At 41.5% G+C, this 72089-nt stretch overlaps 1 protein-coding gene and 1 long non-coding RNA gene across 4 annotated transcripts; one reads left to right on the top strand and one right to left on the bottom strand.

The window, feature by feature from the left end:
• Positions 1-19207: 19207 nt before the first annotated feature.
• Positions 19208-41128, bottom strand: RGS4 (regulator of G protein signaling 4). Of its 3 annotated transcripts, none has more exons than XM_032422248.1 (5): positions 41042-41128; positions 22389-22493; positions 22016-22077; positions 21272-21438; positions 19208-20845 (listed from the first exon to the last, which is right to left on the bottom strand). In XM_032422248.1, the coding sequence occupies exons 2-5, from the start codon at positions 22481-22483 to the stop codon at positions 20606-20608; spliced, it is 564 nt and encodes a 187-aa protein (XP_032278139.1). In that variant the 5' UTR covers positions 22484-22493; positions 41042-41128; the 3' UTR covers positions 19208-20605. The 3 variants fall into 3 exon arrangements, with proteins under 3 accessions (XP_032278139.1, XP_032278138.1, XP_032278140.1); XM_032422247.1 differs by lacking the exon at positions 41042-41128 and adding an exon at positions 25378-25547; XM_032422249.1 differs by lacking the exons at positions 21272-21438; positions 41042-41128 and adding an exon at positions 25378-25524 and having other exon boundaries at positions 20690-20845.
• Positions 41129-41300: 172 nt separating this feature from the next.
• Positions 41301-60998, top strand: LOC116643460. Its single transcript, XR_004301563.1, has 3 exons — positions 41301-41389; positions 44462-44596; positions 60008-60998. It is a non-coding gene; the product is annotated as an uncharacterized LOC116643460 (long non-coding RNA).
• The last annotated feature ends 11091 nt before the right edge of the window (positions 60999-72089 follow it).

Below are 72089 nucleotides of genomic sequence, written 5' to 3'. Positions count from 1 at the left end.
AGCACTTAGCACTTCTGTAGGTACATAGTAAATGCTTCAAGTCATTCCAGCTTATCTTATTATTTAAGAATTTTGATGAATTTAATCACCAACTAGTTATTTCTCTCTTAGCTTCAGGGTAGCATTTTTCTCTGCTGTGAGATTGCTTTCAAGGCAAAGTGAGAAATTACTAATCCTGCTGCTTCTCTTTGAATGGCACCCCTCTGCCAATTTCTCCTCTGCCTTTACAACCCCTGGCTCAAATCACAGGTTGGTTCTCCCCAAAAATCTCATCATTTATTAATTACGGTAGTGGGAATTATAAGTATCCTGAAGGGAGAAATTTTATCCTCTCCTTTTCACAATTTGTGGAGAATGAGGCTATGGAAAGTGGTTGGCTGACGTTCATACGAGGCATCAAGTGAGAGCAAGCCAGAGGCAAGAGAAAATGGAACCGTTCATTTTGTAGAAACATTTTATTGATATCTAGATATTACACAGGGTTGAAGCTGTGTCATTATTCTGGATTTGCATTACAAATGCAACTGTATGGAATATTTTAAAATATAGTTAGTCATTCTTTCCTAAAAAACTATCATGTGTCTTATTATTAAACTTCCACATTTTGGTGTTCAGCTTTTTCTTAGAACTTTCCTTCTCTTTTGGGTCATTTTCATTTTCAAAAATTTGAGTCTTTTGACCACGCCTACCTTTCCTTCAGTCTTATACAACCTATTCTCTTAAAATCTGACTATGACCAGAGTTCCCCTTTTGGCAGCTTACACCCTGTATAATATTTAGGAATAAATAAAATCTGTTGCTAAAAATAATACAGGTTTGAAAATGAAGGATGTATTACTACAAAACTAATACTTCAAATCAGTGGAAAATGTAGATGCAAAGTAAAGCTCCACAAAGGCCTAAGTGCACTGTTCTCGAAGAGGATTGTACTACATGTTAGACAAACAAAGTAATCTTTCTGAACCTGTTTCCTTTAAAAAAAAATGGTAGGATAATTACTATCTGATCTACTAGTCTTTCAGAAAGAAGTCTACATAAATGTGAGAGATATTATATTAGCAATCTGCTGGCTCCCTTCAGACTCTTGGTTCGGTTTAGTTGAAATAAGGAGCAGAGCCGACAAAAACAAAACTTGGAAAAAAAACATATTTCAGTGGAAATTGTTTCCATTACATTTGCCAAAATATCAAACTATGAGATAAACCAGGACTCAATTTGTCAATAGACAAATCAGTTCCCTCAAATCAATGTTTTATTTGAATAAGGATAAATAAAAACTGCTTATCACAAAGAAAACATGCAGATCTGCTCTTAATTTCCATCATAGCCTAAGGTCAGGCAGAGTGAATGAAGAATGTTAAGATTTCCTAAAGTAAATACTACTCCTTATTGAAAATTTGATTCCTATCTAGAATTTTATTAAGTCTTCAATGAGAATCCTTGCTTCTTATCATCACCAAAATGCCCACTTATATTTACAGTTTTCTAGGAATTTTATGTTTTTTCTTAAAAGTTTCATATATTCTGCCTCTTTCAAAAAAGGCATGCAAAAAGGATATAAATAACTTCCCCTCCCCGTCTTTCTCCCTCCCTCCTTTCCTTCCTTCCTTCCTTCCTTCCTTCCTTCCATCCTTCCATTCATCAACAAACATTTGTATCAGGCACTGGACTAAAAGATGAGGAAATGCACAAGTATGAGACTTGGACGTGTCATGAGGAGAAACTATGAAGGATTTCAATAAAAATATGAAGGAAATGCTATCAGAACAGAAAGAAAAATTAACCAACCCCTCCCTGGGGAATCCAAAAAAGGCTTCACAGAGAAGGAGGCACTGAAGTTAGACCTTAATTATTTAAAAAATAAAATAAAAGAAACTTTGCTAGGTAAAAAGGGGGAGGGTTGATCCAGACTGAAGGAGCAGCATGGGCCAAGAATGGCTTCACAGAAAGGTCCAACAGGAGAGGGCACGCAAGGCAACAGCTGGGTCTGCTCTATGTCAGAGGTGCAGTGTAGAGAAGTTGGCTGACTTTGGTGGAGAGGCTGCTAAACCACTTCTCTCGTGCTGCAAACACTTGTCAAAGCTATTCTCTTGTGAAGCATCAGCCCACTTGCTGTGAGCCTAGGGGATATCAACTTCTTCTTTTAATCTTCTGCAAGGTTATTTCTTCTCCTTTGATTTCTCTTTACATGACCTCTTAATTCGTTGAGTTCTTAGAGTGGTCTGTTCTAAAGACAGTGGATTTATGAGCGTCTATGGAGATGAGTAACTTTTTTATAGTTCTCTGGAGTGGAGAAAAATACAGATGAAGAGAAAAAAAACCAAACCTGCCAGCCTACCTGGGAAGCCCTACTAGTTTTTTTTTTTTAAGATTTTTTATTTATTTATTTGACAGAGAGAGAGCACAAGCAGACAGAACAGCAGGCAGAGAGAGAAGGAGAAGCAGGCTCCCCGGCTGAGCAAGGAGCCTGATGTGGGGCTCGATCCCAGGACCCTGGGATCATGACCTGAGCCACCCAGCCCCTCCCTTTTTTTTTTCTGTCGAACGAGTGCATAAATTGATGAGTGAGGTCACATAGTTATATGGTCGGGGATTAGGGAATAGGCTACGGACCCTGGGATGGGTGGCTAGCCACCGGGTTCTGGTTAACAGCCAATGCCCCATCCATAACACACCCTCTATGCCAGGGCTTCAGCGGCTGAACCATGGCTGGACCAAAGGGCAGGGTGGGGCTTGTGGAATAGGCCTAGGGAATGGGATCTGTAGTGATAGGTGGCTTCATGGCGAAAGGACAAGGACAACCTCAGCACTGGTCACCCCCAAAGAAGAGGGAGAAAGCACTCTTCCCCTTGAGCCACCAGCTCGGCCAGCCCTACCTTCTAGAGAACTCAAATTCTGCAGAATCCAAAAGCCACATCCTAATGGAGGCTAACGACAGGCAGCCTCTGAGAGCTGGGAGGGCCTCACAGGGCACAAAGCCTTCAATTCCTGTGACCTAGTGTGGCCACCAAGAAACCCCAACCCAGCACCAGAGGCCTTGTGTATAGAGATTAAACTAACTTACTTTGTAGGAGGAAGAAAAGGGAGTTCTCATGTGCCAGGCTAAGAGGTGTACATATTAGATCTGATTTTCAATCCCAGTAAAGTAGGAAGGCTTTTTAGTGGCCTGGGAACCACAGTTTGGTCCCCTGCTACCCCCTTCCCTCATTGCCAACCGTTCATCCTGTCTCCCTCTGCACTCCCGTCACACTGGCCTCTTGGGCTGGTCCTTAAATGTACAAAGCACACTGTCCCTCTGCCCAGAACACGCTCACTTCAGGGATTCATGTATCTCTCTCCCTCACACACTTCAGGTCTCTGCACAAAGAAGCCTTCTGTGATCACAGTACGTAAAACAAGACCACCTTCCCCTTCTTCATCATATTCGAACCTTTTTCCTGACTTATTTTTCTTCTGTAAGTGCTTATGCCCATGTGGCATATCATATATTTTAATTTGCCAGATTTTTTATTGTCTTTGTCCTCTCTTTGGAGTTTAAACACCGTGAGAACAGGCACTAGTCTATCTTGTATCTAGAAATAAAGTGTCTGGAAGAGTTGACATTTAGTAAATGGTTAATAAATATATCTTAAATAAATGGAAAATCCGTTATATTGATATTATTACTGAGTAAATTGTATTTCAGAGAAGTGAAATAATTTGTCGGATGTTCCATGACTCATAGGGCATCTGGATTAGAATACACAATGTCTCCCAATGTGATGATTTTTCCATTAGGCCAAACTTTATTCCCTAAAAAATTGCTTTCTGTGAGACTTATCTTCAGATATAACTAACATATTAATGTGTACTACATTCACCACAGTTCTGAAATGTAGAAACCAAATCCACTGTAGGTGGTTTAGGCAAAAAAAAAAAAAAAAATGGGTTTATTAGTGGTTCCAAAGAGTGTAGAGACTCATGGGCAGAGCTGAAGAAACAGACTTGAACTGAGCTTCCAGAAATGACTACTGACATGACACCAAAGAGCTGGCCTGCTGAGGAGGTACTGCTCCCTCTCCCACTTTCAAGGAACTGCAGAATCAGAAAAGTAGTTGTCATGGCTTCTGGCTTCAGGGCAAGACCACGTCTGCCATGAACAGGAAGCTGCTGAATCAGGAAGGTCACCACTGTGTTCTAGATCCAGAACCACCATTTGCCACCATCATGCCAGCAACATGACTGCCCTATATCCTGGTTCTCTCTCTGTGTAACTCCTTTCTGTATCAAAGACTCAGACAAGACCATCTATTAGTGGAGCTCAGATCACACTCAGAAATTTTGCTGCAAAGGGAATTAAAGAAGTATAGTTCTTTAGCTTTCCAAGCTAGCACGACTGGAGGGTGAGTTATAAGGGGATCAGAACTGTTGTTGACTGAGCTAGTCCACTGTCCTATTTTGGGCACTGTTAGAGCATGACCTTCTTCAATCTTCACAGCAACTCTGTAAGGCATCTACCATTATGTCCACTGAATTGATAAGGAGATGAAAGCTCAGAAAGGGATTTGCCTAGAGTCACTGATGAGGTCATCTATTGAGAGATTCTTGTGCCTTCTTTCTGGAGTTTATCAGTATCCCCTTTTCAGTTGCACAGGAAGCAGCAGCCATTGTTCTGTTCAGAGTTGACACTTTAGGGTTAGGGAGTCCAATGATGCTATTCTCCAGATGAAAAACCAGAGAAGGTACAAAAATGTAAATCTATGAAATTACTCCATAAATATCTTGCTGACTACTACTAGTGTTTTAAATGATGGGAGGGGTAGTTTGGGGCTTTCCTCAGGTAAAGGTAGCATCTTGGTACACTTCCATAGTAGTGGTCTAGTTCCCAGATCTGCAGATATAAAATTTTAATTTTTATAAATTCTCTTAGGGTGACTAGACTCTCATTCATATTTTACTTGGGGCATATCCGGTAACAATGAACCAAATTAATAAGAGATGGACTTAAAACCAGATGAAAAAAGAATGGACTGCTAAGTAATATTTATGGAGCAGCTGGTAGATATTTACCTATGAATTTTTATTACTTCCCCCTAAAATCTGGCAACTAGGGTTCCATCATTGAAAAGAAGGAGAGCTAGAAAGCTTAACAACATGGTGCCACATCAGTTTGATGTGCCTAAAGTACCATCAATTAAACCTAGAAATGGGGCATATCTAAAAAGAAGTTGTGAATGTGCTTTTGGCATCATGGAATTGACCAGAATCAAATACATAAAAAACCCATAAAGTTTTGATAGAGTTGTATTGATAAAAGTGCTGCCCACCTAGATGAAAAAGTGGTTCATATTGTTTAATACATAAAACAGTCTCCATGTTCCCAACTATCTACAGGCAGAAAGCAAGTGAGAAAGCTGCTCAGGGCAAGGAGGGCAGATTAACTGATGCCATCTGAAGAAACAGCCAAGGACTATGATGGAAAAGAAGAACCAACTTCCCAGAGGCTGGACTCAAGAGCTGTGGAAAACAGTGGACTAGCATCTAATGAGAGAACTATTCTACCCTCAGTGTAGAGAGACTTGGCAACATTTGTTCAGCATGTTTTCAGTTTCTCCAGACCAGTGACTATTATGGGTATTCTTTCTCTTTCCAAATAGGAATATTCATTGCAATTGTATGCCCATATCCCATTGCATATTGAGTGCATGAAGGGCAGATTGTCTTGTAAGTTTATAGATCTATGAAATAAGATAAACTTCATCTGAACATGAAGGACATCCAGGGATTCTGAACTTGGAGCTTGAGGCTGGGATTGAATAAGACTTTTGAGGAACTTAGAATGCAATGAGTATATTTGGAAGGGACATTAAAATGTGAATGAGAGGTGGAATGTGATAATTTAGATTACTTTTTAGCAAATATTCACTGCTTCCCGTCTACTAGAGGCAAAGTATACTTCCCAGAATGGCTTCCCAGCATGGCTTTGGCTATGTGATTTTTTAGCCAATGTGATGTTAGTGGATGAGATGTGAGGAAAGACTTAAAATATATTTGCACAATAGGTCTTGCCATCTTCCACTTCTGCCATCTCCTTGAGAAAAACAGGTTGTGGATTGCCTACTGGCCAATAAAGATATGAGGTAGGTATGTGGAAAAGACCTAGACACAGCCTGCAACCTGAGGATAAGCCCAACTGTGCCTGGTTTAGGTCAGAGGACCCTCAGTCATTCCATAGGTACCTAGAAAAGAAAAAGTAATTCTTGTCTTAAGTAATTGAGTTTCAAGTTTTGGAGTGGTTTGTTATGCAGTAAAAGCTAACTGATATAGAAATAAATGGAAATTTTTAATGTCTTGGGGAGCTATCTCCATGGGTGAAGAAAGAAAAATGAGTAATCAGAAAGGTTGCTTGAAGTACATATATGAAATCTAAATAAAGAGAGTTTGGGAATTTTGTATAATATTTCCACCTGCCAGAACACATTTCTGCCAGTGACAGTGTTATCAACAGTGACCTCTGGCTTTAAACAATGGAAATCAACTTTGGTAATTTGAGAAGTCTCTAAAACAATGTATCAGAAGTACTATACAGTTTGCAGAACTGACAGAAGAGCCAAATAATCAAGCTTTGAGAAGTTCAGGACCAGGGAAGGTCTCAACAGCGGGAATTCCGGGACATTTTTGTTCTTCAGATTCACATGACCAGAGTCTGATTAGCCTTGCTCATTTCACATGTCCAGTTGCATGGAGGGGAGGAGGGGCCGTGCTCTCGTGACTGGTAGTCCCACCACAAACACATAGAATGAGGAAGGACAGTTGATCGTTAATAGTCCTCTCACACCCAAATGGCCTAGATAAATTCTTATTCTCTTATTCTCAATATTTTCCACCAGTTAAATACCCCCCAGGATCTCAATATTAAAATATTATATCATGTTCCTGCTTGCATCAAAGTTGCATCCAATCAGGGGATGTCTGATCTTCTTTTAGAAACTATTTCTTAATCATAATGACTGATGACCTATGACTACATAAAGTCATTGTGCACTGAAGGTTGTTAGTGTCTACTCTAGAAATAACACTTTGAGTTTTATACTTAGACTTCAAAGTGTTTTTTAACTGAGGTAACCCAGCGCTGTATTCATTCCTTATAGGTCTATCAATAGCACCCTACCCCAGGGTATCACCCAGGGCTTTTCACAGGTTTCACAGCCAATAAATACTTTCTGGGGCACCCCATTAAGTTCCAGCTCGCCTTCTGTGATGTCACTATAGATGGCTACTTTTGAAAAATTCCTTAAAATACTTTCCCTGCCCACCTCTAAATATTTCTCTCAAAAAATTGTGACCAGTCTCTGGAAAATAGGGATTATGTTATCTATTATTTGTTCTTGTTTTCTCAGGCTGCTAGTAAGGGTTTTTTTTTTATAATTGGGGCAGCGTGGGGGGGGGGAATATAAATATCTATGTTGGCCCTCTATAACATTGTCTTCACTTTAATTATTATTTTGTGGATATGAGCTTCAAGAACTCTCTGTCCCTATTTAAAGAACTGAAGGTGAAATTGAGAAATGTTGCTAACAAGAAAGGATGATAATTTGCTCATGGCTAAATGACCGGGTAGCAAGCATTTTTCATAAGCATGATTCATTGGAGATTAAACAAGTTCTGCTTATCTTCATTCCATCACTGGCCCCATCCCTTTCCAAATTAAAACTGATGAACTATAAGCCATAAAAGGGATTTATTAGAGCATAGTTCCAATTTTAGCTTGTAAAGGTAATAAACTCCCTTTCCCTCCTCACTCTATTTTTCTGGCTCTCATTTCCTCTTGAATGCTGATGGATGGAAAGGAAAGTTTCATTTTAATGCCTCAAGGTCTTAAAGAGAACAGTCTTGGATGATAGATACACCTAGGTCTTCATGGTAACAATATTGGCTTCATCATTGTCATCTGCTGTTGGGAGGATGAAACCCCGTGAGAATGGATTCAGCAGTATTTTGCCAATAAGGACAATGTTCCTGAGTGGGTTTCTCCCCACCCTGGAGTCAGCAGGTTCATATTTCTCCTCATGGAGAAAAAGAACTGATTAAGGGACAACCTGTCACCTGAAAGAATCAATGTAACTGCCCAGTGTTGCCTAAAATTTATCTCGAGCACTCCAGTTCCTGGCAGAAGCTAATCCAAGTAAAGAATGGCTAAATGCAAGAGAGACCAAGGTACATCTGCTTTATTGGAACCACTGGAACAGCTTTCCTCCCAGTGATCTGTGAAAGAGAAATTCAGCTGACCAATTCACCTTTTCCAGTAAAGCTGGCTATTGGACAACACCTCTTAATTGAACTGTGTCTAATGTTCACTTAACTGACTGGGCAATCAGTGTGTTCATTTGAGCACCAAGTGGTTGCCAAGCACATTATGTTTCTGACTTAAATATACCCACCTCATACATTCTTATTTTCTTATTTTGCTTCCTTATTCCCTGGTTTGCCAGTCTTTTCTCTGAAATTCTATTTTCACAAACCTATAAGGGATTAAATCAATGGACTTTCCTACCTCCCCTCCCTCCCTCCTTCCTTCCTTTTGTCATTCCCTCTTTTCTTACTTCCTTCTTCCCCTTCTTCCTTCCTTCCCTCCTTCCTTCCTTTTCTCCTCTATTGCTTTTTTTCTTTCTCTCTCATCCTCTCTTTTGTTATTTCTTTTCATTTTTTTTTTTTTTTGCATTCGGTTCCCTTTATTCAGCAAGCAAACATCACTGAACATCTACTCTGACCCACAGAGCTCCAAGGGTCCTGTAGTGAGACAGATAAGTCCCAGATGAGTTCTAGTATTTGCGTGAGAAACACCTTAATTAAACACTACATTTTCTAGTTATATATTTGTGAATAAATGACATATATAAAACATTTGCAGATCACTAGTCTCAATGCCTATGATTCTTCTGGGGTTATGGGATATATTGAAGAAACCTTCCATGTGACATCTGCCTTCTTTAGAGAAAACAAACAAGAATTTAGAAAAATATTGAAGAGTGGCATAAGGCAGTATAGAACTGACCTTTATTGAAGTTGTGCGTATTGGGGATAAAGAAGGGAATCATTGAAAACAGTTGGGGTCATTCCTTTTTTCTAGAAGGGCAAGACTTCACTTGGACTAGAAAATGCAGATAAGAATTTGAAACAGGAAGGTGACAGAAGCTGTAACCAGGTTGAGAACAGGGAACAGAATGTCCAAGATAACAACAAGAGAATGAGGTGACTTCCAGTTATTATCTCCTCCTACCTCTGGGTCTTTCTGGATTTAAAACTTTAGAGCATTTACTAATCTTTATTCAGACCAGAGACTCCTTTATATATTCCTGACGTATATTCACAGCTTTCCTCATTGATATGCTGAGCATATTCAACTGGTGTTAACCTACTCACACTCTACGGCCATCTTTGGCTTACTTTTTGTCCTAATAGATCAATTACATAAACATTTAATAAAGAAAAACCTCAACCCAACATCTCTCACTGCACTAATCTCTTTGCTGCAAACACGGTCTGTTTTACGTCAGTTTCTTGAACTATTTTTGCCTCACCCCCTCCTAAGCCCAGGGCCCCTGTAAAAAACCATGTGTGTATTTTCCAATGGTAGACCAGATACCCTGAACAAATCTGCCATAGGAACAATACCAAGTGCTGGATAACATATGAAATAAGCCTTAACAAATTATGTTAATTGGCATGAAAGTAAGGAATTCTCAAGAGCCAAGAACGAAAGTAGAAGTGTGAATTCAGAGAAATATCAGCAAGTCTTGAAACTGACTTTCTTTCTGAGAACATTTCTAAACTCTAGAGACCTTGAGTTTCCCTTTGGACTATAAAGTGGATTGCAGAATGAGTAGCCTGCTGTGGCTTCACTATATATTAAAATAATTTTTCTTTTCCCTGTAGAAATGAGATATAAGCACTATAAATGTTTTTTTATATAAATGAACTATATATTGGGGGATAATTCAATATTTTGTATTATGTTCTTTTGCTCTATCTTTTCACATTTAAAGTTAGATTAATTTTTATTGATATGAATGCAGTCACATCATATCTGGTATTTGGTGGGACAAATCTGTCCTCACTGTTTTTGTTTTTCATACTTTTTCTTGGCTACTTTTTTGACATTACTCCTTCCATATGACAGTCGAGAACATTTTATGCAATTCCAAAAACATCTTATTGGGATTGTAATTGGGATTGCATTACATGTATAGATTAATTTAGGGAAAATTTATTTTCAAAATGGCATTGAGTCTCAGCTTCTTGTTTTATATGCTTATTAAGATGTTTATGGTTTTATTCATATATGTGTATTTTCTTATCAAATGTATTCTTATTAAATGTATTCTTAAATATAGTAAATGGGATATTTTTTGATTTCCATCTATAGGAACTCATTGGTAGAGGAAAGAAAAGGCTATCAATATTTGAAATACAAAGCAAGTTACTTGACCAAATTTTATTAATTTTAATAATATGTTATTGCATCTTTGGGTTCTGGGTATTCAGTTTTTTCATAGATAAAAGATAAAAAACATTTTTTTCTTATTTTTTAATACACTATATACAAAAATAAATTTTGTATGTTAAAGGGAAATGCAAAAATATTAAAATAATAAAATTTTAAAGTAAAAATGAACAAACTGGCTTAAACAGATCATTGTACAATTCTGGAAGCAGAAATAATTAGTAAAGTGGAAGACAGATCTTAAGAAATTATTCAGAATGCCAGAGGGAGAGAGGCATAGGACATAAGATGTAAAGATCAACATGTCTAAGGAATTCCTGAAGAATATAAGAGGGATAATGGGCAATCATCAATAATCAAACACATTGTGTTTGAGCGTTTTCCAAAATTAATTAAAGATTTTATCTATAGTTGAGCATGTCCAAGTAATTTCTTATAGAATGAATAGACCTATAACTAGGAAAAACTGAAGACAAAGGGAAATCTAAAGGCAGAAAAACAGATATCTACAAAGGAAAAATTCTTACACTTATAGCTGACTTTCCAACCACAGCACTGGGCTCAAAGGCCATGGAATATTACCTTTCATCGGTTGGGGAAAATAAACATCCAATTAAAATTATGTTCATAGTAAAATTTTCTTTGAAGAATGAGAGTAAAATCATTTTTTATTGAAAACTGTCAAAATCAAAATTTTAGACCAAAAGAATTTTTTTTGTTAGAGTATAGCTTTCACAGATTTTCCCTAAAGGAAATCCGAGGGCTTTATAACTAAGCAGAAGGAAAATAATCCTCAAAAAAATGGTGGATAAAAATCCTGGTATGCAATAAATATTGATTGTATAGGAAAGCAATAATATTCAATTTTGGATATTTAAAAAAAAATAAAGATAAAATAATGGACAGCAAAGCCATGTAAGTTAAGATAGAGATCATCAAAGTCAAAATAATCTAAGGTCTTTGAAATATCTTTTAGTTAAGGGGTAAAATATTGATTAATGTTTGGCTCCATTGTGTATGCATGCTAAAGTATACAGAGTAGGGCACCTGGGTGACTCAGTTGGTTAAACTTCTGCCTTCGGCTCAGGTCATGATCCCAGGGTCCTGGGATCGAGTCCCACATTGGGCTCCCTGCTCAGCAGGGAGTCTGTTTCTCCCTCTAACTCTCCCCCCTGCTCTCTCTCTCTCTCTTTCTCTCATGCTCTCTATCTCAAATAAATAAAATCTTAAAAAAAAATAAGGTATACAGAGTAACCTGTAAAATAATTCAGACAGAAAATTTAACTTATAAAATAATAAATGAGAAATAATTAAAATGAGAAAAAATAAGCAGGGGGAAAATAGTGAGACAGAAAACTCCAAAAAAGTGGTAAATATGAATCCAAACACATCAGCAATAAGAATATGCATATTTTACTAAAATATTTAAAAGAAAAATATTATCAAACTAGATTTAAAAGTTCTATTTAAATTATATTTTAAACTATAGTATATAGATAAGAAAAAAGTAAGTTAAGAGAACATGCATAAATATAATTTTAATATTTTTGCATTATGCTTAACATACAAAATTAATTTTCGTATATAGTGAAAGAAAAATCAAAACATATTTTTTAATTTTTATTTTTATAATGATATGTACTTCACAGGTAGTTATGAATATCCAATGAGCTAGTGTGGTTTATGTTTAATATGTTACGCTCGATTGCCGTTATCAATGTAAAATCCTGAGCAGAGGGCCCTTTGCCCTCATCTCTCAAGGACTCCATGCAGGCCACTCCGTCTGCATAGCTTCCATGTCCAGGTCATTCAGTGGGGTTGTTATTAAGTTCATTTTGCCAATGGGGAATCTAAGATACAGAGAGAGATAGGAACTGACCTGTTTGATACACAACCTCAGATTTCTGGTTCTGAGCTGGGTCCCCTAGATCAATGGTTTCCAAGCTGATTATGTATCAAGATCATTAAAAGTAGATTTTTTTTTTTAAGGTATACATCCCCCAAACACCAGATCTTTAGAGTTGGAGCCTAGAATCTGTCATTTATATAAAGCTTCCCCAATTTCTACTTCAGACAAGAGTTTCCTTTTGTTCTAGATCAGGTTATCTATAACTGAGTAAAAGTTCACATAAAATCACCCCCAAATGCTAGTATCCCTTTATGAGAGCCATTTTGAGGTGATTATTGAAAGCAGTACAGTTTGGGGGAACAGTCATTATGAGTCATTAAGACCCAAAGAGCTCTGGATTCAAACTGACCTAACCTTAGTCCTGAGTTTGCTATTTATTGGTGGTGAGATCTTGAGCAAATGAGTTGAGTGCATTCAACTCTGAATAGATTTATTAACCGGCAAAGTAGAAATATTGGAAGAGTTGAATGGGGTAACACATGCAAAGCACAAATCCCAGTACCAGGTTAAACATCAGCCCTCAGTAAGTGAAAACTATTAATAGTTTGTCTTCTACAGGAAATAGAAGGGACAAGCAGAAATAGGAGCATACCAAGAAATAAGTGAGATTAGCAGAAGAAACTTTCAGAGAAACATTTTTTTTTGAGGTAAGAGTGGTCAATTAATCCACTTTTTCTGAGTTCTAGTAGACAGTAGACCAAGTAGACAGAGTTCTAGGCTTGTGTGAGAGAGAGTGTAGCAAAGAGCATGGGTTCTGGGGTCACACTGCCCTGGGACCAACTCTTAGCTCCTCAGCTTATGAGCTGTGTGATCTTGGGCAAGATACTTATCTTTCTGTGCCTCAGTTTATCACCTCTAAAAGGAGAGTGATAAATTTTAGTGCCTCTTCACCATAGGGTTGTTACATGCAATAAGTAAGTTCATACACATAAAGAGGTATATTAGCAGAGAGTAAACAATAAATGTTAGCTATTTTCTGCTAACATTTATTGCTATTTTCTGCTGTGAATATAAACGAGAAGGTTGTTTATGTCAAGGAGCATACTAATTTTAATTGTATGTAAACTCATATAAAATATATGTAAGTTTTCACTGTATGTATAGAATAGAGAAACACACTGTTCGTACTCTACCAACTTCTTTTTTAAATCTTCTATTCTCTGTAAGGTGGTTCTAAACAGCTCTTTCTTACTCTGGTTATTTCATCCCCAACCCCTAACACAAGGCTGGGAGAAATATCCCTGCATTTTCTAAGAGGAAAATGGTGAGATTACAGTAAAGCCTGAGAGGCTCATGTGAACACTCAGTGTATGGTAAGTATTCAGGACATGGGAAGGGCCTGATGGATCACTTACCTATTTGCATCCAGGGGTATGTAAAACCGAAGGTGGTCACTCAGTCAACAAATAGTCACCTTCCATGGATTAAGCTCATTACTTGGTGCAGGGATTATAAAATCAAATGAGACATGGTTGGTAACCTTGAGGAATTGGCCATGTAGTTTGGGAGACACACTCATAAATCAATGGTTACATTGTGCTAGTAGCAATGAAAACATGACAGAATACCAAGGGAAGCCTTGACATCAGAGAAACAATGAAGTTCTGTCAAAGAAGGGGAGAAGTCTTCTCACTGTGGATAGGTCTTGAGCTGAGTTTAAAATAAACAGTAGGAGGTAGCTGGTTGAAGGAGAAGGATGGAAAGACCGGCTTAAACAATCATAAGAGGCAATTAACAGAATGCCCCATCAGGAAGCACAAATCATTACAGCTGGATCAGAGGAGGAGTCATCAGAAATGAGGCCAGAAAGCTAGAAAGAGTTCAAAATCATAAAGTTCAAAATCTCAAAGCTCACCTAGAGAGTTGAGAGCATTGCAGATTTTCAGCAGGAGAGGGAGAGGTCAAATGTGCCTCTCAGAGCTGACTGGTGGTTACATGGAATGAATCAGAGGGTATCAGACTGGAGGTGGAGAGACCAGAAGGCAAGCAGCCTGGCCACATATGACGGTGGCCCAGAGAAAGGGCCTGCCATGGTCACACCAGGAGAGAGGCAGGAATAGGCTTTGAATGATTTTACCCAGAGGAATTCTGCAGAGCAGGGTAATTACTGGGTGTGAGGGAGGGAGTGAGAAAGAACCGGGGGTGATTCTATAGTTTCCAGTTCAAAGGTAAGGGAAGGTGTCTCCAAGATAGGAATTGGAAGAGAATTGATCTAGAACTTGCAAACTGCTCTAGCAGCTGTCCTTTCTAACATTGCAAAGTATGGAATTATTAGCAACATGGCAAGGGTAGCAGAAAGTACCAAGTCCTACAGAGGAGAGATGGGAAGAGAAGCGGCGAGGCAGAGCGTACAGGCATGGTGGTCAGAGAAGGAATGAGCAGGCTTTGTCTTTGACAAGACATAGCTGGGATTTGTTTTCCATCACATATGGTTGCTGTTGAGGGGACATCTCAGGGCTACATGGCCCTGACAGAAGACAGCAACTCAAAAGCCAGATGGATTGGTGGAATAATCTGGGAATTATACAAATAATACTTCTAAAAAATCAACAAAACTCTTGCTTTACTTTCTTCAAAAGCAACACCCACCCCCCCAGTCAACCCTGGAGAGTGAATCTCAAGAGGTCACCCCCCCCCCCCCAATTCCCACGGTCTAACTCACTGCTGATTGGCACATGCTGTTGTCTTGATCAGACTTGTGTGGGGGGCAATTCCCTTTAACCTAGACCCTGCGGTCCTCACTGGCTTCCCTCCCAGGGGGAGCAGGAGCAATGTGACCAGGACCATGTGCCAAATGCCTGCTTCCCTCTGGGGTCCTGTCGGTGGCTGAATGACTTGCAGTTCCTGTGCAATGTCACCCCAAACCGGTGATGTACTGGAACCAAGGGAAAGTTGGCCTGTTCTTCTATCTTTTTTCATTCTTCGTTTAGGTTGTTTTTTTTTTTTTTTTTTTTTTTGGTGTTTTTTTTTTGCAGGGGAAGGGAGTTGGTTAAAGACTTGCTCTGGATCTGGGAAATTTAGAGAGAAAAAGAGGAAACAGAAAAGTGATCCTTAGAGAGAAAGCTGACCTGGTATTTATCCCCTGCTTCCCAAACTCCCTTTTCCATAGTCCCAGAGAGACCTTCTACCTGCCCCAGCTCAGACAGGGCACAGAGACCTCGAGGCAGCAGCAGGATGCTCTGCGGTGGGAGCCACCCAGATGCCAGCACAGGTGACTGTTTAGCAGTCTGTCCTTCCTCACAACATGCATCTTATTTCTGTTTCTTCTGCTTGATATGTCATGGTCCTTCCTTTCATATTTTCTACCCCTTCTGGTGTTCCATTTCTTTCTCGTTTCATCTTTTTACCTCTTCTCTCCTTCTACTTCCAGTTCTTCCTGTTAGGCTCCCCTCACTTGCTGTGAGTCCTTCTTCCTTCTCCTCCCTCCTTTCCCCTTCTACTCGACTAGAGTAATTAAATGTGTTTACTCGGGAGGCAGATTTCTGGGTTTGACCCATGCCCTGCCACTTCTTTGATATATGATTTTGGGTAAATTTCTGAGCTTGCCTGTGTCACATTTTCTCCACCCATAATGGAAAGCCACTAATCACATCTCCCTCAGAGTTTAGGTCTAAGGGTTAGATGAGATCATGGAAAGCATTCAGCATAGACTTGATGATTAAAAAGCCTGCCATAGATGTAAGATGCTACTATTAACTTTTAGTTTTCCTTTGGAAACCCAGTTCTCTCTCCAGGCATTGCTGACCTCCACTGATGTGCTTCAGAAATTCAGTAGTCCCTGGCCTGAGCTCGGTCATTATCACTTGGTATGCAAAGTCTTAAACATTGGTTGCTATCTCTAGGTGAACCCTTCCTCAGTCACCTCATTCAACTTTGCCTCTATTCTATACCACAAAAAGGTCAAAACCCAGTATTTTCCTTTCTCATGTCATTTCTCTGTGACATCCAGAAAGCAATGCATATTAACACCACCGTTTTTAATGATGAACAATTTAGTGGCCATCATGCAGTCTAATGGCCTAAGCAAACTCATGTCTTGAATTCAGTCTCTGAATTCAGTGAATGGAGCCTTCTTTTTTTTTTTTTTTAACTATGCTTTTGAGTCTTGGCAGCCACATGAGCCAATTTATCTGGCTGGCTTGCTCAACTGATTTTTTTTTTTTGTCTGTCCACAGTGGGCCTAGGCTGATGGATAGTGAGTTTTCCCTGGAAATTGCTCTTTTTAACTTTTCTTTCTTCTTTCCTCCTTCTATCATCTCATTTCTAACTCTAAACATTTAAGCACTATTAACATGGAGTGCCGGGACACAGCCTGGCACACCACGGGTCGTGGAGTTTCTACAGAGTCAAGTTTTGTTTACAAATTGGTATAATGTAAAGGAGTCCCCTTATCCATACCCTTGTGCCTGCCCCCACACAATAAAATGACAACCACATAGTTGAATGTTGAAGAGCATAGCCTCTGCATTTCTCAGGATAAGCAATGCTCTGCTGCAGTAACAAACAGCCTTGTAAACAGATGACTCAAATCAGCAATGATTTACTCCTTATTCACTTGATATTCTGAAGTGAGTCAAAGCATCCTTCATCCTGCTGCTCCACAATCTGAAACATATAATCTCCATGGTTGTCATGGAAGGAGAAGAGAGAGATGGAAATGCATTTGGCTCTATTCCTGACCATATAGGTTTGAAAGTGACACTCTGCTCCTCATCCATTGGTGTGTGGGTATTTGGTGAATGCTCAAGTCTCTGCCATCCTCTGGGGCAAAGATGATTCAGTTCAAATCCCAGCTTTGCTCCTTGATGGACGCTTGACCTTGACAAGTTTCTTAACTTTTCTGTGCCTCAGTTTCCTCGTCCATAAAAATCAGCAGATGTTTTTCAGAGGCCATGCCCATGACTGGCATCTCTATCTCAAGGTTGGTGTGAGAATTAAATTTATTACATATATACAGAGCTTAGGACAATATCTAGCACATAACAAGCAATAATAAGTGTTTTTCAAAACATGGTCGTTGATCGCAGTCAGAAAGAGTTTGCACATATGTGTTATTTATTTCATGGCTGACCATCAAGAAGAAAGGATGGGCAAGGTGGAGATTGGAGACAAGCATACTGCTCAGAGTTGCTTGAATTCCTCTGTGATACTTGGAAGATGGTACTAGATATGAGCAGCAGCAGCCATGCACTCGTGGGGAGTCTCACACACCCATGTGGGACAGGGGAAGGGCAGCCCTGTGTGTTTTGAAGGGGAGGTTGTAAAACTTCCCTCTAAATATTTCTGATGAATTTGGATTCCTTTGTGTATTTTTCTCAGGAGATGGTCCATAATTTTTGTCAGATCCCTAAAAGGATCACTTCCTCAAAATAGCTTGAAATCTATGGTCCTTAACAGAGGACAAGACTATTAACCTGTAAGCTGACTCTCACAATGAGAAAGGTAGAATTCAGGAAATGGAGGTCTCATGGCATAACAGACCTTGTACCCATGACTGTGAATGGAAACGTTCTATACCTCCTTTCTAGGGGACAGAATCTTTAAGGGGGTGGGAGGAGAAGGATTTTAAGCAGTTTGGGCAGGAATCTGTCCCTCAGGTATCTACAGCTCCCATTTACCTTCTGAGTCTCCTCTGTTCCCACCTTCTCTCATCAGACAGATACTTGGAGACAGAGGGCAGCTCTGAAAGGCAAACTCTCTCTCTTGACCAGTTACTGAGGACCTTCAAGTAAACCACCAAGTCTGTTGAGCAAAGTCTCTGGAGCCAAGATTGCCTCAGCTCTGTGATGAGAGGGAGTCAGAGCAGTGGCAGGAACAGAAGAATATACGACATTCATTTTCTGTTTCCTTCTCCAGAGTTAGCATGGGACAGATCGGATACTGGACATGAGCCATGTTCTGTCATTGCCCTACACCCTGCTGTTTCTCATCACACGTCTTTGTGGATCATTAATGTGTTTACAAGCAGATAGTTTCGTACGAAGCATTTATTTACCCTTATTATTAAGATGCGTGTGTTTCACTGGAAGCATCAGCTTTGAGGCCTTTCAAGCACATGATAAAATCAGGCATGCAAAGGGAAGGAGTATTCTGCCCACAGATCATGAGCAGGTAAGCTCAGCATGTCAGATGGTGGTAAAATAAGAGGAAAATACAATTGAAAAACACACTTGAAAATTGTATTACATAAAATAATTTACTTCTCATTCAGAATGACCTTCTGGACCTCTTTGTAAGACAGTAGCCCATGAGCACAGGTACAATCTGAAAGTCGTGACAGTTGTAATAGGGCAAGATCAATAGAGTTACACGTTTGGATCCTGGAGTCAACTAGACACAAAACTATAGACCTAGATATAATAAAAGTGACATTGAGGAAGAACTCTGGGAACATGGAAAGTAAGACTGCCAGAGAGACAAGAAGGGCACAACGGAGAAAACCTACATCTTTAATACAGTGAGATTTGTATAGACACACTCCGGTGTTTTCATTCTGCAACCCAGTCTGTTGGCTTAAAAGCCACAAGGTGCTCACGCATGTAATTTATGCTGGAGGAATTGGTGCAATGTGCATGCATGAGTGTATGTGTGTGTGCACTTCAAAGGCTGTAGTTTTAGAAGAATGAGAAGAAAATTACTTCCTGGCCATTCGTTAATAATTCAGGTGATATCCTGCACCTCCATTTATAAAACAATACAATAATAAAAACATTGTAGAAAACAACATCATAAATAACATAAATGAGAAATTTTCAAGTATTTCATGTGCCTTGAAAAGTTCCAAACAGTAGTTCTAACAATTGGTATCCTTTTTTTTTTCTTTTCTTTTTTTTTTTTTTCCTTTCCTCTCTCATTTAGTCTCAGAGCCTGGAAAGAGATACCCACAGGCTCTGTTAGCCCTGATGTTTGGGGTGGAATGAACAAGGTCCTACTTTCAAAAGAGAAACTTATGAGGGCTTCTCAGTTTGCAAAAACATGTTTCTCCCTTATAAAGTGCACTCCTTCCTTCACTGCTGGTTTGTAAGGGGAGGCATGTAGCCTGGAGCCATTATAGGGAAACAACCAACCAACCACACAGTGAAGTAAGGAGCCTCATCTGATGGCTGACGTCCTCAGGAAAAAACAAAATGAGAAAAGCACCTTGATCAGGAGAGGAAAAAAGAGTAGAGGACAAGACTATTAACCTTGAAGTCCCATGCCCTCACTCAGCCAGTATTTTATAGCAGGTAGAGCTGGCGAGACCCTACCTGCGTGTCTTCATTTGGTTCAAGCATCTTCTCTCCTAACTCCCTTACCAACCCGGCTGCTGATAACCATGTACCAAGCACCTGGGCAGAGAAGGGGAGGCCAACAGCTTTGGGACTGAAAAGTGCCATCAGTAATAACCAGCCCAAGACAGAAATGTGTCAGCCAAGCATAAGATTCTTTATGATATTTGCTCCTTAGAATACCATTCAACATGGAGGCTGTCAGTGGTTGAACTATGCATAAAGTCCCTTGGATGCGTCTCCAACACCGACCTGTGGAGTTCTACAGAATCAACTTTCCACAGATTAGCATTCCTCTCTTGGCCTGCATGGCAACTGGTTCTGTTTGCCTGTTTGATTGCAGGATAAAAGACCAGGGATCAGAACATGCATGTAGGTATGTACACACACTCTAGGGATGAGCACCTAGGGTCTTTCCTGTCTATTCTTGCAGAAATATATATGTATATATACATATAGACACATATACATAGAATGTGTACATATGTGTGTGTGTGTAAATATATGTACACACATATGTACACATAATAGATCAACCTCATCTTAACATCTAGTGTTTAGAGAAAGTGCCAACAGAATACATGTGTTTGTGGATGTCACATGAAATGTACCAACCAACCAACCTGAGGTCAAGCCGTTGGGAGGAGAGAACTGCAACAGTCTTTGGGAAACCACCCCTATAAAACCATTCTTTGGATACTTGCTCATGTGGAACCCTAAGGAATTCTGGGAAAGCTGGACTGGAATGAGGTCCTGCCCTAATGAACACCTGAACACCAAAACTAGATCTACTTCTTACACGGGAGTGACTCACACATGGCAGGCAGCATGAACACTAAGCTACAATGTGGATAAAGCCCTGGTGCTTAATACAGATCAATATTTGGCCTCAGGGGTTCCAGGCATAGAGTCTTGGCATCTCAGCCCCCCAGCACCCTGTGGGAATCAGGCACACTGGGGGACCAGGGAGGGACAGTCTGCAGAACTCTTGGCTCCTTTCTGCTTCTCTGACCCAGCGCTGGAAGAGTTGGCCAAGTCAAGATAGAATCGAGACTTGAGGAAGCGGCGGTATGAATCCTTTTCCATCAGGTTGAAAATCCTCTTCTGGGCCTCATCAAAGCAGGTTATCGTGGGCTCTAGCATGTTCCGGCTTGTCTCCTCCCTGGTGCAGGAATCCAGGTTTACCTGCAGGGTAAAGGCCAAGATGTATTAGACACATTGCCCTGTTGAGGATGCGAGGCCGCATGCTTTGTGGTGAGCAATCCGTGTGCACCCTCCATACCTCAGAAATGAAAAGAACATTTAGCTCCACCCCAGCACATGTGAGAGAGTATAAAAGGCTCATCTGCTTCTGGGTGGGCAGGGCAAGATCTTTGTTCTTTCTCATGAATCGGGAAGATTTATCAAAAAACTCATTAAGGGAGATCATCTAAGTCATCTGGATGAAAGAGCTTTCTTAACTGATTGATTTGGGGTTGAGGAGATTATAATGACCTCCTCCGCTGTTAGATCTTTTTCCTTAACTCAGATGATCTAAAGATTCACACCACTGAATACCACTTGCAGGAAATTTCACTAAGATCCAGAGAGTTCTCTGCCATGAAGACCTACCTCTTTGGTTGCCTGGACTGAGATGAATTCATTATAGATCTTTTTGGCCTTGGGACTTAGTTTAGAGGGGGATTTGATTTTCTTGTACTCTTCGCAGCTAATCCAGAAGTCGATGTTCTCCTCACTGTATTCAGACTTCAAGAAAGCTTTGAAAGCTGCCAGACCACCTGTGATGAAGGAAAAAGAGCCACCCTCGTCATCACACTGGCAGGCCTCTTGGGACAGTGTATTTCAGAGAAAGCCAAGGTTCTTGAGAGAATAAAGCATGTGTTCAAACATCCTCCTCTCTCCCCCACTTTCTGGGGGTCACTTGGGGTCAGGTGACTGTAATCTGTTTGACATCTATTGGATCCCAGTTATACCTAGTGTTTCTCACTCAAGGTTTGAAGTCTCAGTGTTTCTAAAATACGCATGCAGCCACCAACTACCAAAGTAAGTTTGAGAAAGAAAAACTAAGGCTGATTCTGCAAGAAGTCTTCATATTTGGAACTTTTTCCCTCTACCTTTTTCCCATGTGGTGAGAGAGATGGTTTTCCACATGGTTTCCATATGAACTTCCCATTGTCTATCACAAAGCTCGAAGGCATGGTAAAATTTTAAACAGACTGGTTCTGTGAGTCTGGAAGTCAGAAGAAACCCAATTCTGTCTGCATTTCCTATTAGATCAAATATACTATGAGATAACTTGTCTATCTAGAGTGCTTTTGTCCTCATCCTACTGGGGAAGAAAGCCGTCAGACTTACATTCATGGCTAATCAGGTTTTCCAGTGATTCAGCCCATTTTTTGACTTCCTCTTGGCTCACCCTAGAGACATTATAGAGAGAAAGAATAACTTGAATGCCATGATACAAACTTAGGGCCAGAAATTTAAGATCCTGAAAAACATGCAGATATTTTCTTTCCCATTCTTATGATGAGACCTATTGTTGATTAAGGCAGTCTTTCCATTTAATGCATGGACATTTCAAATGCAAGTACAGTCTTCATGAAAATGGACTCCATCTTGATCCAAATCTAGCTTAACTAGGAACACAACTTCCTTTTCTCCTCATAGAACATCCCTGACATTAAACAGTTAATACTCAATGGGTCTTCACTGAGGCCTTTTCTCTTACCTCTGACAAACCACCACTTTGTCCTTCTTGCTGTGGGAAGAATTATGTTCACAGGAATCGGACTTCTGCAGCAGGAAACCTAGCCGATGCTTCATATCTTTTGCACTGCCCAGAAGAAGAACAAGAATAATGCTAATTAGGTCTTTTAAAAGATACCGTAGTGGCAGAGCTCAAAGAGTCCATTACTAGTAAAGGGGCAGGGGGAGTTTATTGAGGAAATGGGCGTTGAAGTTGGCGTGAACTCTCAGGAAAAGGAGATCCCACTTCTGGGTCTGCCTGTGACTTGCTAGGAAACCTGGGGCCAGAGTCACAGCCCGGCCTCCTCTGTCTGCAACAGAATTCGGACCCTCAGTCGGTTTTAGGAGCCTCTTCTGAAAGCCTGTCATTTTGACCGATGGAACGCTTTGGTGTTTTTAAAAGAAACACAGTGAAAATGTGACTGCTCTCTGGGTAATTTGTGGGAATGGAAGAGCAAGCAGTGACTGCGGAACGTGGCGCCTTCCTGTCGCGCGCCACCTTCTGGATGGCCGCTGCTGTTTCCACCTGCCTCCTTGCAGGCAGAGGGACCGACAGAAGCAGCGTGGCGCAGGAGAGGGCTGTGCGGTCCCAGCCCCGCATGAGGTGGTGCCAAGCGATGCACGTTATGGGATATTCACAGAGGTGGGTATGCAGCTCCAGCAGAGGGAAGTAGAGGGGTGGCAAAGGCAAATGCTCTGGCCAACACCTGAGCAACTTCAGGCTTGCTTCTCGAGAAATCTCTTGCAGCTGCTGCTATTGCTTTCCTGTTTAATATCTACACTGTAAGAGCATTTACAGATAAAGGGCACCCGAGAAGATAGAGAAGCAGGCAAGAGTCATCACTGGAGCTAGCGACTGTTTAATTAGAGCAGAGCTTCCAGGTTACTGGCACTGTTTAACAGGTAGCTAGGGGACAGCGGAGTGCGTGACTTACCCAGAAAGAAGGACATTTTAATAAGTTTTTAAGCTCAACTTCCTCTTTGTTAATTACTCTTTTGTTTGTACCTCTTTTATTATAAAAGCCAAGAAATGGTTTTAAAAGATAAATGTCACTTTAGAAGAAATGAATGACTAGATATTCCTCCTGAGAGGGAGAAAAATAAAGTCACAAGGATAAAAAGACATTTTAGGACAGCTCCTGATATATCCGTGGCTTATCTACACGCCTTTCTCCAGAAAGCTTGAATTCCATTATATTCTTGGACTGCCCCTAAAATGGTATTTTCTCTTCCTCACAAGACTGACTTCCCCCCTCTGCTTCTCCAACTGGTCAGGGGATGCAAAACCCTCCTTAATGATAGCAAGATATGATCATGAAGGCTCAAGTGATTCTAAGATACAAATATATAATGATTCTGTCAAGAGAGAACTCACTTCACATTTCCATGTGCCTGGTGAGGCTGAGATCTAAGTTACTGACCAATGCAAGTCATTTCATAAAGAGTTGGAAGTATGCTAAGCAAGTATGTTACATTTGTCCTTAAAATGCAATGCAACCTTAAAAATAAAAACCAGCATGACTTCAGAGGTCACTGGAGTCTGGAAGCTGGATTCGATCTTCACTCGGCCACTCACTGCCTATGTGACCTTGAGCAGTTCATGCCCTTCTGCAGCCTCAGGCATTGATGCTAGGGTGAAGTGTCGGAATAGCTGATTTGCAGCTGACCAGTGAGAGAGGGAAGAGCTGTTGACCTTGCTGATATACAGGTTACTTCCCCAGTTTAGCTTCTTAGCTCCTTGGGCAGACTAGTACAGCCCTTCATCTGTCTCCCCAAACACTTACCAGAGCATAACTCTTTCCTGACACTCCTGTATTTTGTGTGGTTAATTTTATATATGAGTTAACCGAAGCTTGGGAGTAATTTGCTCCCTTCAGCTCAGGATAGTAATGGTGGAGGTCAGGGGAACTTACTCCATAGGTATTCCCTGCCAGACAGACCCTCCTGCTTCATTTTAAAGCAGCCAAGAAAGCACATTTAATAAAGAATATTCTTTCACACTGCTGAATGACAGAATATTGTAAAGGTAAACTTCTAAGAAGTGCACAGAAGACTGTGCTTTCTGGGATATTTCTAAATTGAAATTTAAGGTGATTTTTATTTGCAGGGAAGCAAGGGGGTGGTACACCCACAGACTGACTTTCTACCTTTAACTGTAAGATTAAATAATATAATATGCACTAGTTTTGTATTTTTCTTCAGCTGGCTAACATATAAGCAGTCTCTGAAAGCATTTATTTATACCTTTTTTTTTTTAAGCCAAAAGCATATGAGGAGCTATGAAGTAGCTTTACCTTTTTTTTTTTTTTTTAATCAAGAGACAGTACATCAACAAAACAATGTCTGCAGGATGAGATCTTCTACAGAACCCTTAACTGAATTGCTAGGATCAATACTTCTCAACCACCACTCATAAGGCATTTCAGGAACTGTGGAAAGGGGCAGAGAGATACGGGGTGGGGGGTGGGGTCTAGTATTGGAACTCATACTGTATTGTCCCACTTGCTTATAAGAACATAGACAGTAGAAGATACTGCAGCACCACACAGAAAGCACAGTGCCTGTGATGTAGTCAAACCTCATTCTGGGGTATCTTCCCCTAAACCACCCCATCGGAAAGCTCAGAGCCATGATTCCACAGACCCCAGTGATGCTCAAATAACAACAGCAATCACAGACCACTGTATTTGGTCCGAAAACTCGTATCACTTCTTAATTCGAACTAGCTCGGTGAGAAGATCAGAACAGTCTTCAAAACCGAGATCATATAAAACAACACATAGGTGCCAACATTCGGGGGGGGGGGGACACACTTCTCCAGTGACAATTTCTAGCTGGTCTTAGAGGAGAGCTAGCAAGTTGAGGCCCTCCTGACCACACTGTTTCTAATTCCAAAGAACTAGGTTAGCAAATAGTATATGTAAGTAACTAAGAAAGTCTGTCTGAAAGTGAGTGGCTGAAAATAATCTTACCTCCTCAAGCAAGAAGCCGGCAGACCTGCAAGTCCTTTGCACATCTTGTTCGGTGTGGGATTCGCAAGCTGGGGAGGAAATGCGGCAGCAGGAGCTGCGGCTTCTGTTTTGAGCGCACTTGGCCTTTCCTCCGTGAAGATGCTGTCAGACTCCTCGGAGCTGCTACGGAGGCTGCAGGGGTCCCTTTTATAGCTCAGCGGCGGCCGCCCGGCCAATCAGACGGCAGCTATGAAACCACCGCCCCGCAGCCGCCCGGCCAATCAGACGGCAACTCTGAAACCGCCGCCCCGCAGCAGCCCGCCCCCCTGGCGGCGGGAGTTACGCGGGGAGGTACTGACGCATCGCCGTGCAAAGTTTACAGCCTGAGAGAAACCTCTTGCGAAGTAGGTGAACAGAGAAGAAAAATATGCTCCCTGTCTCTACCGATGTCGGTCTAGGGTTTTGAATTTCTAGAAAAGGGGTGGCGGAGGGGAGAGAGAGTTTCAAATGTTAAGAAATATAGCTTTATTCATTCTTCTGTAAAAACAATGTCAAGACAAGTTGCCTCTTGGAAGGAAAGGAGCCCCCAGGAGTTTGTGGGCTCATTTTGGGACTGAATCTCAATGCGCTTCCTTTGTTGCATTAGAAACAGCGTATCCCACATGGTCCAAGATCTCATCCTCACTATTTCCAGAGGGGATTTGGCAGGTCGCGGTTTGCCGAAGTCGCCTTTTGGGTTGTCACATTCGCGCACGGGTGTGGGGTGTGGAGAGGAATGGCTGGATAGCAGACGCTTACATGCCTGGCGGCACAGAAAATTAGCCTAGGGAGAGTGGATTAGCCACATCTGTAATCAGCCTGACTGTGAAATACTTTTCTGGAAATCTTACTAAGAACAGAATTCAGCCTAGCACAGTCTCGCTCATACATGCATGCCTCCTGCCAAAAGCCACAAAACAGTAGTTGAGGACCAGAGGAAGGAGTAAATGAACAAATATAGAGACCCTTTCTTATTCGTAAATGGACTTGTATCTTATTGTGTCTTATGGAATTCAGGTCTTCAAACTGGTACATCACAATATTGGAGAGAGAGAGAGAGAGAGAGGAAGAAGGAGGAGAAGAAGAAGAAGAAGAAAATAGGTAATTTGTGTGTGTCTTACCAGGCTTCAGACTGAACATAAGAATATTTGATCCTACAGGTGCTTCTGAACACCTGGACAGTTAGTATCTTTTGTACACATATGAGAGACTGAATGCCTCAAAGAACCATGCAGGTGTTTTCATCTTGTAGTCGTGGCTCCAGTAACCACACCAGAGTTACAGAGGGGTCTTATCCATGCAGGAAAGCTATGCGTGGAAGGAGGGAATGAATTGCTGTGTCAGACCCAAACAGCTTTCATTTTTTAAGTAGACAGTTTCCTGATCATAGGATATAGTGAACTGTACTTTACATATAAGAAGCAGGGGCATCAAATGGTTTAGATGGAGAAGACAAAAAATAGATGGGCTCCAGTGAGATGCAAAGGTACCCGAGAATATAGAAAGGGAAGTGATAAAGAGCAATGTGCCTACCACACACATGACATTAGACGTCCCACACTGCCCACCCTGCTACCCGGGTCCATGGCCAGCAGAGCAAGGAGATGGCAGAGAAATAGAAAAGGATGGCAGGACCATAATCTCTAGAAGATGTGTTTAAATTATAGGAAAAATTCTCTGGCTTTCTCCAAGGCAGATAGGAAAAAATTAGATTAGCTACTGGACAACTTTTCCTTGAGCTTGAACATGGAAAAAATACATTTCTTTGTGAAGCTGACAGCTGTCCTTGGTTGTGTTGGGTAAGGGGACACGGTGCAATGCAAAATGGCAGAGGCCATCAGACCAAGGAAGGTGGGGAGATGGACCCATCAGAATTGGCATCAAAAAGGAGAGAATAATTAAAAGGGATAGACCAGGGCCTTCTTTGTTTACCTAGGCACCCAAGAGAGTGATCATTCAAATAATTTGATTTTAGGAACATGAATGAAGACCCAATAAGAACTTTATACCTTGGACCTGGGTCAAAGGGAAGCATGATTTGTCATAAGTTAAATACAAATAGTGCCAATGGATAAGCTGAATGGGATTCAAGATAATCTAGGCTAACACCTTCATTTTACCAAAAAGGAAAAAGAGAGGAAAAGTGACTTGCCAAGGTCACGGCTTCTTACTGATAGAGCTGGTTTCTTGAAACTAGGTGATGTGGATTTTCTACATGCTGTCATCGTATTATTAAACTGTCGTATCAAATGAGATAAACTATGTAAACAGAGATATTTCTAAAATGTAAAGTGCTAGGCAAATATTGTTTATTGTTAGACTATATACAGTAGATAACAAAATGCAATATTAATTTTAGGCATTTCATTCAAGGAGACTCTGCCTGATTTTCTCTTGCTCCGTGACAGCAAGGAACCACATTGCTCTGGTTCTCTATTAAAACCAGGTCTTTTTAACTTTGTGATTACCTATTCATCTGTCAAGGCATTTCATATTCATTCACTTCTTTAATCACAATTTCTTAATTTCTTAAGAGTTTTAATACTTCAGAGAATGTTTGGGAAAGGTTTATGTAAGTTAACTTATTTTACACTACGGGACTGGGTTGTGTTTGAGGAGGCGAAGACGGGTACATCATGATACCTTGACAATTTTCCACCCTCTTTCTCTGACATACACAAAGGCTTTTGTTCTATTATTCTGTGATTTGTCATTCCTGGATGATTCTTGTGAGGTGGAATAGCTTCATTCTCAAAAGACCTACTTTTTATTTATTCGTTGATTTAAGACCTGTCTTTTGAGCACCTGCTCTGTGACAGGTTCTGTCTGAAGAACAGCAGTGAGTGTGCATAAGCAGGCAAGTCCCCACCCAAGTGGAGTTTTCACCCAGGTAGAAGGAGTCAGAAAATAAACATGTAATTCCAGATTGTAACCCATTCCATGAAGAAAATAAGCAAGTGATGTGACAGAAAGAAACTGGATGGCAAAGGGCTCATTTAGCCAACATGGTCAGAAAGGCCTCTTTGAAGAGGTGGGATCTGCAGTGAGATGTGATTGGTGAGAGGAAATGAGCAATGAGCTATGCCTGGGAAACAGTTGCCCAAACAGAGGTTAAGAGCAAGCAAGAATGTTCTTTATCTAAATTGGGAGTGAGAAAAAGGGGACCAGCATGGCCAGAAAACTGAGAACAAGGGGACAGTAGTGTGATACAGAGGTAGAAGGGTAAAGGCCAGATCTTGCAAGGACTTGGTCCAGACACTGGACCTTCTTGGCATGCAATAAAAATCCACTCAAGGGATCAAAGGAGATGACAGGCATGAGCTGGTCACTCTGGCTTTTGTGGAAGTATGGATTGAGGGAAGAACATGGGAACAGGTAGACCAATGAGAAGAATGAGCACTTTAAACCCTAACTCATGAGTTCAAAATGGATATTTACTTTACGAATATTTATAAATATTATGTGCTAGACATCTCGTTAAGCTCTAGTAACCTAAATATGAATCAGGAATGGACTGTGCTTTTCAGAAGCTCATACTTTCATGGGGAAGACCCAGATTGAGTGCCATTATTATAAACTTGTTTATACAAAATTCAAGGAAAGCACAGAGGATACAGATAAATGCAACCTTGAAAATTTGGAGTCATTTAACAAAGAACGTTAAAGGAAGAAGAGAGACTTAATAGGTATATATATAAAAAAGAGAAGAGCATTACAATAGAAGACACAAGAAAAACAGCTAATTTTATTGGACACTAATTGTGCAGGGCGCTGTTTTAAGCTCTGTATATCAGTAACTCATGTATTTCTCACAATTCATCATGAAAGAAGGCCCTACAGTGGTCCCATTTTACAGATGAGACATAGAGGGTTTGAGTAACTTATCTGAGGTTATGTATCTACTAGGTGGTGGTGACAGGAGGTCAGCTCAGACAGTCCAGGGTCTCTGTTATTAATCTCTATGCTACCAGGGCCATGAAGGATGAAAGAAAGTGTACCATTTAGAGACCACAGAGATGTATATGTGGACATGGCTCTGGGGCAGAGGGAGAGAGAAATGAAGCTAGATGGACACTCTGAGACCCGAAGGGTGTTTCTTTTCACACTGAAGACCAGATTTCACTCTGTAGTTGTTGGGGGGCTAGGCAGGGTATTGAAGCAGATCATAATAGTGTTCTAGAAGTAGAACTTGGGAAGCATTGTTGGGGAATAGAAAGAGGGTGGCAGAAAGTTTGGAGGATATCCCAATAGTCCTGAGGATATCCCAATAGTCCATGTGAAAGACGATGATGATAAAAAACACTACCGGCCAAGGTTGATATAAGCATCAAAGGAGATAGTATGTGGAAAAGTGCTCCTTAAACTATAAATGCTTAGCATCTGGAAGGCATTGTTGGCCCAAACACTATAAACATTGTTTCCACCGAGGGACATTAAACCACACAGGATGTGAGCTGTGTGTGGTCCCCAGGTAAGTTTCTAATTTCCCCACCCTTAGCTCAGGGAGAACAAGAGAAAACATTGCTCAAGCTCTTCTGGGATCTGAAACAAAGAAATAAGCTATTGTGGCAGGCACCGGATTCTTCTCCCCAGTATTAAAAAGGGGCCCCTCTCCCAACGAGGGCAGGATGCAGGCTGAGGCTCAGCCTTCGTCAACATTCACACCACCTCAGATCACAATTTCCTCTCAGCAGTTAGAACCACAGCCCCCCACCGCCAAATTAATAGTTCATTACAATGTCCGGGACGTCAGTGAGAGTTCAAGTTATCGATTTAAGGCCAAAAAGCAAACAACCAGCTGGAGAGTGCTGTACACCAGGGAGATGAACAGGGACTTCCCTGCTGTCCCCCTTTTGGGAAATGTGTCTTAACTCTGCATTAAGCTTGGTGGTCACATGCAGGAAATGAGAGCCCTTCACCCTGACACTGGACTAAAACCAGGTGACGTATGGCTCAATTTCCCTTGGATGGTGTCACACTTAATGAGCTGGGGAAAAATCTTTCTTTCCTAAAAAGTAAGGGAAGAACCAAAATATCCTTATCCCAAAGATTTCATCTTTCTTATGCAGAGCTTAGCCCAAGATAGAAGCAGGAGTTTCATAAGACTTCATTTACAATGTGTTAATGGAAAGAGATGGCATGGTGTCCTGGAATGTGCTTGAACTTCACAGTCAGGCAGACTTGGATTCTAATTCTAGCTCCTCCACGTACTGACTGGGTGGTCCTGCAAGCTAGGGTAAACGTTCTGAATTCCAGCTGCTTCTTGCGTAAAATGGGATAATAATAAATTATCTGGTAGAGGTACTCAGTAGTATTTGTTGAATGAATGTTGTTAGGGTTATATGATACTATGTATGCCAAAGTTATCAGGAATACTTGGGAATCTCAAAACATAACCATTATTATCAGAAATATATTACAAATTTTATATGAATTAGCATTGTGATCATTATTCATCTCCTTAAAAAAACAAGCATGGGCTCCCACTTGCCCTCAAATGAAAATGTAAACTTCTTGGCATGACCCTCCAGGACTCTGATGGTTGGACCACAGCACACTTTCATCCCCCCTTCCACTCTGTTCATCACATTCATCCCAGACTGCTGAGGAATCCCCACACATCTGTGTATTTTCCCTACTCCGTCCTCGGCTGACACTGTGCCATCCACCTGGAATATCTGCACAGTTCCCTGCCTGCCAGGCTCTCTTCCCCTGCCCTCAGTCCTAACCAATTGCTATCTCTTTTGTCCTTGGCCAGCCCTGTGCTTGAACCTAACCTCTATCTAACTCCTCTTTAAATCTGACTGTGATGCCTTTGCTTGTAATGTTTATGCAAATCCTTATGTTTAGCATTTTCTGTGGGGCTGAGAAGGTGCTCACTCTGGAGACATTAATCTAACAAATACAGGGGTGTCTAGGTGGCGCCGTCAGTTACGTGTCTGACTCTTGGTTTTGGCTCAGGTCATGATCTCATGGGTCATGAGATCGAGCCCCATGTGGGGCTCTGCACTCAGCATGGAGTCTGCTTGAGATTCTCTCTCTCCCTCTACCCCACCCCTGTTCTCTTCTCTCTCTCTCTAAAATAACTAAATAAATCTTCAAAAAGAACCCTAACAAATACATACGGACACCATCTGTGTGCTCAGTACCATGCTAGGCAATAGGGACAGGACCAGACTCTGCACTCTTCAATCCTACATCCTGGTAGGGAGGTGGACAGCAAAAATCAAGTATATAGGCAAATAAATAAAATAATTATGAATTGGGATAAATGCTTTTAAGGAAAAAAAAGACCCAGACCGAAGGATGCCTTAAGAAATAATAGGGTGATGAGTCCTACTTCATATTACCTTCATAAGGTAATATTTAAACTAAGACCTAAAATATGGGAAGGTGCTAGTTATGCAAATAATGGGGCATCCCAGGCAGAAGAAAGCCCGTGTACAGGCCCTGAGGCCAGAAAAAGTCTGATGTATAGAAAACCACAGGGGCTAGGATGTAGTGAGTAGAAGCAAGAACAGCATAGGTAAGGTTAGGATAGGATTTTAGATAGGAGCCCACGTAAGAGGCTTGAACTTTATTTCCCCTACAATGTGAGGGGGTGGTTGTGCATTTTATGACTCACATTTCCTGGATCTTTGGCTGTTTTGTGGAAAATAGAATACAGGACATCAAGAGGTTGTATAGGAAACTGTAGAAATTGTCTAGAGAAGGAATGGTAGTGGCCTGCACCAGGCAGGAGGAGAAGACTCCATCCCCAACACTGAAGAGCTTGCATTCCGGTGGCGGAGAAAGTCATTAAACAATTACTTTCAGGAAAATGCTAGACATTCACAAACAGGGATAATCACAGGTGCTAGAAGAGCAGGAGGGAAGAGCATGAGGTGGTCATGGATGTGAACTGAGTTACCTCACTACCTCAAAGGATAGGTATCATTATTTGTCCATTTCACACATGAGGGACCTGAGCACAAAGAAGCTAAGTAATGTGTTTCATGGTGACACAGCTAGGAAATCATTGAGCAAAATTGAAGCTCAAGCCACTTGGTTCCAGAGGCCATGCTCTTAACCCCCATGCAATACTGCCTCTCATATTGGTTGTGCGTCTCTGCCTGAGCTACTGGAAGCTACTAGAAGCTTCTTGTTTCATGTGCTTGCTTGTTCCAATGATACTTCATTCACATATATGCACTGTTTCTTTTCTTCCAGGGAACCGGGATGATGGGGTCAGCCTCTATCACACCCATCAATTAAACTTCCCATGTCCGCTTTAAATTTAATGACTTCATTTATTTAAAGTTTTTTAATTAAGGTACAGCTGACATATAATATTATATTAGTTGCAGGTGTGTAATAACATAGTGATTTGACAGTTACAGACATTGTGAAATGCTCACTATGATAAGTGTAGTCCTCATCTGTCACTATACAATGTTATTACCAGAGTATTGACTATATTCTCCACGATGTAATTTACATCTCCACGGCTTACTTATTTCATAATTTATTTCATAACAAACAGGAAGTTTGTACCTCTTGATCCCCTTTGTCTATTTTGCCCATTCTCCACCCATCCCTCCTCTCTGGCAACCACCTGTCCGTTATCTGTGTTTATGAGTCTGTTTCTGTTTTTTTGTTTGTTTGCTCATTGGTTTTGTTTTTCAGATTCCACATATAAGTGAAATCATATGGTATTTGCCTTTCTCTGCCTGATTTACTGAATGTAATGACTTCAATCTTCACTCTTCAATCATACAGGTATAATTAACAAATCTAAGTGAAGGCAAGGTAAGAAAGAAGGAACAATTCTGGAAGTCTTATAAATTCATGTGGTAGTTCCCACCAGGATAAATTCCTCTAAGAATATGCCTTATTTTAAAAGTTTTTTTTTAATTTATAATCTTTTTTATATTTATAATAAATCATTTGACTTGACATTTAAGGTGTAAAAACTCATTGTATCTGTTTCTAGAGAGGTCAAGTTTTAAGGAAACACTGCACGAAAATCCTAAAATGAGAACCCACTCGAGGAACCCCTATCAAGTTCCATCCCTTGTTTCTGAGCTCAGTATCACCCCAGTTGAAGGTCATCAGGGAAGCAGCTCTGCAATCTTGTAGGATTTCTGACTGGGGCTTTACTTGTTCACTATGTGAACACGTAAACATCCTTACTCATGTCAATCTACGGGAACAGCTGCCCCTTGTCTCACAGGAAATAACTGATTGAAATAGTATCATCATGCCAAGGTGTTGACCCAGAAATATGGAAGGGCTGTCCCACAATATAGAGTTCAGGTGCCTTGATTGTTTTGGAGGAGCATTGATGGGTTTTTGTTGAGTCATAAAATGGCCTCAGCCATTTCCTCTTAAAATAACCCATTTCTCTAACACTTCACAGTTTGCAAAGCACTTTTTCTACAATATCTCATTTGCCTTTCACATCAAACTCAATATGTCCAAAATTGAAATCATTTTGCCCTCTGAAAGCCACTCTGCCTCCAGTGTTCTTTATTCCCGTCAATCCGTTCCTGTGATGTTTTTGCTCTGCTCTTCCTCTCCAGCCCTTATTAGCCTGGTTCAGGCGCCCCCCCCTCCTTGCATCCTTGCGTGTACGCTCGAACAGATATCTTCGTTGTTTTTTTTGTTTTGTTTTATTTTTGAGACAGAGAGAGAACAAACGGGGAGGAGGGTCACAGAGAGAGGGAGAAGTAGACTCTCTGCTGAGCAGGGAGCCCAATGTGGGGCTCGATCGCAGGACCCTAAGATCACAACCTGAGCTGAAGGCAGATGCTTAACCTACTGAGCCACCCAGGCGCCCCACCTTCATTGCTTTTATCAGAGTGCTCCTTCAAATGAACTCTTTAGGCAGAACATCAGTAATAGAGCAGAGTTACACGAAGCAGCTGCAAGGACAGAAGAGCTTTCCGCCCCCTCAGATCATCTTCTGAAATCCCTGCAGTTTTATTGGAACATAGCCTTGCCCATCTGTTTGTTTGTTTATTTGTTTGTTTATTTTTGTCTACGTCTGCTTTCATGCTCTGGTGGCAGTGTTGGGCAATTGCAGTACAGACTATCGGGCTCACAAAGGCTAAAATATTTACTATCTGGCCTTTCACAGAAAACAAAACAAAACAAAACACCGTGTGGGCTGCTGGTCCATAATATAACAATAGTCTACTAAATGGGCTTCCATATGAACTCTTCTTTCTCTGATTCATCCATCTAGCACACTGCTGTCAGATCCTGCCTGAACAAGTTTATCCCACTAACTTTCTACAGAAGAAAGTTCCAATTTCTTCACCCAGACTACCCAACACTTGACTTCCAAGTACCTTTTCAACCTTAATTTCCAATCCTTTCCCAAATACTCTGAAGTATTGGCTTTTCTCTCTCAGTGGTCCATGCTTTCTTATACCCAAGTCATTTTTATCTAGGAAAAGCCTTCTTGCTTTTAGCTACCCATTCTCCAAACTTGATATCCCTTCAGAAGAGTTAATTGAGCCCACAGTGAAAAAAGACCTCCTTCCTTCAATTTGCCAAAGTACTTTTATCACTACCTATCATGGCGTTGAGCAATTTCTATCATAAATGCTAATTACACACACACACACACACACACACACTAGTGTTCTTTCTTTTATTGTCTTAGAAACTGATTGATGATAAGAGGCTGACCATATTCCATCCTTGCAGAACCTACTGGTATCCAGTATTTGTCTTGCATTTAACAAGCTTAAGCTAAAGAGTTGCTGAATGAATAAACCCATGATCCTGCAGAGTAAGAATTATTATACCATCCATTTTACCAATGAGTAAACTAAGAAATAGGCTGTGTGTCAGTCAGGATAAATTAGATTCTACTACAGTAATATACAACCTCCCAAATCCAAATGCACTTAAAAGAACAAAGACTTCTTTCTTGTTCATTCCATGTGTCCTTTTAGGCTGTGTGGCTGTTGTCTGAACTCTGAGACAAGGCCTCTGTCTGGAATATTGCCGGTATTCAATGAAAGCTTTTCCTTAGGAGTGATATACATTAGTTCTGTTTATATGTCATTGGTCAAAGCCAATCACATAACCAAGCTTGATGTCCAAGGAGCAGACAAGCATAATCTGTCCCCTAGAAGGGGCAGCAGATACTTCTGACAAGGTCTACCACGAGGAAGTTAAATGACTCATCCAAAATCACACAACGAGCGAGTGACAGAAGAGGCAGTTGAAAGGAAGTCATTTGACATATAAGTCCAGTTTCTCTTTCACGCCGTCATAAAGAAACTGACTACCAGAGGGAATAAAGCGGCGCCTATAGGAGCAGCTCTGCTCTAGCCACTCGAAACGACCCACCAGCCGGGAATACTCAAAGGGGAGAAAACAAGTGAGATCAGTGATTTCTTTAGGTCAGTTCCTTTAGGGTATAACAAGTGGAGAATCCACAACTGTGGCCACAGATGGAAATACAGGAAGTGACAGCTTCCATTATTGTTGATTGCCTTAAGAGGCTGCTGGAAGCAGTGAGAATGCAGTAAATGGAATAAAGCTTCAGCTGCATTACCCAGGCTCTAAATACCATTACCAGCGCTCGGGAACAGAAAGGCCTGCGGAGCCTGGATTGCACAAGGATTATGGGCACATAGATCAGGCCGAGGGTGACTTTGCTCATATATGTCTCTTTAAATGTACTCATCTTCCTATTAATGGCAAAATCATTTGGATTTGGTTCATATAAGCAGAGCAGATTTCTGGTCATTTTTATGGAGAATTCGGCAAATAGTTAATTAGCTTCTACTATGTTCTGGGCACTATGCTGGACCCGAGGGATGAGACAGATATAATTGCTGACCTCACAGAAATTATAATCCAGTACAAAATGCAGACATGAAGTATCACATCATTATGAGGGTACTGAGAAAAAAAAGAGAAGAACAGGGTTGTAGCAGACACTCTTGGTGGTCTGACAAGATTCTCCTGAATCCCTTTTACTGTTTCTGTGAGCTTCTCCCCCCAGCTTCTGATGCCTTCACTTCTATTCGCCCACACCTGACTCTCCCTTTGGAGGACCATCTTCAAGATACTGGAGCAACTTCGGCAGCAAGCTCAAGAAGGGGGAGTTGCCTAGGAGTTTAAGTGCCTTCTCCCAGTGATTGGCAGTAGACCGTGAAAGCCAAGCTCACTTGCTTTTCCAGGGAAACAAAGCCAGAGCCATGATTCATACTACAGAGTTCCCCTGAGGCTGGGCCTTGGATGCAGTTGTACCTTTGCGAGGTGTCCCGGCCAGTGGAAGGCCCCCCACAGACATCCAACTACAAGGAGCATAATTGACAGATGGCCCCAGCGACTGCCTCTGAAATTCATTATTTGGTTTGTACTGAGGCCACACCCCCCACGCTGCTCCTAGCCAATGAGTGTGAAGGAACTCAAGAGTGGGAGACCCAGGACTCCTCCGACAGGTGACTTTGGCTCAAGGTCTGTTCGACAGTCTTAGCGAATTTTCCTTAGACTGAATCTAGGGCTGTCTCCTTCCAACTCCCCTTCCTTTTCTTCCTCACTTAGGGTCAGACCTGCCTCCCAGCCCTATGACTCTCCCATCCCGTCCTGACTCCCCTTACCCATTTCCTCTTATAGGCATTTCCCTAATAAAACTCTCAAATGCTTAATCCCATCTTGGTATCTGCTCCTCAGAGGATCGGGACAAACACACTGGGCCTCCCCCTGACTCCCAACGTCTTCATAGTTCTTCCCGTGAGCACTTGCGCATGAATCCTCATCCAGCATCTGCTCCTGGGGGATTCCAGGTAAGACAAGGACTCAGTGGGACATATAATAAAGAGAACCTAACTAATGATATGACAGTTTTGTTGAGGTTTGAAAGAATAGTCAAGGTAAACAGGCAAAGGGATAGGAGGGGAAGGATGTTCCAAGTAGAAGAAATATCACCTTCCAAGGCTGGGAAGCAAGAGTGAGAATGTCAGAGTCAAGGAAGGGAGCAAGTAATGTGGTGAGAGATGGAGGAAGAAGCTAGCTAAGGACAGTCTGGTTGGCCATGCCAAGGGATTTCAATATTCCCCGAGAAAAGCAAAGAAGCCATTGTAAGACTTTAAGCAGGGAGGGGAAAAGAGTCAGATGTGCATTCTTTAAAACATTATTCTGGAGCATGAATGGCAGAGTACACTAGAAGTGAGGAGTTAGGGTGGCTCTGGCGAGGGCAGGGGGTCTATGAGCCACAGCCAACAGCTGGTTTCTGCAGGGCCCAAGAACAGAGAATTTTTTTTCATTTTTTAAAAGATTTTATTCATTTATTTGAGAGAGAGAGAGAGAAGAGGAGCAGGGTGAGGGGCAGAGGGAGAAGCAGACTCCCCGCTGAGCAGGGAGCCCAATGCAGGGCTCGATCTCGGGACTCTAGGATCATGACCTGAGCCGAAGGCAGACACCCAACTAACTGAGCCACCCAGGCGCCCCTGTTTTTTTCATTTTTTAAAGGGTTGTAAAAACAACAACCAAACGGAAGAGGAACATGAAATAGAGCCTGTGTATGCTTCTGGAAGCCTAAAATACTTACTGCCTGGCTCTTTACAGAAAAAGTTGACTGACCCCGGGCAAGAGTGAGAAGGAGAAGATGGGGGAAGTAATTGCATCAAAGGAATATTTTGGAGGTCAAATGAATTAAAATTTTTGATCTATTGGATTTAGGAGATGAGAGGAGAAACTTGGGCAGTTGGATGGATGGAGGTATTTACTGAAAATGGAAGGCGAGACTGGCTTGGGAGACTCCACAAGACATTCATAACATTGGGATTTACCTTTGTTCATTTTAACCACATTTAATTCGATGGTTTCATAGCACAGACTATACAGATGAGAAAATTGCAATCTGTTCTCAGGCACATTACAGTCTTACAACAGGAAGAAATTAAAAGTGAAGCTAACACAATACAAAACCATGTCAGATGAGTGTCACTAAAGAGTTACAAAATGCCAAGGAGTTTCAGAGGAGAAGAAAGAGATTGGGATCATACCAACTTAGAAAAAAAACAGGAAGGGTTTTATAGAAGATGTGTCATCCAGTAAGCCTTGAAATTATGACTAGGATTTCAAGAAATAGAAGACAACTTGAGCTAATCCCAGGATCCCTCTTGGTGCCACATACAAACATCTGCAGAACATCAAGCAAAAATTATTGAAAATTGGGGGAACTGAGTGCTTCATTCAGTTAAGCATCCAACTTTTGATTTTGGCTCAGGTCATGATCTCAGCGTCGTGAGATCAAGCCCTATGTCAGGTTCTGTCCTGGGTGTGGACCCTGCTTAAGATTCTCTCTCCCTCTGCCCCTCCCCATGCTTGCGCTCTCTTTCTCTCTCACTAAAAAAATAAAAATAAAAATAATCGAAAATTGATTCCAATCTTACACATTGCCAATTCATAGCCAGTGCTGCACTTATAAATTCCCCCTTCCTCTTCTGTCCTATTGTCTGTCATCTTCAGCAGCTTCAGACCCTTCCTCTATCCCATTTACAAGAAGTACTTGGCATCTGGTTTTGTCTCCTGGAAGCCTGAGCACAACAGTGGCCACGACTCTTTTCAAAGAGTTGGGTTTGGGGGAGGGGAAGGAGGGCTGACTCACCTGTTAAAAAGTGTTGCCCTTGTCCCAGGAAAATAGAGTGAGCAGCACAGAGACCTGTGTTCTAGGACAATGATTGGAAGCTGGGTAAGTATAGGATGAACAGAAAAAACTGACACTATGTCTCAGGGTCTACTATGTGGACCTGTCCTACAAGCTCTCAATAGGTTTGACAGTGTGAGGTGTGAGGCCCGCATTAATTGGATACAAGAGAAATGACCGTACTTGTTGAATTAGAGGGGAAAGGGGGCAAATAAAACTTAGATTTGATGAACTCTACACACCTTAATTTTCTGTTGTACTGTTGAAACAGTATTCAATTTTTAGGAAGAAAAGTCAAGTTATGGGTGGGGGGGTGGGGGGAATATTTACATTAAAATTCTATTTTTCAAAGCTTCCAGACTGGGATCTGAAATGGGCACACAGTTGGCCCAACCTCGGTCTCTAGGCCTTAACCCCCATCTCCTGAGAACCCCACTGATAAATGGGAATTAATGTTCATGCTCCTATGAGCCACTGAGTCACCAGAGACCCAATTATGCTCATCACACTTTTCCCCCTTAAGGCAGAGAGTGGACTAATGCACTTTAGAAAGATTTTTGGTAATAAGTCTTGAAGCGAAGATGTTTTTCATTTTACATTTCAGGTAATTGGAAAATGAGGCCATGATTGTTATTAGCTACATTTTTGGCCTAACTCTAAGTCAAAAGTACAGGGCTAAGTGTTGTGGCTGATGAAAAGACAAAGAAGAAGGGTCCTAGCTTTAAAAATAGACACACACAAATAATGATATGGGGGCAGGGGAGGGGGGACGGCCCATTCAGGGTGTGCTCTGATAACCTCAAATGTTGCATCTCGAACAGTGGTGCTATGGTGAGTTTTGATTTTAAATCCTATCATGATTTCAGCTGCCAAATTAGTATCTTACCCAAAACTAGAGGTGGCGGTTATTCATTTCAGTTTTATGTTTATTATTTTTGCTCCTTGTCTTTCTGATCTGTCATGCTGGTTAAAAGGTGGGATGGAAGGAAAACGTGCTGACAGGGGAGGAGTTTTCTCTTGTTCTTTCTTTTTGGCAGGCTCTACTTGTGTTCGGGCACTGCATTCCTCTTGGATAACTGACACCTGTCTCACTACCTCTGCCCCCAGCCGCTGCCATCCATTTACAGAATGGGCGTTTATTGGGCAGCCACTATATTCTGGCCCCTTTAAACCTATGGAGACAAAACCTGCCTGCACAGTGTCCTCGTACATATTCACAACGTTTTCTCAGTTTCCAAGGTGATTTCACATTTTTTAAAGATTTTATTTACTTATTTATTTGAGAGAAAAAACACAAGCGGGGGGAGGGGCAGAGGGAGAGGGAGAAGCAGACTCCCCGCTGAGCAAGGAGCCTGACTCGGGGCTTGATCCCAGGACGCTGAGATCATGACCTGAGCTGAAGGCAGACACTTAGCCGACTGAGCCACCCAGGCACCCCTGATTCCACATTTCAATCAAGGAAATGTGTCTTATTTCTCCCCCCTTGGAGAAAATGGAGATGAGTTTGCTGTTGGAAGTCTTTGAAAAGGAAGTTCATTTCTATTTGATTATCCATCCAAGAAAGCACCCTGGGGATTATTCTCATTCTCTATGAAATTTTACTCTCTAGATCAGAAGTCTCTCTGGTTAAAAATCAGGAAAGGAAGGAATGGTTTCTATAAAGCTTACACCAACACAATGTGAGAGATATTTAGAGATCTGCAAGAAATCAGGAAACATGCATGGGTCATGTCTTGGAGGTTCTGAAAACTGGCTCAAATCCCAGAAAATCCATGTCCTTCCTCCTGACCCAGCACAGCACCCATGTGCTGTCATATGCACCTTCTTTTGTAGCCTTCAGAGCAAGCTCTGGTCTGGGGGTGGCATGAGGGGAAGGAAAACAATTTTAAGTCTTTTTTCAGATGAGGAAAAAAATACAGTCCAGAGAGCCCAAGTTAGGGAATTATTGAAGATTAATAATTAGTTAAGTAATTGCTAATAAGTAATTACCAGTCAGGTGGGAGTCCAGATCTTCTGACTCCAATTCCCGTGCTTCCCTTGATAGCTCACAGCTGTTCTCTGAAGTGACGTCTCTTTGAAGTCTCGTTAGAGACCCACATAGAAATGGCTGGGCCTTTTTGCCAGTGGGTATCCAGTTTCCATTCTACTTTATAAAAATCAAGTGGGAAAATGCACCAGGCTATTAGAAATTATGCCACTAGAGCACTGCTGATGGGAACTGTGGGCGATTTAATCTGCTTGGAGATGCCGAACACCATCCAGCGGGAGGTTGCTATGGCAATGGTACTCTTATCTCAGTGGCTTTAAACAAAAATATCTCAAGAGCAAAGTAATTAGGTAAGTAGAGCAGTGTGTCTGCATTGTTTCATGCATTCATTTTCCAATGATTACTGTTTTATTGTTGTGCCTTGGGCTCACAGGTCCCACCTAATATAGCAGTTCTGCCCAGGGGAGGGAGACTGTGTGTGTGCATGCGTGCACATGCGTGTGTATGTAGTGTGTGGGTGTGATGGGGGCAGTATCTTGGATTAGCACCTGCCCCCAAAACTCCTTTCGCAAGTGGCACCATATGGCATGCTCCCACTCAAGGACAAATGGAACAAAAGTTCTATGTGGGACCACAGGTTACACACACAACCTCAGATTGGACTTGTCAGAGGGTTACGAGTGCATGTCATGGGAGCAATGTTCATCTGTGCCTTGCTTTTCTCCCTGTAAATTAAGTTTAAGCGCCTCTCCATGTTGCTGCTTCTAATTCCCTGTGACTCAGATTGTCATTTCTCAAGGCTCCCCAAACAGCTTTTGCTTCTGTTTCTAATGCCTGGCATCCCTACCTGCCCAACCAGGCATCACCACTACCATCCTCAACCTACCCCCTTCTCTGCCGTGGAAATAGAGAACTCTCGCCTTGAGTTGCTTATTCATCGCAGGTGAATGTTGCCAGGGACAGAGCATCAAGTTCCCTGGGGTTCCCTCTTGTATCCACTCCCAATGCAATGGGCAAGATGAAAGGAAATGACTTTTATTGAGAACCCACTATGTGCAGGGCTTTAGTCAGGCACTTCGGATGTTTTCTCAGTTGGTCCATCCTGTCAATAACCCAGATGAGAAATCAGGACGCATAGAGGCAAACAACAGATCCCAGAATCACACAGCTATTAAGCAGCCGAGCTGGGCTAGAAACTCAGGGCTGGATGAGCCCATGTGGCCTTACTTAAGGATGGTTTCCATATTAAAATGTGGAAGGGTCAATAGCTCATCCTCTGCCCTGCTTTCGGTCTACTGTCTGGCTTTTTAACCACTGTCTCTATCATTCATATCAGCGACTCTCAATCAGAGTGATTTTGCCCTCCAGGGGACGTGTGGTAATGTCTGGAGCCATTTTCAGTGGGGGGATACTACTGGCATCTAGTAGGTGGAGACCAGAGAGGCAATGCACATAAATAACCCCTACAACAAAGAACTATCCTGTCCACGGTATCAATCGTGCCCTGGTTGAGGGTCCTGAGTTAGAGAAGCTGTATGGATTCTCAGGACCTGGGTAATATTGTATCTTTTACCTGTAGAAATCAGTTCACTGACTTCTACCCAACCTTCACTCAGGTGGGAAAGTCTAGAGCACAAGCCCACTTCTGGGAACACTGATCATCTGCCTTTCACGAGAGTCCTTTGAAGGTGTTAACACAAAAGTTAATTGTTAAATAGAACAATAAGAAATGTTACAACTGCTATGATAATTTGTCAGGGGGACACATGGGCAGTATCTGTGTAGGAAGTCAGGGGAAGCTGCCTTCGCAGAGGTGGTGATCAGCTTGAGCTGGACATACAGAGTAGGTGAAATCACTTAAAAGCATAAAGTTGAACAAAAATCAAAATGTCTGCACTAATGCTTCAGGGAAGCTTGATTTTGAAGGTAACCTTTTCCCTCTCTTCGGCAAACCTCCCCTCCTCCCTTCTTAGCTTTTTGTTTCAGGAACCCAGTACCACCCTGAAGACAAGACAAAGGTTGGAAGCAAGTAGATGATTCCTGTTAAAACCAGCTAGATCCTGTATTTCCCTTTGAAAACCCCTAGCACCTTCCTCCAGGCAGGCTTGCTGTTTTTTGTAGGCCATAGCCTACTGCAGCTTCCTTTGCCTAATAAAGCAATAAAGCTATTGTTCCTCTGTCTCCCAAACTCCCTCAGTTATATTTTGGCTCCGAAGCATGCAGGTCGGTTTTCGACAACATAGGGAGGCCCTCACCAGGGAGACAAGTGGAGAAGTGGGCATTCTGAGAAGAGCGGACAATGTGAGCTGTCTTGGGGTTTGAAAGAGTGTGGCTTTTTGGGGAACATGGGTTGGTCAGTGTGCCTAGAGCATAAGGGAGTGGCAAAATAAAGCTGGACAGGTAGCCAGGAGCCAGATCTTAAAGGACCTCATGGAACTTCAATTTTGTCTTCTAGGTGACAGGGAGCTTGCTCTACTGGTTCCATATTTCCACTTAGTAGAAGCATGATATCCCAGCCTAAGGACCAGCTGCCATTTCCCATCCAACAATACCTCTTAAGAATATACCGATTTATTAGTTTCATGTGGCCACCATAACAAAATACAAACTCGGGGGCTTACAACGACAGAAATATACTCTCTCATAGTTCTGGGCATGAGAGTCTGAATCAAAGTGTCAGCTGGACCATGCTCTCCCTTGGAAGCCTCTAGGGAGAATCCTTCCTTGTCTCTTCTAGCTTCTGATGATTGCTGGCAATTTTTGGTGCTCCTTGGCCTTTAGACCCATCTCACCAGATTCTGTGTCCATCATCCCATGACATTCCCCGTGTGTCTGTGTCCAAATTTCCCTCTTCTTATAAGGACACCAGTCACATTAGATTAGGGACCACCCTAATCCAGGATGGCCTCATTTTTTTTTTTTTGATTTTATTTTTTATTTATTTATTTGAGAGAGAGAGAGAGCACAAGAGGGGGGAGTGGGAGAGGGAGAAGCAGACTCCCTGCTGAGCAGGCAGCCCGATGCAGGACTCGATCCCGGGACTCCAGGATCATGACCTGACAGGATGGCCTCATTTTAACTTGATTACATCTATGAAGACCCCATTTCCAAATAAGGCCACATTTACAGGTTCTGGGGTAAGGATACAATTCAACCCACAACATCTCATTGGGTCCTATGTCCCTCCTTACAGAGGTCAAGCCCCTCTGAGCTGTGACTAACACTGTATGCTGGGACCTCAGCTCAGAGGACACTCTATCTCCATGTCCATACTCATGTCACTATCTGAAATGGGATGAATACAATCTACCATGTAAAGTTCTTTGGAAGAATTAAAAGAAATTATGTCTGAGACAGCTGGACTGAGGCAACACCTCACAAAGCTGAGCCTGCCAAGATAAACTGTGGCTCTGTCTTTGCAGGACTCTCTGCCTGGCTTTTTAGCCACATAAAATGCACCATGGAGCATTTTTTCCTGAAGAAGAGCCCACGGGGGAACTGAGGTGCAGAACTCATTGTCCTTATCATCTGAGACGATGTAGCTACATTGTCAGGAGGTGGGTGCCTTTAGATTTTACCTGTTGTCTTGTTCTGTTGGTTTTCTGTTTTGGTTCCCAAGGCTGTTATCTACACACAAATATCTCCCTCAGGAACATCCTACAAGTTGGTTTCGCACCTCCCAGGCTCTGGCATGTGGGAGAACACAGCGCCGGGACTGAGGAAACAGTAAGGCACACTTAAAGGGACTAAGTAAAAACTTGAGCTGTCTTCTTACAGCTGCCATGAATTGGTTGTGTGACCTTGAACAAGTCAACTTCTTCTTCGAAGCCTCAATTTCCCTCTCTAAAAACTGTGATAATAAGACTTCCCTGTTTCTAACACTTAAGATCATCATGCAGAACTGATTCATTAATGCTCTAACCTGGTATGTGGTAGTTAGCAACATTTGTGTTTCTCTCTCATTACTGGCCTAAATACACTCCCACCTCATTTATTCCATAAAATGAAAGATTAATTCTTCCTTAAATCACCTCTTCACTTTGTTAAGGGAAAGCTGACACCTTACTTCACAAAAACAGTTTGGACCATCAGGCATATTCCCCCTGTCCATCTCAGTGTACACTGGCCCCCCCATTGACCCTCTCAGGTTCTCTTCAATCCACAGAAGTTGACCCCATCCCTAGCCCAATGCCTCAATGCCAAGTCTTCTCTAAGCAAAGTGACTCAGCTTTAAAAAGCAAAGTAATAGCAAATTCGTCATTTATGTGGATTGTTGACATATACCACAAGCTCAAGGCCATTCTCCTCATAACTTACACAACTCCAGGCTACACAGTGGAATCTCCAATTGCCCATGTAAAGGGAAAGGTACACACATAGGGAAATCTGGCAAAATTAAGAAGTCATTCAAGTTTGTCGTCCATTTTCTTCTCCATGTCTTTCAGATATACTGACTTCTTCTCTTTAGCCTGTAGTGCCACAAAAGTCAGAAAAGTACTTGACGCTATTGATTTAAAAACATTTTGCAGAGTACTTACCATGTGCTAATACTGGGATTACAGAAAAACAACCAAATATCCTACACCCACCAATTCTCCAACTCTCCAGACAGCAACTGGGTGTCCTACAATTCAATGCAGTTCTGACACTAACTCCTCAGGGTTAGCACAGACCCCACAGGCTAAAGGCTCAGGCCCATAAAACTGCCCCCACTTCAGATGCCAGCCTCGAGTCCCAGCTTGCCACCTGCACTTCTAACTGAATGACTCTGAGCCAGCATCCCCACAATACCCTCCTCAGGTTCGATAGTTTGCTAGAACATCTCACAGAACTCAGGAAAGTGCTTTACTTACTATTATCAAATTTATTACTGAGGATACAAATGAACAGCCAGATGAAGAGACATAGAGAGCAAGGTCCAAGCATCCTGAGCACAGGAGCTTCTGTGCCCCTGGAGCTGGGATGCAACACCCTTCTGGTTTGTGGATGCATTCACCAACCCAGGAACTCCCTGAACTCCATCATTTAGGGGATTTTTTTGGAGGTTTCAGCCCACAGGCATTATTGGTTATTAACTATCTCCATCCCCTCACCCCCTCCCTGGAGGTTGGGGGGTGGGGCTGAAAGTTCTATGCTTCTAATCATGGCATGGTCTTTCTGGTGACCTGAAGCTATCCAGGGACCTGCAAAAGTCCCCTCATTAGAACTAAAGATGCTCCTATCACTTAGGAAATTCCAAGGGATTTAGGAGTTCCATGTCAGGAAACAGGGGCAAAGACCAAATAATTATTTCTTATTATGTCACAATATTCACAGCCTACAAGGATGTGACTCTTGCACCGAGTTCTGAAAAAGATGTTTTCATATGTGTCACATGAGTAGAAAAATATTTCAGACAGGGAACATCCTACGGAAAGGCAGAGGGCATTGAACTGCCTGTGCATTCAGAAAACAGCAAGCACACAGTTAAGACCACGAGGTAAGGTGGGATAGAGCAGCAAGTTCTTCTCTAGGCCCAAGCAGTTATCAGATACACCAGCTGAGGAACGTGGGCTTTTTCCTGCAGGTGCTGCAAGGCTGCTGTGGAATTTGAACCTGGGGAGTGACATGATCAGCTCTGTGTAAAAAGAGTCAGAGTCAAACCCAGGAAACAAGGAAGGAGATGATGTATATCTGAACAAAGGTTTTAGCAGGAAGGAGGGATTTGAGAGAAGGTAGAGGCAAGGGGAATCGACACTGATCACAAAGTGTGGGTGCAGGGGAGGATCATGGGGAGGAACACAGGGCAGCAGGTTGGTCTGGGGAGAGCTCTGTACCTTCGTTGGGGCATTTGCCTGGACAAGGGGTTGCTTGGAGCACTGTGCTTTATTCTTTTCTGAATACCACCAAATTTGATTTAAAAATTTCTGCCATTACAAGATCCTAAGGGGCCTGGGAAGGATGACAAGAGTATGGCCTCCTCTAAAGTGTGATTATTATGGGCACGGCTCTCCCCAATCGCTTCACCCCCCTCCATTCCCTTTCCAGGAACTCTCTTGGAGCCCAGTCTCCCAGACAGTGATTTCACTCTGGACCAAACTGAGACTGAGGTATCTGAGCATCATCTGATAAAGATGCTCACAGGGTGTTGCAATTTGTATATATACATACAAACCAAATACTAATACACAGAATATATAGTAAAATACATATACTTAATTATATTGCGTATGTTCTTTTTTTTTTTTTTTTTTTTTGGTAAATAACCATTGGCAACAGAACAGATACAACCCCTAACATTTATTTTCATGACTTAAGGCAAAAAAACCCAAACGGCAGTCATTTTTTTCAGGTAAAAATCATGTTTCCTGAAAAAAGGTTGGGGTTCATCTTCCATCTCACACAAGTGCTGTTCCTCGAGACAACCCCAGCAGAGGGCCTTCCATTACTCACAGGGTATTTAAAAGACATCAATGGAAGGGTTAAGATTCAAGAAAATCCATAATTTTACAGTCCACTGTTTTTATCAAGAACGCTTTTAAGAGAAACTGGCTTTGCGGGCGCCTAGGTGGCTCAGTTGGTTAAGCAACTGCGTTCAGCTCAGGTCATGATCCCAGGGTCCTAGGATCCAGCCCCGCGTTGGGCTCTTTGATCAGTGGGGAGTCTGCTTCTCCCTCTGCCCCTCCCCCTGCTTGTGCTCTCTCTCCCTCTCAAATAAATAAAATCTTTAAAAAAAAAAGAGAGAGAGAGAGAGAGAAACTGGCTTTTTATTTTCTGTGGGTGAAGAATGTAATGACCACGAGGCCAGTTTGGTACTTGGATTCCTGCTGAGGTGTGGGAAGATTTGCCCAGTATTTTCTCACAGCCTCAGTTCTGACGTCGACATTATTTTACCTAAAGAAATGACTGACACCCAAACTACGGCAATGCAGACATAGGTATTTGATAGACATTTTCTCAAAAATGAACGAAATGAGTCCATCCCTTCATGGAAAACAACTGACAGTATTTGTTACCAAAGGTAAAATTGGGGCTTTCCACTGAAAATTTTAATTTTCGAAAACTTGTGTCTTCCATGGGTTTAACGACTTTCCAATACGTCATGACTTTTTTGATGAGATGACTGGTGATAGTCATAGATTTTTTAAATATTGTATAAGGACATATGTCAATTTTCGGAAGAACCACACAACCATCGAAGTATTATTTTCCAAAAGAGCAAAATCATCCATGGGTAAAAAACCATTCAAAATGCAAGAAAGATTGGTGGATTTTAATGTAACAAAATACTATAATTTCCTTGATATAGCTTCAGATTTACACTGCACAAACTCTTTGGGAAGTTACCACTTAACTAAGTTTGGGTGTAAAAACAAAGAAAAATATCAACAATTATATGAAAAGGTTATTAAAATATTCCTTCTTTTATCCAACTATGTATCTATGTGAGGCCATAGTCTTTTCAGATACTTTCATCAAGACACTGAATACTGAAACAGGAGAATCCAGCTGCCTTCTTTTAAATCAAGCAATCAAGAGATTTGTAAAACTGTAAAATAATACTACCCCTCTCCCTTTTTTTGAAAAATATGGCATTTTTCATTAAAAAATTTTATATTAACAGGGATGAGTTTCTAATTGTTATTTTAAATAAGTAAATATTTTAATATTGAATATTGCATTTAAATAAAATGTTCAGTTTTAATTTCTAAAGTGATAAATAGATATTATCCACATTAAAAAAAAAAAGCTCTTTGGGGGTCTTCACTAATTTTTAAGAGTGTAAAGGGGTCCTGAGGCCAACAACTTTGAGAACTGCTGGTCTAAATATTTACTATAAATCAAGCTAACAAACTGTACAATAAAATGTAATCTGTCCTCCTACGTTGACAATTCAGGAATGAATCTGGAACTTTTCTCCTTTGAAATATGAGAGTGTGGGGGAGGCACAGTTCCTAGCCCTCACTCTGAAGCCCAGCTCCCTTTTTCTCCCCAGGCACCACAAGCGGCCTCAAGATGGGTAGGTGAACACCTAGGTCACACATCCAAGCAGATACCCTCCTGCTGCAAACAGCTCCCCCTTTAGGCCTAGTAGCACCTGCACAACAGCAAGGGCCACTGTCAGAAGGATGGACCCTTCAGGACCCTGCAGGCCCTAGAGCCAGGCTTTGGGCCATTTGGGAGGAAGTGCAGCACTCCAGAGACACAAGGCGATGGGGACAGGTTCCAAGTGAGCATTTCCCCTCTGCCCTGCGTACTCCTCTGCCTGGTCTCCAGGAGGTGTGGGCCAGAGAACAGTCACAAGGAGCCCTCTGAAACACAGGCTGTCTTCCTACCTTTGCCTAGGTCTAAACGCAGGACTCTGGCTAATCACTTTTCTCTCCAAACCCGTTTTGTCTCTGTAACCAAGAGAGTGAGACTGGGTTCTATGCGGTACAAACTCCCTAGGACTCTGTTTCCTTCCTAACCCACAGGACACCACGCAAAGGAAGGTGGCAGTAATTTTTTCCTGAGTAATCAAAACTAATTTGAAAAGCATAAAACACTAAAAATTTCAGGGCACATTACATGAGATTGACAGAACTCTTTTCCCTCCCACCAGTAAACTGAAGCAAAGAGACTCTGCCTAATCTTCCCTTTTACTGATCTTAAATTCCAAAGACTGACGAAAAAGGTTTTTTCCTTCCTGTATTTTTCCCGTTAATCCTGTCCATGAAGTCTTGATAAAAAAAAAGTAAAGGGGTACAAATGTGTCATCCAAAGGGTAATAAAGTGTGATTACCCTCGTTCAGCCTTCATTCATGTCACTCTGCAAGTCTGTCCTACTTCCGCTACCAGTCTGGAGTGAGAAAGATAATAGAATTCCATCGACCTCCACCACTGGAAGCCATCGTCCCCCGATCCTTCCCCTCACTCACTCAACTAAAGCAAAGTTAGTCTCTTTCCTCTGTGCTTATATATAGCACCTTATACTTTTATTAATAGCATATATAAAATGTGTTTTCTTTGTTAATTTTTATATCTTTCTCATCGTTAGATTATCCACTGCTCTAAGACAGTAAACATGTTTTCATGAGTTCTGCTCTTTCCAATGACTGGAATGCAATACATGTTTATCAGATTGAATCGGCCACAAAATCTCCACTGATTGTAACTGTGAAACTTCTCTGATGATGATGTCTTTACACATTAAATGATCTCAAATAAATACTAGAGCTTTGTCCACTTGGCAAATATCTCCTCATCCTTCATGACAGCTCATGGGTCCTTTCTTCCTCCAGTACATAAATCACACTGTCCTTGGCACAAGTAGCTTTGGATCATCAAAAACATTACCCCTCTCTTATGAAAGTTTTCGAAGGAATATCTGAGTTGCTGCAATTTTAAGCAAAATCTTGCTAGGAGGATACTTTATAACAGCATTTTGTAGCCTGTATTCTATATAACAGAGTCCTTTGAAGTACTCCATGAAAAAGGCATCTATAACCAAGTAAGATTTGGGGAGGCTGCATATGATACCCCTCTCTAACAGATTTTCCACATAGAATAGTACTGTGAGAAGTCTTTTTAAAGAGAAATAAGGAAACTATCTAAATTTATTTTTGGCTAGGTTTTTTTATTTTAATTTTTTTAAATTTTATTATGTTATGTTAATCACCATACATTACGTCATTAGTTTTTGATGTAGTGTTCCATAATTCATTATTTGTGTATAACACACAGTGCTCCATTCAATACATGCCCTCTTTAATACCCATCACCAGGCTAACCCATCCCCCCACCCCCTCCCCTCTAGAACCCTCTCAATTTGTTTCTCAGAGTCCATAGTCTCTCATGGTTCCTCTCCCCCTCTGATTCCACCCCCCTTCATTTTTCCCTTCCTACTCTCTTCTTCTTTTTTTTTTAACATGTAATGTATTATTTCTTTCAGAGGTACAGGTCTGTGATTCAACAGTCTTACACAATTCACAGTGCTCACCATAGCACATACCCTCCCCAATGTCTATCACTCAGCCACCCCATCCCTGCCACCCCACCCCCCACTCCAGCAACCCTCAGTTTGTTTCCTGAGATTAAGAATTCCTCATATCAGTGAGGTCATATGATACATGTCTTTCTCTGATTGACTTATTTCGCTCAGCATAATACCCTCCAGTTCCATCCACGTCTTTGCAAATGGCAAGATTTCATTCCTTTTGATGGCTGAGTAATATTCCATTGTATATATGGGCCACATCTTCTTTACCTATTCATCTGTTGAAGGGCATCTAGGCTCTTTCCACAGTTTGGCTATTGTGGACATTGCTGCTATAAACATTGGGTGCACGTACCCCTTCGGATAACTACATTTGTATCTTTGGGGTAAATACCCAGTAGTGCAATTGCTGGATCATACAGTAGCTCTATTTTCAACTTTCTGAGGAACCTCCATACTGTTTTCCAGAGTGGCTGCACCAGCTTGCATTCCCACCAACAGTGTAGGAGAGTTCCCCTTTCTCCGCATCCCTGCCAACATCTGTCGTTTCCTGACTTGGTAATTTTAGCCATTCTGACTGGTGTGAGGTGGTATCTCATTGAGGTTTTGATTTGGATTTCCCTGATGCCGAGCGACGTTGAGCACTTTTTCATGTGTCTGTTGGCCATTTGGATGTCTTCTTTGGAAAAATGTCTGTTCATGTCTCCTGCCCATTTCTTGATTGGATTCTTTGTTCTTTGGGTGTTGAGTTTGATAAGTTCCTTATACATTTTGGATACTAGCCCTTTATCTGATATGTCATTTGCAAATATTTTCTCCCATTCTGTCAGTAGTCTTTTGGTTTTGTTGACTGTTTCCTTTGCTGTGCAAAAGCTTTTTATCTCGATGAAGTCCCAATAGTTCATTTTTGCCCTTGCTTCCCTTGCCTTTGGCGATGTTTCTAGGAAGAAGTTGCTGCGGCTGAGGTCGAAGAGGTTGCTCCCTGTGTTCTCCTTTAGGATTTTGATGGACTCCTGACTCACATTTAGGTCTTTCAACCATTTGGAGTCTATTTTTGTGTGTGGTGTAAGGAAATGGTCCAGTTTCATTCTTCTGCATGTGGCTGTCCAATTTTCCCAACACCATTTGTTGAAGAGACTGTCTTTTTTCCATTGGACGTTCTTTCCTGCTTTGTCAAAGATTAGTTGACCACGGAGTTGAGGGTCCATTTCTGGGCTCTCTATTCTGTTCCATGGATCTATGTGTCTGTTTTTGTGCCAGTACCATACTGTCTTGATGACAGCTTTGTAGTAGAGCTGGAAGTCCAGAATTGTGATGCCACCAGCTTTGCTTTTCTTTTTCAACATTCCTCTGGCTATTCGGGGTCTTTTCTGGTTCCATACAAATTTTAGGATTATTTGTTCCATTTCTTTGAAAAAAGTGGATGGTATTTTGATGGAGATTGCATTGAATGTGTAGATTGCTCTAGGTAGCATTGACATCTTCACAATATTTGTTCTTCCAATCCATGAGCATGGAACGTTTTTCCATTTCTTTGTGTCTTCCTCAATTTCTTTCATGAGTAGTTTTCTGAGTACAGATCCTTTGCCTCTTTGGTTAGATTTATTCCTAGGTATCTTATGGTTTTGGGTGCAATTGTAAATGGGATCGACTCCTTAATTTCTCTTTCTTCTGTCTTGTTGTTGGTGTATAGAAATGCCACTGATTCCTGTGCATTGATTTTATATCCTGCCACTTTACTGAATTCCTGTATGAGTTCTAGCAGTTTTGGGGTGGAGTCTTTTGGGTTTTCCACATAAAGTATCATATCATCTGCAAACAGAGTTTGACTTCTTCTTTGTCAATTTGGATGCCTTTTATTTCTTTTTGTTGTCTGATTACTGTGGCTAGGACTTCTAGTGCCATGTTGAATAGTAGTGGTGATAGTGGACATCCCTGCTGTGTTCCTGACCTTGGGGGAAAGCTCTCAGTTTTTCTCCATTGAGAATGATATTCGCTGTGGGTTTTTCATAGATGGCTTTTATGATATTGAGGTATGTACCCTCTATTCCTATACTCTGAAGAGTTTTGATCAAGAAAGGATGCTGTACTTTGTCAAATGCTTTTTCTGCATTTATTGAGAGAATCATATGGTTCTTGTTCTTCCTTTTGTTAATGTATTGTATCACGTTGATTGATTTGTGGATGTTGAACCAACCTTGCAGCCCAGGAATAAATCCCACTTGGTCGTGGTGAATAATCCTTTTAATGTACTGTTGGATCCTATTGGCTAGTATTTTGGTGAGAATTTTTGCATCCATGTTCATCAGAGATATTGGTCTGTAATTCTCCTTTTTGATGGGCTCTTTGTCTGGTTTAAGGATCAAGATAATTGTGGCCTCATAAAATGAGTTCGGAAGTTTTCCTTCCGTTTCTATTTTTTGGAACAGTTTCAGAAGAATAGGTATTAATTCTTCTTTAAATGTTTGGTAGAATCCCCCTGGAAAGCCATCTGGCCCTGGGCTCTTGTTTGTTGGGAGATTTTTGATGACTGCTTCAATTTCCTTAGTGGTTATAGGTCTATTCAGGTTTTCTGTTTCTTCCTGGTTCAGTTTTGGTAGTTGATACATCTCTAAGAATGCATTCATTTCTTCCAGGTTATCTAATTTGCTGGCATATAGTTGCTCATAATATGTTCTTATAATTGTTTGTATTTCTTTGGTGTTGGTTGTGATTTCTCCTCTTTCATTCATGATTTTATTTATTTGGGTCAGTTCTCTTTTCTTTTTGATAAGTCTGGCCAGGGGTTTATCAATCTTGTTAATTCTTTCAAAGAACCAGCTCCTAGTTTTGTTGATCTGTTCTACTGTTCTTTTGGTTTCTATTTCATTGATTTCTGCTCTGATCTTTATTATTTCTCTTCTCCTGCTGGGTTTAGGCTTTATTTGCTGTTCTTTCTCCATCTCCTTTAGGTGTAGGGTTAGGTTGTGTATTTGAGACCTTTCTTGTTTCTTGAGAAAGGCTTGTATTGCTATATACTTTCCTCATAGGACTGCCTTTCCTTCATTCCAAAGATTTTGAATAGTTGTGTTTTCATTTTCATTTGTTTCCATGAATTTTTTTAATTCTTCTTTAATTTCCTGGTTGACCCATTCATTCTTTAGTAGGATGCTCTTTAGCCTCCATGTATTTGAGTTCTTTCTGACTTTCTTCTTGTGATTGAGTTCTAGTTTCAAAGCATTGTGGTCTGAAAATAGGCAGGGAATGATCCCAATCTTTTGGTACCAGTTGAAACTTGATTTGTGACCTAAGATGTGATCTATTCTGGAGAATGTTCCATAGGCACTAGAGAAGAATGTGTATTCTGTTGCTTTGAGATGGAATGTTCTGAATATGTCTGTGAAGTCCATTTGGTCCAGTGTGTCATTTAAAGTCTTTATTTCCTTGTTGATCTTTTGCTTAGATGATCTGTCCATTTTGGTGAGGGGGGGTGTTAAAGTCCCCTACTATTATTGTATTGTTGTCAATGTGTTTCTTTGCTTTTGTTATTAATTGCCTTATATAATTGGCTGCTCCCATGTTAGGGGCATAGATATTTACAATTGTTAGATCTTCTTGTTGGATAAACCCTTTAATTAGGATATAGTGTCCTTCCTCATCTCTTATTATAGCCTTTGGTTTAAAATCTAATTTGTCTAAGGATTGCCACCCCAGCTTTCTTTTGGTGTCCATTAGCATGGTAAATGGTTTTCCACCCCCTCACTCTCAATCTGGAGGTGTCTTTGGGTCTAAAATGAGTCTCTTGCAGACAGCATATCGATGGGTCTTGTTTTTTAATCCAATCTGATAGCCTGTGTCTTTTGATTGGGGCATTTAGCCCATAGTTACATTCAGGGTAACTAGTGAAAGATAGGAATTTAGTGCCATTGTATTGCCTGTAAGGTGACTGTTACTGTATATTGTCTGTGTTCCTTTCTGGTCTATGTTGCGTTTAGGCTCTCTCTTTGCTTAGAGGACCCCTTTCAATATTTCTTGTAGGGCTGGTTTTGTGTTTGCAAATTCCTTTAGTTTTGTTTTTCCTGGAAGCTTTTTATCTCTCCTTCTATTTTCAATGACAGCCTAGTTGGATATAGTATTCTTGGTTGCATATTTTTCTCGTTCAGTGCTCTGAATATATCATGCCAGTCCCTTCTGGCCTGCCAGGTCTCTGTGGATAGGTCTGTTGCCAATCTAATGTTTCTACCATTGTAGGTTACAGATCTCTTCTCCCGAGATGCTTTCAGGATTTTCTCTTTGTCTCTGAGGCACGTAAGTTTTACTATTAGATGCCGGGGTGTTGACCTATTTTTATTGATTTTGAGGGGGGTTCTCTGTGCCTCCTGGATTTTGATGCCTGTTTCCTTCCCCAAATTAGGGAAGTTCTCCGCTATAATTTGCTCCAATATATCTTCTGCTTCTCTCTCTCTTTCTTCTTCTGGGATCCCAATTATTCTAATACTGTTTTGTCTTATGGTATCACTTATCTCTCAAATCCTCCCCTTGTGATCCAGCAGTTGTTTATCTCTCTTTTCTCAGCTTCTTTATTCTCCATCATTTGGTCTTCTGTATCACTAATTTTCTCTTCTGCCTCATTTATCCTAGCAGTTAGAGCCTCCATTTTTGATGCACCTCATTAATAGCCTTTTTGATTTCAACTTGGTTAGATTTTAGTTCTTTTATTTCTCCAGAAGGTTTCTCTAATATCTTCCATGCTTTTTTCAAGACCAGCTAGTATCTTTATAATCGTCATTCTGAACTCTAGTTCTGACATCTTACTAATGTCCATATTGATTAGGTCCCTGGCAGTCGGTACTGCCTCTCGTTCTTTTTTTTTGAGGTGATTTTTTCCATCTTGTCATTTTGTCCAGAGGAGAATAGATGAATGAGATAACAAAATGCTAACAAGGTAACAATGACCCCAGAAAAATATACACTAAACAAACCCAAAGAGACCTGAAACCAGGGGAAAAGAAAGGGAAAGAAAAAAAAAAGAAAAAGATAAAAAAATATGATCAAATATGATCAGGCTGGTGCATAGATCAGTGCCACACACTAGATTTTGGGTGTATTTTGGTCTGTTAGAAGAAAGTGCCTCCCAAAATTTTAAAGAAAGAAAAACTTATATATGTACAAAAGTAAAGGTAAATACAATGAAGGGATGGAATATGACTGTAAAGATGAAAATTATAAAAGATTTTATAAAAGGAACTGATGATAAGAAGTTGGTTGAAAAAAGAAAGAAGAGGATTTAAAAAAAAAAACAGAATGTGATCAGGCAGGAGACTAGAACAAAGCCATATACTAGAGATTAGGGTATATTTTGTTCTGTTAGAAGAAACTGTATCCCAAAATTTTAAATAGAGAACTTATATATATATACCAAAAATAAGGTTAACTACTATGAAGGGATAGAATATGACTCTAAAAATGAAAAATAAAAAAGATTTTTAAAAAAGGGATTGATAAGATGTTGGTTGAAAAAGGCAAAAAGAAAAATTCAAAAAAAAAAAGAAAAGAAAATCAAAAAAATTAACTTTGAAAGACTAAAGAATCAGGGGGAAGAAGCCATGAGTTCTATGTTCAGTATTCCCCTAGCGCTGGAGTTCTGCCGTTCTCATTATCGGTAAACTTGGTCTTGGCTGGCTGTTCTCGCTGATCTTCTGGGGGAGGGGCCTGTTGCTGTGGTTCCCAAATGTCTTTGCCGGAGGCGGAATTGCCCCACCCTTGCCAGTCCGGGCTAAGTAATCTGCTCCGGTTTGCTCTCGGGAGCTTTTGTTCCCTGCAAGCTTTCCCTATGGCCTTGGAGGACGAGAGTGAGAATGGCGGCCTCCCAATCTCCGCCCTGGAGGAGGCGAGAACTCGGGGCCCTGCTCCTCAGTGCACCCCCAGAGACAAGCAATCAGTCACTCCCGTCTCCCTGGTCTCCGGCCGCACTCCGTGCTCACCCGGCCTGTGACCGAGCGTTTCTATCTCTGGCACCTGACCCCGTGTGGAGTCTCCAAACCCAGCAGATCCCTGCGGTGCGCTCCCGCGCTGCTCCTCCCGGGGGAGGAAGGGGAGTCTCCCCAGATCTGCCGCTTGTTGGGTCCCTGCTGGAGGAGCAGTGGCCCGACTGTACCCCGGATCACGGTTTATGGCAACCCCAAGCTGAGAGCCTGCGCCTGGGCTTCGTCTCTGCAGCCGGCTTCCCCGCTCCGATACCTGGGAGCTCTGCTGCACTCAGGCACCCCCGGTCTTTCTCTGACCCCGAGGGTCCTGAGACCACACTGTCCCACGAGGGTTCCACCCCCCACTTAGCCACCAGAGTGACGTCCCTCAGTGGAGCCGACTTCTGAAAGTTCCAATTTTGTGCTCCGCGGCTCTATCACTTGCCAGAAGCGGCCGACGGAGGCCCCTCCCCTGCCGTCTATCCTCCCGAATATCGCCTCGGATTCACTTATCCGCACGTCCTACCTTCCAGAAAGTGGTCACTTTTCTGTTCAGAGTTGCTGCTATTCTTTTCTTCGATCTCCTGTTGAGTTCGTAGGTGTTCAGAATGGTCTGATCCCTATCTAGCTGAATTACTGGGACCAGAGGAAATTTAGGTCTTCTACTCCTCTGCCATCTTGCTCCTCCTCCGCTAGGTTTTTTTTTTTTTTTAAACTCTTTGGGCCAAAGGTTTCTGGTTTTTGTTTTTCTCCTTTTATTTTGTGCCTATAAACATACGTGGGAATTCCAGTTCTATGGAAAACACTCTGGGAAACTGATAGGAGAAAAATCAACATTTTTTATTAATCATTTCATGGCACCTCCTCTTCATGCATCATAGCCCAATAGTAATGAGAAGGCCAAATGTGATTTCTTTTCAGAGAATTTGGCATCTGACTAATGAAGTAAGACTCTGATCTAGTTTCTTTCTGCAGGATTGGTTTTTTTGTTTTTTGATTTGTTTTTGTTTTTTTTTTCACAATCTCATTAAGCCTTGACTCATTTCTGTTCCCAAGAATTTTTGAGATCAGTAGTAAAGTATGATCTTTGTTTTATAGAAAGGAAAAAGGTTCACTAGGGTTAAATGAATTCCCCATCCCCCAGCTGGCAGGTGGTAACACCAGGGTTCTGGCATTGGCCTACTAACTCCTGAGGGGCTGCCTCTCATATGGAACATGTCAGTTTGGGGGATGTGACTTTTTACCTCTTTTTCTTTTACCACCATATTTCGTGTCTATTGAGTCACAAGGAAGATTCTAGCATTGGCTCTAGAGCCAGACAAATCTGAGTTGGAATCTCAGCTCTTCAGCTGGTTTGGTGTGTGACCTCTCCAAACCTTGTCGATCGTCAGAGGTGGCTTCCTCATCTGGAAATGGAGCAGATCGTTTACCTGCAGGGACTGTTGTGAAGTTTCAGATCATCTTCAGAAACACTGTGCTCATTGCTGGCCACAGTTCCTGCTCAGGAGCTATCTGTCGCTGAGCAGTCCTTGACACATTGGGGCTGGAAAGCCTCTTTGATGGCATGCAATTATTTGATACGAAAGCAGCTTCAAGAAGCCTACTTCTAAACTTTCACCCTCTGAAACACTTTGAGAGGTGTAGAATCTCAATGGCTGCAATATCCTCACTGGTATATAAAACAAGTTGACCGTTTATGAGGCAGGGATCGGAGGGGCTTCACACGATGTGAATCCCCCACAGCCTGATGGTAATGGAGTCACCCAGCCTATGTCTCCAACTAAGATGGAAAAGAATTGGATTTCCTGAGACTCTCATAGCTGTCATTTACTGAGCACTGGCTATGCTCAGGCACCCTCCCAGGACATTTAAGTGCACTGTCTCTAACTTTCACAAAAACAGGCTTTGTAAGCATTATTATTGGTATTATTATTCCCCTCTTACAGATGGGACAATAGCAATTCACATTTCTTAGATAACTTTCCCAATCATAAACTGCAACATGCATCATTGTATATACATTTCTGTTCACCTGAGCAAGAGCACCTGAGAGTGGAATCGGGGGTCAAAAACTATGGCCATTTAAAATTTTGATAGATTCTGCCAAGTTGCCCTCCAAAAAGAGTTGCATAAAATTAATTCTCCTCAACAATGAATGTCAGTTTTCCCCACAGTTTGGCAATACCGTTAATTGTATACTTTAATTTTTTTTTCCAATTCGATGGGTAAAAAGGACATCCCATCAAGGGTGCTTTAATTTATAGAGGTTTAGTAACTTGTAAAAATGTGTATTGGACACATAGTGTCCTTTTTCTTTTGACTACATGTTATATCCTTTTCTTTGGGGTTGTCTTTTTCTTTGGTTGTTTGTCAAAGACAACGTGACTTTGTCAAGTATGAGGCAAATATCTTTGTTAATTTAAAACAAACTGAAGGGCACCTGGTGGCTCAGTTGGCATCTGACTCTTGGTTTCAGCTCAGGTCATGGTCTCAGGGTCTCGAGATGGAGTCCTGCATCGGGCTCCAAGCTGGGTGTGAAACGTTTAAGATTCTCTCTCTCCCTCTCCCTCTGCCCCTCCTCCCACCAGCTTGCACACACTCTCTCTCTCTAAAGAAAAAATAAAATAAAATAAAATAAAAAATTTTTAAATATAAAAACTGAAAAATCACAGTTTCCATCAATGGGAAATAAGTTCATAATTTATGGTATATCCAAACAATGGGATACCATGAAGTTACTAAAAGGGAAAGGCAAATTATCTGCACTGATTTGGAAGGATGCCCAGAATGTATTGTTAAATGGGCCAGAAAAAAGAATTATATGTATAATAGACCCCCTGCTGAGGCACTCATGTACACATTTATATATCTGTGAATTCATGAATAATAAAAAGATCTGAAAGTGTATGTTTCTAGCAAGTATAAATAGCCTTGAGGGAAAGAGTAGCTTTTACTTGTCACATTTTTGTACAATGAGCGTATGTATTATTCCTATAATACTTTTTAATTAATATTATATACATGTATATACTTTGTAAAATTAGTTTTAAAAAGTCTTTTCCTTTTAGGTGACACAATCGATAACAGGACAGACAGGCTCTGTCTCCCACACCATGCTGCCCCTGAGCAGAAACGAGGCTTTTTTCCGAAGCACAGTGAAGTTTCCAATGCAGGCTTTGACAACCTTCCCACTGTCCAGGAGGGAAGGTGGGGGCTGAGAAGACTCCAGAAGATTGCAGCATCATTAGTGATGAAGTGCATGGTGTTTTTTCTTACTCATGATGACAACATCAGCTCTCATTATCTTGTAAAACAGAGGCTTTTCAGAAGCTGCATTTCCAAGGCTGAGCTCAAGGTACTTCTATTGCCAGTAAGAGTAAATGGACAGGAGGGGACAAATTCTCCAGAAAGGAGAAAAGAGGATGGATGATGCTAGAAGCAGAGGTTAAGTGAATCATGGTTGATGAATATAGCAGCAAACTATACATGGGGATTGTCCCACCCACCATGAGAGGCTGACTGCTTTGCAAAGGACCTTGGGGAGCAAGAGGACCACCTCTGTTTCTCAGAAGGCAATAGTTTTTCACTTTGTTTCTGAAGAATCCCTAACATCAGTGGTCAGAGAAGATGCACCTCCTTATAAACTGAATTTGAAGTGTCGTGTTTTCTTAATATCCCTATGAATTTTTAATTCTATCCTTTAATTCATCTGTGCTGGTTATAATAGAAAAATAATTGTTATTCCCCATATTTTCAATGATATCTGTTGACTAAAAAATTAACTATGTGTGTGCCTTAAGACATGTACAGTACTTACCGGGAAGAGGAGAACCTTTAGGACCAGGCAGACCTGGCTTTGATCTGCTCATTGGCTGTCCTTGTTCATGATATTCAGTCCCTCAGCTGCATCTTCCGCATCTGTGGAAGGAAGATGGTAATTCCATCTCCCTGGAACCATGTGAATTAAACAGTGGCTTAAATAAGATAGAGTTAAAATGTGTTCTCCTATAAGAGAACTTTGGAGATGGTGGTCCATAGCTGAGTCCAAGACACTCAAGTTCCTTCCGTAGTTCTGATCTGCCATCGTTAGTTAGCCCATGGCCTTCACATTCAGGGCTGCCTTGAGTCGCCTCATGCTGGTGGCTTCAGCTACAGCTGCCATATCTAAATTCCAGGCAGAATGAATGAAGGTGGAGGGAAAGGGGAAAGGGAAGGTCCGAAGAATATCCTCCCTTGAAGAATATTCCTGAAGTTCCCCCAAAAGATGACATACTTTCAAAGAAACTGAGGGTCTAATGTTTTAGTTGCTTATAGGGCTGCCCCAGATAAAAATGCAATTCTGTGAATAAGGACAAAGGAAAGATCTGCTATCAGGTGGGCAAGCAGCAGCCTCTGCCACCAATAACTCCAATGATGCACCAATAGCTAACACGGAATTAACAACACCAACAGCCCACAGCTGATGCATGCTCATAGCAGCTACAATTAAAGTAAGCATTTAGGGCTGGTGGTGTAGCTACTTTGTCTTTTTAAAATTTAATTTAATTTAATATTTAATTTAATTTAATTTATTTAATTTAATTTTACTTTTGAGAGAGACAGAAAGCACATGTGAGGGGGGCGGGGAAGGGCAGAGGGAGTGAGAGAGAGAATCCCAAGCAGGCTCCACACCCAGGGCAGAGCCTGATGTGTGGGGCTCGATCCCATGAGCCTGAGATCATGATCTGAGCCAAAATCAAGAGTCCGACTGACTCAACTGACTCAGCCACCCAGGTGCCCCATCCTTCATTTTAGATATGAAATAACACAGACTTAAGAAAGTTAATACGTAGCAAGACCAGGATTTGAACCAAGCAGGGTCAGAACCAGCTTGCCTAAGTGAACTGCCTTCCAGGGCCAGGGTTGAAGACTCTCACATATCATTTTAATGGATTTTCAAAATACCAATAGGAAGGCTTGAACTTTAAAAATGAAGTTGTCAGTTATTCAATAGAATTGCTGATGGCATCAGTTGTGTGTTTGGAGACAGATGTTTTACTAAAGGGACTGGATCGTTAGCGCCATTTTATTCACTAAAGCCTCACCAAATATAGCCTCAAGGCTTTATCTCATTGATAGTTTGCTCTTAACAGAGAAACTTCCTTCTGGTGTAAAGGCGATTATGTATATTCATTCACTTGTGCGTTCATCCATTTTACGTTAAAATTTTGGTTTGCTCGTTGTGTACTAAAACTAGATTCCAGTCAAGGATCTGGGAATACAAAGATAAATAAGGCAGAGTCCCTACCCTCAAAACTCACAGTTAGAGGGGTGGGTTTTAAGCAGTTGAACCACAACCCAAAGTAAGAAATACCTTTTACATCACAACCCTGTACACCACACAAATGAGAATACACATACAACACACTCAAATTTCATCAGACAACACTTAAACTGTGGTAAATATTCAATGCACTCCGTTTTTTTCTATCTGTTCTTCTCCACACAACTGTACTCTATTCCTGTTCTAGTCTATTCTATCTCAATTGTTTGTTTGCTTGTTTTTTACACATTATATGCCCCAATTAACATTATTTCAAGACACTAATGGGTTATGACCTGTAATTTGAAAAACACTGGTCTATGGCAAGAGAAAGGCAACTAAATTGATAAATTCAATGTAATATGGAAATACTCTAAGAGCTATAGATAACGAGTTCTTGGACCTTAAAGAAAGAGGCTAATTCTTCCTGGGAGATGTTAGGGCAGGTAACATGAGGCTGAACTCTGAATTGAGCCTTGAGGGATGAGAAGGAAATTTCTAGGTGGAAAATGGAAGGAAGGACACTCCAAGTGAAGGAAGCAGCATGTGTGGGTGTGAGGGTATGGTAGGAAGCCAACCAACTAGGGCTTGAATATCACAGGCGGTCAGGGAAGAATGCTAGCTCGGACTCATCAGGCCAAGGACAAGCATGCCATGAAGGAGCCTACATCAGTTGGAGACCCCTGATGGCTCAGATGCAGTTGATTTCACTCATCAGCCTGGTCTCTACCTCTGGCAGCCATGTGCACTGAACATCTGCCCAGCATCAGAGACCTGTCACTGGTTTTAGTGCTCAAGTCACAGAGGAGAGCAAGATTCAACCCTAATCATGACAGAGCAGTTTATAGAAGATGCCAGACACATACACAAGACATTCTTATGCCCTGTGATTAGTTCTCAAATAGTGGGATGGCCCTCGTGCAGTGGGTGTGCGCGGCTAAAAGATATGGGTCCTGTTTGTGACAGTAGGGACAGCTCCATGGGGCCAAGTGTAGAAACATAAGCACTAGGAGTGTCAGCTGCTTGAAAGGTCCCTGGCTGTGTGACGGTCATTTCCACACCCCGCTGGTGAGAGTCTAAATTCACATTACATTTCTGGAAAGGAACCTGGCAAAATGTTTCTATACACTTAAAAAGGTGCATGGCCTTTGGCCAAACAGCTTCACTCACACGAGGTCATCTGACACGTAATTCCGAGAGACTGAGGCCTCATGTGGCCACTTCATCTCCCCGTGGTGTTGTGTTCAGAAAATACAATTTGGCAAACAAATGGATTTGAAATCGGTCCCAATCTGAATTCCATCTCTGGAAGAGCACTGAAAAGGATCCAGCATAGCTCTCCTAGATCTGCTATCACACACCAGAAAAGTGTGAAGGGCTTTGTCCTGTCTATGCTCCGTGCCAGAGTAAGCTTGGGGAGGGGCAGGCATGCATAGGAAGAGGGGGACAAAACTATCCAGAAATTAAACTAGCTTGGTATCAGGAAGAGCAGAGAGCCAAAGCTGGCCTGCTATGAGGATGCGATGTCCCTGGAAATTTTTCTGACACTAGGGCTTTTCACTTCCACAAGGTGTGAAATTAGGGAGAGAAAGTTAAGAAAATCTTACTTAAATTCCCTCAGTTAACATCTGGATTTCATTTATAAAGATGAAAAATTGCTCCAAATGTGCAAAGTAATGATTAATTAAATGATGATCTATTCTTATGATACAGTATTTTCATCCATTGACTGTCATACTGTAGAAAAAATTTTTAAGGAAATGGGGAAAGCAGGATATAAGAATATAAAAAGAATAGTTAAGAAAAAAAAGAATAGTAAAAAGCATGCCAAAATATTAACATGAAATATTTTTATCATATTCTTTTTTACTTTTACTTTTTTCTGTATTTCCTTTTTTTAAAAGTTTTCTTTATTTAAGTAATCTCTACACCCCTCATGGGGCTCAAGCTCACCATCCTGAGATCAAGAATCACAAGCTCTTCTGACTGAGCCAGCCAGGTGCCTCTACTTTTCTGTATTCCTACGTTGCCTATAATGACCATGTATTCCTTTCTGCATGCAGAAATTTATTTTTTAAAGCCATTGGCTAGACAAGGGAAATTACTAAAACTTAGAATTAGGAAGTAATTATAAGGACTGGTTTTAACCTTCTAGAAGCCTCATAGGCTTTATAACTACATTTCACTGTTGTAGAAAGTGGGGCCCAGGAAGCTGGCAAGATAATAATTATATTACATAAAATTTGAGCACTAGACTTTGGTAGTGCAAAGTATTAAATGGTGTTATTTTAAAAGGGTCCTCTAGGGGCACCTGGGTGGCTCAGTCAGTTAAGCATCTGCCTTCTCTCAGGTCATGATCCCAGGATCCTAGGATCCAGCCCCATGTTGGGGTCCCTGCTCAGAGGGGAGTCTGCTTCTCCCTCTCCCTCTGCCTGCCACTCCCCCTGCTCGTGCTCTCTCTCTCTCAAATAAATGAATAAAATCTTTAAGTAAGTAAGTAAATAAATAAATAGGTTCTCTAGTCAAGTGCTTATTTGCATCGGGTACTTAAAAGCAGGACGGTATAGAGCCTTTATCACTAATTGTCACAATATCAGCAAGTAAACCCTTTATTTTTTTAGTCTTCACAGCAATCTTATGAGTTGACTATTGTCCACATATATCAGATAAGGAAAGTTAGTCTTGTGGTAATTAAGACATCTACACAGATCCACAGATAATGGACAGAGCCAGGATGCAAATCTACTTGTCCCTTCAGCTAAGCTAAATAGCTGCACTACAGGACATGTCAGGTCATTTGCAATAAGAGAAAAGCAAAAGGCTTAGGGATAAGCAGATACAACATGGGCCAAAACTTCACAGAAAAGCTATCCTTTACTTCTTTCTTTTCTATAGAGCAGTGAGGAGTATGAAGCAGAAAGTTTTGTCTAAATTTTAACACAATCCTTGAGATTTTCCTAGTTTATTTTGGTTTTGCTTTATTTTTTAACAGAAAACTTTCTATTATTACGACAGTAGTTGCAGGCAGTTCCCAGAAGACAATTTAAAACCGATAGGTTGAAATTTACGCCTATAATTCACCTTGGAAAGAGCCAGAGTTGATCACTACTACCAGTCCCTCCTCCCTCTGGTTTCCAGCTCTGATCACTGAGGCCTATCCCATGAAGCTCTGTCCCACTTGGGCATTTGAGCGCATGTTGGCCACCATGTTGGCCATGACAAATGTGAGTCATGAGCATGACCACTAAATCAGCCGCTCCTTCCGAATGGTATGGGTTCAGCCTGGTTTGTGAGGCTCTGACTTGCTTTTCCTTTCCAAACTCCGAATTTCTAGAATTTTCTTTTTCTAGAATTTCCCTCCACTCCAACTTGTCTGAGGCTTGACTTTGTCTCTAATCTCTTCTCTGCTGCCATAATTGGCAAAGATTGTCCTCTGTCACTGTTTGCCTGCAAAGCTTCACTGTGTGGCTGGGACTCCTTTTAGGAAGCTCACACAGTACCAGAACCCCTCAAGATATCCCTCTGAACCTTACCATGCCATGTTGCTCCATCAACACCCACCTTTTCCTTTCCCTGCCTTTGAGACCACCTGCCAAAACCACCCACTGCTCTGATAGCCCCACCTAATGAAGAGCTTTCTCCTTCGTGCCCCTCCCCAGAAATTGGCTCAGTCAGTTCCAAGCATTCCCAAGAGGAACAATGCTAATCTCTGTTTGTTATTCCTTCTCCTTCTTGTGCTTTTTTAATGTGGGTGTCGTGCAATGGAGTAAGTTGGAATTAAGGAATAGCCTTAAATTTCAATAAATATCTTTCAACTTTCTACTGTGATCTAGACATTGTGCTAAGTCCTGTGGGTTGTGGAAATGCTCAAAGGATACTCTCACCCTTATTGTGGGGAGTTTACTGACTTTTGAGTAAAGAAAAAATGGGTAAAAGCAATTCTAAGACATGTTGAAATGAGAGCAATGTGGTTTGGAAATGGAGAACAAGGAATAATCATTTTGTCTGTGGCCATCAAGAAAGCTTTTTGGAAAAGGAAGGATTTGAGCTTAGTTTTGATGAAGAGGTAAACTAGATACAGGTGGAGAAAAATATTCTAGGCTCTGGTAAGGAAAAAGTGAACATACAAGATGGTGTTTGGTAGGTTTCAGCCTTGAGAATTTTCTGTATGGTTGGGAGTGAAGGCTCTTGGAGGGGAACTACAAGACAATCTGAAAAGTCAGCTTTGTGCTTGATCCTGTAGAAACCTAAACATCATGGTAAGGACTCTGGGCTTTGTGATCTAGTAGAGTTACCATAGGATTTTGAGCACAGGGCATGTGTGATGCTTGCCTCATCATTCTCTAAGGCTTTTCCACTCCGGAAGGGGGTCTACTGGTGTAGGCAGGTAGGACTTGGGATAATAGAGAGGATGGATGGGAGAGAGGGGGACGAGAGACAGGGAACTCCTATAAACAAAGAGGGAGGCTGTGAGTCCCAACGGTGCAGAGGCAGTGAGAAGCTAACAGCTATGACCATGCTGGGCAGAGAATCTCTATAACCTGCAGCCTGATTTAGAGGATCAGGTTGCAGGTTGCTCTAGTTAAGGTTGCAAAACATTTTCCATTAAGGTCCTCACTTTGGACGATCATACTTACTTATGCTGGTCCCAAAGCAGCTTTTAGAAAATATTCTTTTTTCAATTTCATTTGCATGATGTCCAAAAGAATCAAAACCACATTTCTATTGGAAGAAAAAAAAAATAAGAGAAAAAAATGTTATTCTTTTTTAAATATCCAATATCTGAAAGGCCTATTTTAATATGTCACACTAGCACTGCCTTAAGCTGGGTACAAAATAAGAAGTAAGATTTGGTGGATTTCATTCCAGCCAATAGTTGAAAACAAATAGCAATTTGATCCTTGGGGAGTTTTTTGTTTTGTTTTTGCCTGTTTGTTTGTTGGTTTTAAGACCATTGAAACCTGTCCGTGAATGAACTTTTGAAATGACGATCTGGTGTAAATAGGACTCTTTCCCTCCCAGAGGAGGCTGGAGCCAATTTGGAGGCTCAGGGCCCCAGACAAGGAATACCATCCATTAGGTTGGAACAGTCACAAGTCTTAAATCCAGAAGTTTGCTTGGAGAGATGGATAGTGAAGCACAGTAGAAACAAGGACGCTTCAATCTGGAGGGAACGCTAAATATCTTTGGCTCCAACCTTCTCACTCTAGAGAGAAGGAATCTGAGTTCCAAGAGATGAAACCACTTGCTCCAAGCCCAATGTTAGTTTCTTACAGAACCAGAACCACAATGTGGGGTCTCTTTATTTTCAGATAATATCAGTATTCTGTTCAAAACTTCATCACTCAACACCCTGCCTGAAGTTTCTCAGAGCCCAAAGCAGCAGGAGGCTGGGGAAAGCACTCACCCAGTGGCTAGCAGGTGGCAGGAGGCTGGGAGCAGAGATGCGGAGACTCAAGATGACGTGAGGAATGCTGAGACGCCTGTAAATATGCAATCCATAGCATTCATACCACAGAGTCTCCTTCCCCACTGGCATGTCCCCTCCCCCAAGCTACTTCTCCATGCCTTCCAGCACCTTTCAGAGTTGCTCCCAATGCTCATTTCCATTTTAAGGTGATTTCACCTTCCTCTCTCTAATCTTTCTTCCATTCTTTTCATGCCCAAATCTCACCCAAACCAGGCCAATGTCTGTATTCTTCCAATTCAAGAGTGACCACTTTACTGGAAAGTTCTAGAGCTCTTCCTACCCTGATGAAAAGCCAAGGTTGTAAGCACTGGGAACATTTCTAGGCGTCAGCTTTTTGAATAGTTTGGGGACTGGTTTCTTAGACTATGGAAGCAGCAACAAGAATGATGAATAGGCTTAAATTAATCTCTTCTTGCAGCTGCATCATGAATTCCTCAGCCACAAATTGTTAAACACAGAAGCACCTTAGAGAATATAAATGAGAAAATATAATATCACATTTGTTCCTCCTTGTTGAGGTGGGAAAATAATATATCTATCGATATCATTGCTGTAAGTGGACAAGACAAGGAAATTCATTACCGCAATTTTCATTGTGTTCCTAAATATCAGAACCGAATGGTGAATAAGCAAAGAAACAATGACAGGTCTCAGGAATGTGAAGCCCCGCAGCATGCTGGGCTTTGTTGGGCACCTTCACGTTGGGCTTTATCTCACCTACTATTCACATCAAACCTTCTCGGTAGGTTCTTAATTATTGCCTCCCACTTTTACAATTTTTAAGAAAAAAAATCAGGAAGCGTAAGCATGACTCCTAAACTAGTAAATGTCAAAGAGGAGATTCAACACCAAGTTTATTTGATGGAAAATTCCATGTTCTTTCTACTGTACTTTGCTGCCTCTGAGATCAAATCCTTAAGCACAGATGATAAGAGAAGTTATTGAGACATTACAGTCCAGGCACTATTCTAAATGCTTGGTACATTCAGTTATTTTCATCCTCATAATCCCCCTATGAAGGAAGTATTATTTTTCTCATTTTACAGATGAGAAAACTAAGGTACAGGGGAGTTAAATAATGTGCCGCCGATCACACAGCTATTACATGACTACTACACCATGATTCAAACCTAGCTACTCTGGCTCCAGAGCACAAACTCTTGGCCATCAGACTGTAATACCTCAATTTCCTTCCATTTTGCTCTTCTCCATTCCATTTTATTCCATCCATCCTTCTTCCTTTCCTCCGTCTTCCTCCGTGCTTTCCTTCCCCTCTCTCACTTTTTTCTTCCATTCACTTAACACCTACAATGTGCGCAGGGTTGTGCATAAGATGAATGACCTACAGTTAAGGAACTCAGAGGGAAAGAGACTCATCAACATATCGTTTTAATGGGTGTCATAAACATGAATGCAGAGATATGTATCCATTTTTATATCATATACGCGCACACATGCATGCACACACGTGCACAATGGAGCTATCATGGGATTTCCTGCTTTTCTGTCCTCCATTCCAAGCTGTGGTCTACTGTCTGAATTACAGCAAGTGATTCTGTTAAAATGCTAAATCAGATCATGTCACTCCTCTCTACAAAATTGTCCAAAGCCTTCACGTAGAGTAGAAGCCAAAATTCTTCAGTGGCTCTCGAGTCCACCAAGATTTGGATCCCATGGCTGCCTCCCCTACAGCTCTCACTACTTGAGCCACACTAGTCACCTCTCTCTTCTCTGCATTTGTGAGACCTTGCTGTTCCCTGGAATCCCCTTCTCTTAAATGTATCTGTATGGTTTATTCCCTTGCCTCTTTGAGGTCTTTGCTCAAATGTCAACTTCTCGGTGAAGCCCTTTCTGACCACCCTATCCCAGTACTCTATTCCCCTTTGCTGCTCTCTTATCCAATAGAGCACTTGCCACTATACAATTCATTATTTTGCTCTTCTCAGCATCCACTCCACTCCATTCCCCATAGAATATAAGCTTCAATAGCAAAGGGTTTTGTATCTGTTTTGTGTACTTATGCATCCTTAACACCCAAAATAATGTTTGCCATATGAGTGCTCAGTAAATATTTATTGAATTCATGAAGAAAGTATTTAATAGTGGAGGGGAAGAAGCAGAGATAGGAAATTCTTCACAGAGATGGAGACATTTGAACTGATTGTTGGACGAGCAGGGTGAGGAGGAAGCATTTATATAAGACATGGAAATCAGAAGCTGCACAGCTGACAGCGTTCTGTGGGCAGTTTGGCAGGTCTGAATTTGAGCATGAGCAGTAGGAACTGGAGTGAGAGAGAGAGATGAGGAACAGATGAGGGAAGGCCTCCCACATGAAGGACAGGAGCATCATCACTCTAGCAATGGGGTTTAAGCATGGGAGTGACATGATATGATTTACATATTCTGTCACAAGGTGGGGTCTGTGTTTTTTCTAAATATAGTTTTCTAAAATATTGTAGCAAATGAAGAAATAATAATATAGCTTAGATATTAAAGCAAACAAAAAAACATCGCACTCCCAATGTGAACTAGGGCAATGACAGTGGAAACCAGTAGAAAAGGATGCATTTGATTGCCACTGAACAGAAAGAACATTCATGAAATTGTGACAATCAGCAGGAGATTCTAGAAGGAGAGTGAAGAAAAAGAAAAATCAAAGGTGATCCTCAGAGTTTAGGCTTGATAACGAGGTGGACAAAGAGGAGGAGGAAGTGGGTTAAAGTTGGGCATCATTGCTTCTGCTTGAGGCAGGTAACATTGAAAGTTCTTGGGTTATATTCAGAAGAACATGGGGTAGGATACGAGGAGGTAAGTACAACTTTCTGATTAATCAGGAGTGGCCCAAGACCCTATACAAATAATGTAGGTCCACTGATTTACCTTCTGCTAAAGCGGGAATTGGCTAGTTAGCCCATTCTGGAAGCCATTCAGCTGGGCTGTATCCAGATGACTCACGTCAGCACCACCTGTGGTGCTTGTTAAACAAGCAGATTCGGCAGGTCTGGGTTTGTATTTGTATCTGTGTCTATTTTTTTTAAAAGATTTTATTTATTTATTTGAGATCAAGGGCATGCACTCTCAAGCCAGGGGAGGGGCAGAGTGGGAGGGAGAAGGACACGCTGACTCTGTGCCCAGTGCAGAGCCCAATTTGGGTCTTGATCTCACGACTCTGAGAGCATGGCCCGAGCTGAAACCAAGAGTCACAACTGAGCCACCCAGGCACCCCATCTGTGTCTATTTTTTTAATGCATTTTTTTTAGATTTTACTTATTTATTTGACAGAGAGAGAGCACAAGCAGGGGAAGCAGCAGGCAGAGGGAAAGGGAGAAGCACGCTCCCTGCACAGAGCCCGATGTGGGGCTCAATCCCAGGACCCTGGGATCATGACCTGAGCTGAAGGCAGACGCTTAGCCAACTGAGCCACCCAGGCGCCCCTGTGTCTATTTTTTACAAGCACTCTCAGGGGATTCTGATGCTGGTGGTCCATGGACCATACTTAGGGAAATACTAAGTTAGACAAAAGTGAAATCACTAATAATTGCTCATATGGGACCAGTCACAGGGCAATCTCTAACTTCCCATCAGTCTGTATTTTCAGCCTGCTTCTGATACTACCTCCTCAAGTTCAATTCACATCCATGGAGCATACTTTACATTAATTGTCAGATTTAATTCTCACAACCTTGACAGGTAGATATTATTTGCTACACTTTGAATATTAAAGGATCTGAGCTCAAAGACTTTAAATAACTTGCCTAGGTTCCTTGAATTAATCAGTAATAACAGAGAATCCTAATTCTATCATCTGATCCCAAGGCTTGTATCCTTTCCACTGTGGCACAGAACCTCCTCCATGAAGCTTTCTTTACTGGTGAATCACTTCCCTTTTTAAAAACTTATTTTTAAGTACCGTAACTTTCAGCACTCATTAACAAGTGGTGTGTTATTAGCTGGCTGATTTCCACATATGAGAATTATATCCTTAACTCTACGTCTGTCACAGACTCTTATTTCCTGTCCATCCCAAAGAGCCTGACATTCATGAGAGCATCCAGTATGGAGCTCAACAAATGTACTTAGTTTCTCTGAGATGCTGGCTGCTTCAAGGAGCAGCAGGTGCGGACTTCCTGTGTGCTCTTGGGTGACTCGCATCGTGTCTTAAACTCCTCCTGTTTTACATGAGGAAATGCGTACATTTTTTGGCACTTGAGTCACAGCAACTGGAGGAAAAGTAATGACATACTGTGGCCAACTTACAGCGAATCAAGGTAAGGGCATTAATTTGCAAGTAGACTATTAAAAACCACATTTCCAAAGTCTCTTTGTTAGAAAATTAATACACACTCCCTGCCCCCCAGAAAATCCATTTACTTACCCC

Source organism: Phoca vitulina, unplaced genomic scaffold, assembly GCF_004348235.1.
Source record: "Phoca vitulina isolate PV1807 unplaced genomic scaffold, GSC_HSeal_1.0 scaffold26, whole genome shotgun sequence".
NCBI classification, from domain to species: domain Eukaryota; kingdom Metazoa; phylum Chordata; class Mammalia; order Carnivora; family Phocidae; genus Phoca; species Phoca vitulina.
This window is presented reverse-complemented; position numbering and strand designations above follow the sequence as displayed.

Bases quoted from the DNA above. Each gene is read 5' to 3' on its own strand.
- RGS4 (XM_032422247.1), bottom strand. From the start codon at position 25,421: ATGTGCAAAGGACTTGCAGGTCTGCCGGCTTCTTGCTTGAGGAG. The intron at 22,078-22,388 runs GTAAGAGAAAAG...TAATGTCTCTAG, and splicing joins AAAGTGGTGGTTTGTCAGAG to GGTGAGCCAAGAGGAAGTCA. The intron at 21,439-22,015 runs GTAAGTCTGACG...CCTTCATCACAG, and splicing joins AAACCTGATTAGCCATGAAT to GTGGTCTGGCAGCTTTCAAA.